A 72089-nucleotide genomic window follows, 5' to 3' on the forward strand; every position below is an offset into this window, starting at 1 on the left:
GCATTGTGGGCACAAAACAATGCTGAGGGAAAAGAAACGGCACTGTATTATCTCAGTCGCAGGATGCAAGGGGCCGAAAAGAATTATCCCCCTAGAGAGAAGATGTGCTTAGTCCTGATCTTCGCAGTACAAAAACTTCGTCACTACTTGCTTGGTCATGAAGTGAAACTTATATGAAAAGCAGATCCTATAAAATTTCTTATGACACGCCCACGCTTGTCAGGACATCTTGCTAAATGAGCATTATTGCTGATGGAATTCGACATCACGTATGTCCCACAAAAGGCCATCAAGGGCCAAGCCCTGGCCGGTTTTCTCGCAGCATACCCCGTACCTGCAGAATCTCCTTTATCAAGTGATCTCCCTAACGAAGAAGTATTTTGTGCAGAGCTTGCTCATGCGTGGGAGTTGTACTTCAACGGACCCTTCCAATCAAACTGTGGAGGTGCCGGAGTGGTATTCCTAACCCCGAAAGGAGTAGTATTGTCACTTTCTTTCTCCCTCGGTGAGGCCGGTTCTCATAACATGGCAGAATATCAGGCCCTTATAATTGGGTTGGAGATAGCCTTTGGCCTAGACTTAGAGCAACTCAAGATCTATGGCGACTCTGAGTTGGTTATACTACAGCTCAAAGGGATCTATGATGTGAGAAAAGACACTCTCAAGCCTTATCACGATACTGCAAAATCATATATGGCCCAGTTTGAGGACATATCCTTGAGTCACATCCCCAAGAGGCTAAACTCGCAGGCTGACGCACTTACAAAACTCAGGGCTACAATTCAATTATTCTCATCAGGACCCACACTTATCTTGGTGGCAGAATGGAGACACATTGAACTAAGAACTGAGGTAGACACGAATGATGAGAGAAATATCTTCCCCGAGTGCCCCCTTTATCCATTCGGGGCACTTCTATCAGCTTAAGAAGTTATCTAGACTGAACAAGAAATGGCACGGAGTCAATGGGCTAAGGGTAAAAACCAGGAACCGGAGTTCTTCGACCCAATATGCGTGGAGATTGAGCATGTAGAAGATTGGAGAGAGCTCCTCACTAATTTTCTAAGACATGGTAGACTTCCAGAGGACCTTGCCGAGCGCAACAGTGTGTGTCGAATGTCTACCAAGTATACCCTCCTTGAAGGAGAGGCTCTCTTCATTTGGTCATTTTAGATGTGTGGATGCACAAGAAGCAAATAAGGTCCTGGAAGAAGTACACTCAAGAATCTCTGGATTGCATTAGTCTGGTCCCACACTCTATGAACGAATATGCAAGTTGGGGTACTATTGGCCTTCGATGATTGCTGATTCCTTAAACTATACTAAGAAGTGCCAGGTGTGCCAAATCCATTCAAGCCATGTTCACCAGCCTCTAGAGCCCTTACATCCTACAGTGGTGTCATGGCCCTTCTCACAATGGGGTATGGACATTGTAGGGCTTGTTGACCCTCCTTCGGTAATGGGTCATGTCTTTATTCTAGTTGTAACAGATTATTTCTCTAACTGAGCTGAAGCAGTCCCCCTTAAGCAAGTTCCCAAAACAATAGTGGCTAGCTTCATGCAACATCTTATCATATATTGGTTCGGAGTGCCTGACTGAATTATATCTGATAACGGCCCTCAGTTCAAGAGTCATCACATTGATCGCTTGGTTAACCAGTTCGACTTCGAATGGAGGTACTCGACTATGTATCACCCTCGAGCCAACGGATTAGTTGAGGCTTTCAATAAAACCTTGTGCAACGTTTTACAAAAATCCGTATCAAAGACGAAGAGGAACCAGCACGAGAAGCTTCCTGAAGCCTTGTGAGCCTTTCGCACTACCACAAGAAATGCTACTGATTCCACTCCTTATTCTCTTGTCTATGGGGGTGAAGTAGTTCTACCTCTTGAAATTCAAATCCCTTCACAGAGAGTCTCAATACATCAAGGGCTAACCAAAGATGAGAGAGTCAAACTCCGGTATCAAGAATTGGATGCACTCAATGAAAAGAGGTTAGAGGCTCAGCAAAACCTCGAACTCAACCAAGGGAGAATGAAGAGGGCTTTTGACAAGTCGGTCAAGGTCTGTTCATTCGCCCGTAGGGATCTAGTTCTGGTCATCAAGAGGTCAATTGTTATGCATGGCCGATATAAAGGGAAGTTCGAACCCAAGTGCGAAGGTCCCTTTATAGTAAAAAAGGTCTCGCCGAATGGAGCCTGCATTCTGGCACATCCTGATGAAGAGGAGGCAATGCCCCCTATCAATGGGCAATATTTAAAGAAGTACTATACATGATGCATATTCAAGAAAAGAGACTCAATGCAAAGCAAACAAGACAGTCCAAACGAAAGTCTAACTCTTTTTATTGCAATAAAAAGCAGTTACAAGTTACAAGCTAAAAAGCCCATTATTAGGGAGGTTACATGTCTCTTCTATCTAAGGAAAAGAGAACAATTGACACCAAAAGTGTTGCTCTTGTATCTGAGGATAAGAGAACGGTTACAAACTAAAACCTACAGTGTTGCTCTTATATATGAGGATAAGAGGATGGTTACAAGCCAAAAGAAATGCTCTCCTCACGAAGAAGAAGAAAAACCACTTGGAGATTCATCTTCAATTCATCTGACAAGCGTCACCAAAATGATGGTTACAGGCCAAAAGAAGAAGCCAACCATTTTCGAGTCAGCTTCAATTCATCTGACGAGTATATCAAACATACAAAGCAGACTTCTCTGACAAGGAACTAGCCACTGATTGAGAGCATACCCTATTCACAGTGGACACCCTTCCAGAGAAAAACATGGATTTCGTTGTCGTGCTAGAGGACTTGGCTTCACGGGCATCATAAGCTAGGCTTTACCAGTGGTCACCACCCTTTGCCCACCCAAGTGATCGATGTGTGTGAACATCACCGCACATGGCTCATCACCGTTTGCAACAATTCCCACATGTGACTCACTGTTACATGCAAGCAACACCATGCGCGTCATGATGCCCACCATGCACTGATAAGCACCGTTTGAGGTCAGCGTCAACTGTGTTGCTAACTCCTAAAGCTGACTGACTCTTTTGAGGCCAGCGTCGACTGTGTCTTCCAAATGCTAGAACTAGGTGTGCTTCTAACTCCCAGCGCTGGCTACCTATTGTTGAGGATCAGCGTTGGCTGTGTCAGCACCGACTGTTCTTTTAAAAAAATCCAGCGTCAGCTGTTCTTTTAAAAAAATCCAGCGCCGACTGTTCCTTTAAAAAAATCCAGCGCCGGCTGTGTATCCCAAGTCAATGCTGGCCGTGTTCGTCACTGAGGCTGTTCACCTCCCAGTAACTCTTTGTTTTTCGCGTCTCCTTGGTTCCCGAGGCCCCTCGATTTTCAGCCTAAGACGTTTCGCCTCCCCAATGATCCCGCGATTTCTAACAACGACCGTCCACCTTCAGCGACGGTTCATTTCCTCCCACCCTTCAGATTCCGTTCAGAAATTCCCTTTTGTAGTCAGAAAACCTCTGCGACCTTTCCCTAAGTCACTGGGAACCACTGCTCGCCCGACGAAACACTGCAGAAACCCACTCGCATCCTCTTCCCTTCGACAGGACCCTCAAAACAACGGTCGGAGTTCCTTGTTTCCCTAGCGAACTCCCTACAAACTCCTGCAACTCCGACAAAACCTTGGCCTTTCCTCCTGGAACTTGTTCTTGCTTGCCATCAAACTTCTGCTAACTTGGTCGGGATCCCCTGAGTGTTTATTGAAGCTCTTGCTTGAAACCTCACCCTCACCATTAAACTTTTTTGCCTTTAAGTTTTCTTTCGGTGAAAACAGTGAAAATGGGGTTCACCCCCCTTTTATAGTCGATGCTTTACTCAAATGCCCCTCGCAAATTGGGAATCCCAGTCACATCCAAGAAGGTTAAACATCAATGGACTAGACCGGGTCGGGGTTTTGACCGGAGGCCCGAGCGAGTTTCACCATCGCCCATGAAATCCCATGCGACAGAGGCCAGAACAGGGTCGGGCTCAGGTCAGGGCCTGAACACTAACCCACACCCAGCGCTGGCTATGTTGTCAAAACTACTTAACGTCAGCTATGTTTTCGATAACCCCAACACCGGCTGTGTTCTCAACAACTCAACACCGGCTGTGTTCGAAAGATAGTACGGGCTGCCCTCAGAGCCGGCTACGTTTTCAAACCTCAGCGTCGACAGAGTATTCGAGAAGTAATGTTTGTTGTGCCTAGCACCAGTTGTGTTCTAAATAGTCTATTGTCACATGCCCCATGCTAAAAGTTGTATGTGTCTTATTATTGTTATCCCAAGTGAAGTTGCTTCTTGACCATGACTTATTACCCCCAGCAAAGTGGTACCCAGGTCATTCTACCCAGGCCATGACTTCTCATCCCTAGTAGGAGTCATACTCGTATTGCAGCTCATTATCCCCAATGGAGTTAGGATCATTTTTACCACTGCAACCCCCAGTGGGTTTGCCTCACACCTAAGAGTCGAGTACCATTTTTCACCTATAAGGGACCCACACATGTTCCCATTATCCCCAATGAAGTCGGTCTTCCCATCTAAACCCCTTGTTGGCCTTAACCATTTTATCCCTAAGGAGTCACATTCCCATCTACAGACTTATTCCCCATGCAGTTTCACCCACAGGACGACCCACGCCTTGGTCCTGGCTACATAACCTTAAAGTGCATAGCTTTGGTCTAGGTCTATGACCCTAAACTACATGTTCCAAACTATACAACCTTAACCTATAGCGGAGGTCTAGCTGCACGACCCTAAACTGCACGGTCCAAACTATATGACCTTAAACCATAGCACATGTCCTAGCTGCATGACGATAAAAGGCTTAGCACCACGGTCCATACTATACGACCTTAAACTATAGCAGAGGTCTAGTTGCACGACCTTAAACTGCACGATCCTAGTTCTATAACTCTAAACTACATAACCACAGTTCAACTGTATGACCTTAAACCATAGTGCATGTCCTGGCCACATGATGTTAAATTGCTTTACATAGGTCCCAAAGGCATGACCTTAAACTCGCCCCCACATATGCGCACACACCTTTTGCATGCATTTTCACACATGTCTTCCCTAACCAACCCATTTGTGTGTGTGCACCACCTTCATTACCTCCCCAATGAATCCATTAATTTCATCATCCTTCATCATTCCCCAGTGAGTCTCACCCATACTCACAAACAGCGAACTATTCTGCCACCCATACTCGTCATAAGCTAGTGGGTCACCATTTTTCACCCACCTTTCATACATCATCCTTCTTTCACAAGTAGCCTCGTGCCATCTAACCAAAAAAAGCTAAAACCATCACCATACTCACTTCATGGCCTCAACAGACTGTCATCCATTACCATTACGGTCTAGCTATATGACCCTAAACTATAGTGCGCGTTCTGGCCGCATGACCTTAAAAGGCTTCGTGTAAGTCCCGAAGGCATGATCCTTAACACGCCTTCACAAAACAAAACAAAGAAAAAGAATGGGCGTGGTGTATACTTGGTCAAAGGAATGCCATAAGTAAAAATGACAGACGGGAGTTTCAAAAGAATAAAAACCCGGGCACAGTGAAAACCTGAATGGGCATCATGAGAAAAATGGAAGAATAAGGGTGGACATGGCCTAAAGGTTGTGAATAAAAGAGCCTCAAATAAAAGGGAAGTTGGTGAAAACCGTCGCTACGACACCGCTTCCGAAGTTCAAGTGAAAATCTGCGAAGGATGCTTGGACCAATAAATAGGTTAATGCAGCGCTCTCCTCAACAAGCGGCTTCAGCCCACATTCAAAGAAAAAATCCCTGGTGTCACAATACCGGGATCCAAAAATATGAGCTTCAAGGAAAAGATTCTGACAGCCTGAGTCCATTTGCAAAAAGGACTTGAAAGACAGAAGACTAACCAAGAAGGCAAGACAAGTCTCATGAAGAAGAACATCATTCTTAAGAGGTTACTAAATGCACTCCAAAGATGTCGGAGACGCCCCAAGAACCCAAGACAAGTCTCATAAAGAAGAACATCATTCTCAAGAGGTTACTAAATGCACTCCAAAGATGTCAGAGACGCCCCAAGAAGGCTAAGTCAGCCATGACTTTGGACCTATTACGCGAGACTGCTAACAGTGGGTAGGGGTTATACCCAAAGCCGGTCACCTCGATAAACTGAGGTACCCTACCCGTCAAAGAATAACTGGTGCATGACACCGACGAGCGCCGACAAAAGGCTCTTCAGCAGACCATCCAGAATAAGAACAACAAAAGCAAGAAAGACAAGCCAAAGATGCTTCTCTAGAGCAGGGTGACGCCAACCATGGTCGCCTCGATAAACTGAGGAACTCTGCTCGACAAGGTAAGAAACTGACAAAGCTAAGCCAAAACCTGCCCACAGCAACAGGTTGACGTCAACCATGACCGCCTCGATATAGCAGCAAACAATATCAACCAAAGGCTCTTTGGTTGTCAATCCAAAAATAAATAAACCCAGACCAAATGGGAACAATAGCCTTCACCATGGTATTGATTAAGACTAACAAGGTCCATATAAAATCCTCAGCTTCAGAATCACAAATAGTCCCTTTAGGGTGAGGACTTTTACAAGATCCCTCAAAAAATTCTCTTCTCCTCCTAAAGTCTCCACGGATGGACCTGTACATTGCATCCAAACGTTCGAGCATCCTAGTTGTAGCATTGCGTGAATCTCCTCCACACTCATGTGATCCTATGACTAGGAAGAAAAAAGTAATAAAGCTGAAGGGAATTTTTCAAATGTTGTCCTTCTCGCTTCTCTCGAAGCACAACATTTGGTAGGGCAAGATGTTTGAACATATTTTTCAGCACCTTAGTCCCTAATGCGGAATAAAGAGGAAGCAGGTTAATAAAGCCTCAACATACAGTAGAAATTTTGATAGTCTCATAATAGCCCCAGAACTGGTCAATATCTTCATAAGCACTTTAAAAGGCCACCTACCAAGTTTCATCGCAATCAGACATATCTAAAGCGGCAAAATCGGTCTCTTACACCCTAAAATAGACTCCATAACTAGAACTATATTTTTGATGAGTCAAACAGTGGTGGGACCACAGCCATTGGATTCAACATGGTCGAAAACCCTTATGGGTCAAGTTTCAGCTTTATCGGGCACTCTACGACAAAGTTATGGGTAAAATATCGAAAAGGGGTAAGTCGCATACCATTTCCGTGTAGCCACCCTGCACCAAAACACCATTAAAGGTGGTTGTTTTCACTGTCACGCATAGTAAATTTTGGGGCCCATATCTCACTCGTTCCAAGTCAGACCACGCTCAAATTTTGTGAGTGTGTTCATCTCACTAAGACGAGCATTTCGATAAGTGGTATGCCCTGTGATCGACTCGAAACCAATCAGCAGCAGCACACCTCATTCAAGTGGCTAAATCACGACGCTCGCATACCAGATCGACTCGAAACCAATCGTATTATGTGCGTAAGGTCCGAGGCCATCTCTAGTCTGAACCCTGCGTAGGATGAACGGTTGGATTTCACACATGGAGGCATCGAAGATGCTGTAAATTTTGGCACCGAATTTCAAGATTCCAGTCAAAAACTCAAGAGGACGAAATCTTCGTCCGGATACGAAATCGAGTTGCGTTTGTTACAACGTGATCGTGACGGCATGCTCAATATGATTCAGCAAAGAAACCAAAGACAAACATCAAGAAACGAGCACACTATCGATCCAAAGTTTTCAATATTCAAGCAAATTTCAAGTCTCATGATCATAGCTTAAAAACATGATTCATGGCTCGAAGTTGATATCAAATCGATCGCCATGACGAGCCCTACAAGAAAAAAATTATCGTTCGGTCAAACGGGCATCAGAGCAACCTCGGATTAGTCATGGAAGATCACACAAGTTCTCAGGCAGTAGCAGGGGCTGTTCTGAAATTCCACACATTGTTATGCAGGGGTAAAATAGTCCTTTTTCATCCAATTTAAAATTTCTTTTAATTCAATTAAATTGTAATTATCTTCAATTTTAGAAATTTTTGAGCATCCACCCATGTTTGAGCCTAATTCTATATAAACATGCAAAGCCTAATTGTAAAAAAACCTTGGAGTCATTCTTTAATCATTCAATAAAGATTTCAATTCTTGCTTAAACTAGTGGGTGCCTCTTGGAGAGAGAGAGGAGAGAGAAGAAAAGGGCTGGTACCCTTCGATAAGATAATTTTCTCTCTCCTCCCTTCTTTCTCTCTCCTCTTTTCTTGTCTTTATCTCTCTTTTCCTCTCGTCTTTATCTCTCTTTCCCTCTCATCTTTATCTCTCTTCCTCTCTCCTCGTTTCTCATCTCTATCTCTCTCTTTCTTTCTCTTATTTTCTCTCTCATCTCTCCCTTCCTCTTTTCTGCTTTCATATTTATCTCTTTGTCTCTCTTCCTCCTCTGGTCTATCATGTCTCTCTTTCCCTGCTCTTGTTTCTTTCTCTATTCACACATTACAGATTCTTACCAGGTGTAATGTCTTCATGTTTCTGAGAGATAAACAGCGAGTCGGGCCTTAACCTGGATGGCGGGCCAAGCCTCTATCAAAACTCTCTCATCTCTCTTGTGTCTCAAACGGCGAAGCCCATTGCTGTCTGTGCTCTCTTTCATCTCTCTTGTGTCTCTGACTGCGTAGTCCATTGCCGTCTGTGCTCCACTTCTTGTCTGTTCTAACATAGTCTGTGAAGGCTCAGCACCATCTACATTTTCTTTTTCCTCTTCTTCTACCACAGCCAGCGAAGGCTTAGCGTCGCCTATCTTCTCTCCCCTTTCTTCTAACACAACCGGAGTAAGCCTATTGCCCCTTGTGTTCTTTCTCTTTCTCTTTTCTATCACAAACGGTGGAAGCACATTACCTCCTGTGTTCTTTTCTCTCTTCTCTCTTCTCTCTTCTCTCTTTAAGTCATAGCTGGCAGAGGACCATCACCGCCTGAGTCTCATCCCCCTCTTTCTTCTGTCATAGCCGACATAACACGTTGCTGCATGTGTTTCTTCCTCACTCACGTCATAGCCGGTAGAGGTCATCGCCATCTGCGTCTTATCTCTCCCCATCTCATTGTTGTCTGTGCCTTTCTTCCTCTTCCTTCTCTTTCTTACTTCTTCTCCTTGCTTTTCCCCCCTCTTCTTCCTCTTCCTCTCTCTTATCCCTCTATCCTCTTTCATGCTCTTCTTTTTCTTTCTATTCTCTTTTCTTTCTTTTACTCTTTCGTTTGATTAATAAGGTTTAAGACTAGCACTTCATGGTAATTCTGTCGTCTACAGGTAACGTCGTTGTGCCAGTCAGAGTTATTGTGCCTACTTTACTGTCACGATAGACTAGCTATCGTGTCAAGCTGGTTAGTATTGATATTGTTGTCTAGTAGTAATTATGTTTAGCCGGTCTGAGTTATCGAGCCCGTTTTACTACCACACTGGGTCAATTACCTACTAGTTTAGTCACTCTCACCGCCTGGTCAAATTCTTCTCATCCCAATCTTAATTCTCTCATTCTTCTCTTCTTCTTTTTGAATGTGCATGTCCGTATACGTTCCCAAAAGGCAAGGTGGGGTCCCTTGACCTACTTATCTTGTAATATTTTCCATGTGTGTGTGATTGCATAAACAGGAGAATACAGGCCAAGGGAGGCAATTCCAAACCAGTTTTACGACTAGAGGGCTATCTTTGTAATCTAAGAGGGCACCCACGCAACCCAGCCCGAGTAAGTTCCGAACTCTCCTTAAATTCCTCTCTCATCGGTTGGTCTACTTGCCCTTGTTTTTAGCAAGGTTCCCGAGAGAGCGATCTCAAAGTCCCGGGTTCCCTAGAAACCCGAGACGCATGTCGCCCGATCATTCGGATCCAAAGGGCAAGATCGAGGCACCTAACCACTCATTAGTGGGTCATTAAAGTCTGGCTAATGAGCCAAGGGGCCGTAATCCTAGTTTGTGGATTTCTGGTTATCCCCTAGAGACGTATCAAGGTCACCTAGACCTAATACGATCACAGCTGCTATGGCGCATAGGGGTATGTCTCACATATGTATGAGCTTCACCTTAAAATATGGTTCACTTTCTCAAAATGGCTATCATTATACATGTTGTGTGATGGCTCACGGATGAGGATTTGGCTCCCATCTCTGAAGGTCACCATCACATACAAGGGTCACACAGTCTCTTGATTCACTCATCTGAGCATACTCCGACCACATCAAGGGATGACCTATTAGAACCCTTATCGGATATATATTTATGCCCAGGTAACATAGGTTTTTCCCAACCAACTGGCCTAGCTCGTCAAGCTCAATTTGGTATCAGCAAACATTGCTTGCTTAGTATGATCCACGAAGGACCACTCTCCCACTAAGTTTATGTTTCACTATATCATTTCATTTTACAAACACTCATAAAGCATTTAATGGCTACACTCACCCAACAAATATATCGTCCTACCATAGTCTCAGGAAACCCAATTTTGGGATGCAATCTCAAAAATAAGCTAGGTTGGATAGAGGATTTCATTTAGAATTTATATGAAATTCAGAGAGGAGAAATTGTAGAGAGAGAAAATATAAAGAGAAGCATGTGTGAGTTATAGACTTTTGAGGTAAGTGTGGAAGCTCCATAGCATCAAGTTTATGTAATTCTTTTACTAATAATCTCTTTCCTTATAAACTTATTTAGTTGTTCTGTACAGTAAAGGGATATTTTTTCCACTTTTCTCTCTTCTTTGCCCCTTTTCTAATGTAGGAAGTTGATTTGTTTGAGATATTTCTCCCTCTAAAACGATGTGCTCCTTTCTCTTTTATATTTCCTTTCTTTATATTGTATTTGAGGAGATGATCCTCCTGCAAAAGCGGCAAGCCAAAGCTTCTCCCTTCTTTCCCAGTTTGATGCTTACCCAATATTGAGAAAACTCCTCAAAGTGGCGTAATTTTTTTCCCTTAGATATGGAGAGAGAGAAAGACCAGCCTTCCTTCCATCCATCTTATTTTGTTCTTGAGTTTTTTTCAATAGTAGGGATGTACCTTAATGTTTGGAGACCTACCCAGTCAGTCCAATGTGACTGCCTTCTGTGATGCTCTTCAACATGGTCTGAAGTTGGCATCCTCGGACTGTAAAGACTGACTTTGCTAAGAGACAGTTTGAATTGCCCATTCTTGGACTGTCTTCTGTAGCGCTCTTCATGGCGGTCCGAGGTTGGCTTCCTTGGACCGTATTAGCTCATTTGTTTGCTAAGAAATTAGGCAGTTCTAGGATGCCAACCTTAGACTACCTTCTTGGCTAGGCACTACCTGTCGGACTAAGGCACTGCCTTAGTAACGAAAAAACTAAAACAATTAAAAAATTAAAAAGCGATCCAATGATGGCATTCTCAGACCAAAAGATAATTTTGAATTTAAAAAAAAAAAACGCACGCTGACGGATGCATAAGTTTTACCCAAAATTAGCCTATTTTGTACTTTTGTCCGTACATAAATTACTCGATCGGTAAACCTGGTTCGTTATCATACAGATAACTCGGTGCTTATTGACATTCTTTCACATGGCCTTATTTCAATTCAAACAATTATAAATTCATAACCGAACCTCTCTTCTATTATCAAAATCATACGTAACATCTAAACTCCAGTGAGCTGGGCTCATGGAGTTATCGCCCATTTTAAAACAACAATACAGAGGGCATGGCACAGGGCTTAGGTTGACTTTGATGGGTTTGGCCTGGACCTTCATTCATGTGCTTGACACTTTGATTGTTCTTAATAAATATTGATGCACTTTCGGCAATTGATTTCCTTATTCTCGTTCTTGGGACACTAAATCACAGCTTTGGTAATTACCAGAAATATTTGTAAATCATATCAATAAAGTTCAAGGGATAGTGATTTTCTTTTTCTAAGGAACGACAAGGGAAATATTATAAACATCACTTCAATTTAATTGAATTTCAAACGTAACAACAGTTTCCACAAAAGTAGTAAATCCATAGGTCCCTCTAATTTTATCTCTTAAGAGAGAGTAAATTATTTGTTGATCTCAATACCTAACTTCTATGAATATCGGCAGTAGCTTATGCCATGATCGTTATCCACCTAGGTTCTTCCTCATCCTCTGGACATCCTGTCCAGTGATCTGAAACGCTTTCTTTAGCACCTCATCCGGCATCGCTGGCTTCGTTGTGAATGTAGCCAGAGAAGATAGCTGTGCCCCCGGATTCTGACTACTGAGTCCTGAGATCGCCAGGGCTGGCGTCGAGCCAATGTTATAGAGGAAATGGACCAAGGCCCTAGGGAACATAAATGTATCTCCAGGCAACAGCTGCTGTGTGTACAGGCGGTTGGACGTGTCCACAAACCCAACGAGCAACACCCCACGCACAATGAATGTGACCTCTGAGGCACGAGGATGTGCATGAGGAGGGACCGTCCCCCCTACATCTATGTCGATGCGGGCTAGTGCTAGGCTCTGTGTATGACATCCTGGAAGGTTCTTTGTGCTCGTTAGCGTAACATTGAAGCCAAACGGATTGGCTCGAGTGTTGCCAGGTGATGCTAGTGCCGATGTCTTGAAATGGGAAGGCTCTGCACGTGCTGGGTTGATACAGGGCTGTCCGTTGAGGAAGAGGCCATAAGGATTCGCAGTGTCCGCAATGCAGAAGTCCTGGAGAGGATCTGGGTCGCTACACTTGGCTCTCCTTGTGGCCATTGCCAAAAAGATGAGCAACAAGAGTCTACAACCCATGCCTTGGTTGGTTAGCTTTGTTGAAACTCAGCAATGTGAGACGTGGTTGTTTTGTTGAAGTATATGAAGAGTCTGGAACCTCGATTTTCCTCATGTGAATTGGTAGGTAATCCCTACGGTTGTTTGAGGGAGGAGTAGCGTAGGAGAGTGGAGGGAGAAAGAGTGCTCTTAAAGGTGGAGAGCGTGCGTGAAAAGGTAGCCATTGCGCGATGGTTTTTCCTTGATGTTGACATAATTTTTATTCACAGGGGATGTCTTTTTAATTAATTTTATTTATTTTATGTTTTTTTCTTTTTGTCTTCACGTGTGCATAAAGGTTTTTCTCTTTCAATATTTTTGGATAGCTTTATTATCAATAGATGAACAATATTAAAAAATATAAAAAAAATGGTTTTGAGTTTGTAAAGGCTTGGATCTTGAAATCTGTCGAGATTTAATGTTAAAGGGGACTCATTTTAACCATATTTATGATGTAAATTGAATTTTATTTTTTAAAAAAATTTACTATTGGTATAAAGAGAGGGTATATACAATTTTTTGGGTGATACAAATGCTACAAAGATGGCTTTCTAGAAGTGTGGTTGCATTATATTATTATACAATTGTTGCATGAAATCATTCCCTTTTATAAATATACATGTAAAATATAAGGAGGTGGGATTTAAATCCAAAATGCCTCATGCTAAGTGTGTATGGTTCACCAATGTGCCAGCCGCATCCGAGAGTAAACATATGAAATATTCAATATATACACATTACAACTTTGTAAGTTTGCTTTAAAGGAATAATTGCATGAACTACTCTTGTCGTAGCAGTGTTAGGTGTATTTTCAGTCACATACGAGGACCAGATGTATTTGATACTGATATGATAGCTAAGTTTCATACAAGGCTTCAAGAAGTACCCCATGTGATGTAAATATATAACATGATCAAAATCCATCATATGAAAGACTTGATATGCCTAAAGGAATCTTGACTCGTCGATTAGTCCTTAAAAATCCTAACCCACAACTGATAATGCCAAAAGCCTGTCAACTAAACATATTCAAGGTTGACATAAATGGTGAAGCCATATCTTTTGAGACAGATTCTACGATACATATACTTCTAAGGTTCTATGTATACCTATCTATGTGATATGTAGAAGAACAAATACGGCTTAACATGGACATCAATCGTAGGTTATGCACATATGCTATAATTTATGACGAAGCTTCGAAATGCATATATTCCCTAGCACATAAATACCTCTCCACTGGATACTGGAGGAGTTCTAAATGAGATGTGATGTGAATCTTTAAAAAAGGTCCATCGTATATTGAAATAATGGGGTTTTGACTGATGGAGCTTAAAGAAAATCTCGTCATGATATATTAAGGTGAATTCCTAAATATATTAAGGCCTCATGTGCCTTAAGGTCCAAGAGTGATATGACTTAGGTGACATTTGGACCGGGCTTAACTCATATTCATATCCACCATCGGTTCGGATATGCCCTAATCGACACCCCGAAGCTTGATGTCTTTGGGACCAAATTGAGACTGTCCAGAAACCATGTCGGAGTGCTTTTTCTTGAAGTTTCCTATTAGTCGGAGGTCGAACAGCTCGACATTTGGAGCTTTAATACCCCATATCTCGTGCGTTCCAATCATAATAACTTTCGACTATTGATATTGTAATTTCTACTTTAATGTGAGGAATTTCCCAAAAAAGTTAGACTGTTGGATCCTTGATCCGATCACCTTTAAAAGGTTTGGGAAAGTTCCATACAAGAAGAAGAAAATATATTCAATGAGATGAACAAAAAGGCAAACCAACGAGTAATAAAAAGGGTAGATATGTGCTGGTCTTTCTCATCAGATCGCTCGACTGATCCGCAAGATTGCATATTTAAAATTCAAAAGAGAGATGGTTAGCTACATCAGATGGATGTGAATTTGAATTCGCGTATGGTTAAGGGTTGACCACATAGGATAAGCACAAATTCAAAGTTTGCACGTGATTGAGATCGGGGTTAAGAGATTTACCCACAATTTTAAACTTGCGTGAAGCTTTGAAGTTCAAATTCAAATCCATAAAATCCGTTCATTTGAACTAAAAGATCAGCTCACAAATTCGAATTCACATGGAAAATAAGAACAAAATGAAGATCCAGCATGAAGGTGAGGAAGAAGATAAGCATCAAGAAATCAAAGATGGAGATGATATCTGGTGATTATCAAAGAAAGATCGAACATTATCATCTGAAGAAAGTTATAAAAGCCAAGTGAATAAATGAGAATGTCGCATATTTTTCTTGGAGATAGGTACTCTTTGGGCGAACATAACTAATAGGTTGAAGAAGTACTGAAATAGAGTAAGAGAAGAGAGAGAAATCGATTACATGCTCTGAGATACTTGCTTGAGGCCAATGAGAGAAGAGAGAGAAATCGATTACGCGCTCTGAGATACCTGCTTGAGGCCTGTCTTCTGAAAGGAACAAAGACAGAGGATTAGCATCCCTGCTATAGATAAAGTATATGGGCTAATATCCCTTCCGATGTTATCTCCTTTTATATGTTTGAACATCTTATTTATTCAGAAACAAATGTATAGGTCTTAAGGCTATTATCAAGAATAGTTAGCCTTATTTGATTTTTATCACATTATTTGGTCAATGTAAATTGTAACAGGAAATTAAACTCTTGGAACTATTCCTTTCCAAGTATATAATATAAAAACCTGTGGTTTCTATGATATGAAATATATGGCCGCATTTGGTCACAGATTTGTTATCCTCTGGTTAAGCATTTGATTAGAATCTTATCATGTTTTAAATTATGTTGAATTTTTAAAACATCAAATACACCCTTTTTCATATGGCAATTCACATTTTCCAAGCGTCCAAACAGCTTTTTAAACTGAAGCATTAGACACTTTGACGTGTATATGATTGGAACGACAATATTCATGTCTAGGTGATAAAGATGTTGAATCAACCTCCCCATGAAAATTATAGAAACATGTACTTATTTTTTGATACAATATTTTTCATATAAATTTTTTTTTTTTATATGTACCTATATTAAGAAGGTGATTTATTTAAATATTTTATTTTTTTTTAACAGTACACAACTTTATAACCCAATAAATTAAAATTTTTGTTCACAACTTTCATAAGCTCTTCTTCGATACATCTTCGATGGGTCAAGGCCTTGAATCACTATTTGAATACTGCTCAACTCCGCCTATAATACGGCCTTACAAAACCATCGTGCAAAAACTACTTACCATCCACCATCTTCCAGCGAAACCATCTCCGATCTCAGAAAGCCACTTGTCTCTCTCTAGATCGGGAAAAGAGGAACATTCATGTTCATCTTCTCTCTCTCTAGCAGCTTGTAAAAGCCCGAGAGGTCATTTTCTCTCTGTGCTCTTTGATTCTCAGATAGCCAGGCAATAGAGGACCCTTTGATTCCACCTGCGAGCACGAGCACGAGCACAGGCGGGCAGAAGACTCTTATGAGAAGATCCGATGCCATTGCTTATGGTACACCATATCAGAAGGCTGCAGCTCTTGTTGATCTGACTGAGGATGGAATCGGCTTACCAGTAGAGGTTCTTGAGGGTACAAGATTTGAGAAGGTAGCAAAGTTTTACTCTATCTTCCTGCAATTCGATTTGCTTTGGAGCCTTAATATTGTTGCTTTCGTATTGATAAATTTTCTTGAGAAGCCTTAATGGAGCGCCCATTAAAACCCCATCTGAAATAAGTTTAAAAAAAAAAAAAAAGATTTTATTTTGTCATCGGCTTCCGAAGATCTGCCATCCAGATTTGAGGTCTGATCTCAAGCATTCTTAGTTGACCCTCACATATAAATCAGTTCGTCGCTCGGGTTTTTTTTTTTTTTTCCTGTTTTTCCGGATCCGTTGTGTCTTTGCAAGTTCTGGTGTGCTTCTTCGGCCAGGCTTTTCGACCTTTTTTTATTTCACGGCCATCTCTCTTCTGGCCATCCTTCTGTGTTTGTCTCTCTGGCTTTCTGCTTCTGTCTCTCAGATTCCCTTTTCGCCTCTCCCACTTTCCTTTTTATCTCTCGAGCTTTTCTCAGATGCCCTTTGCACGGTCTAAGAACCATTCCTTTTTCTTTACACCGTCCATATATAACCTCAAAAGCAAAACGGGCGCAAAGTGGGGTGTCTAGTGGGTGGAGTTTTATTGCAAAACTTTGAGGACCATCTTGTTCACCTTATAAACGAGGGACTATACTATTAGTTGAATACTCTTTGACTAGTTTTTTAAACCATTTTGTTGCACGCACTTTTCATGAACCTCTCTACAAAAGTGACATGCACCTATGTGTATCCTTGATGGACCAATTTTTCTCCAACCAAAAAAAAAAGAAATGTCTCGGATTCCTTACACTTCAAGCCTGACTACTACTAACCTGAGTCAGTCATCGCCTGAGGCCGATCAGCAGCTCTGATCATTTATTTGTTTTCTATGACTTAATGATCGTTGCACTGTTTTTGAAGCCCACCATATTTGTTTCATGGTCTTCCTGCGGCGCTTATTCTACCCGATAGACCTGCTTGGCACCCTTCTTCCCTTGATTTGGTAAAACCCGTGGCCTTCTCTCTCATTTTGTTTTTCTTGAGTTTACCACAACTTCATGCCATATAGAATTAATTGTTTAAATTGTGCCCTATTCAAATCCATTGCAAAGAGCTAGTCTCCCATTCACAACTACTGTTTCTCTCCCTAAATACAATTTCCACTTGACAACCTCTTTGATTTCTAGTCGTATTTTGACTCTATGATTTGTCTCTCTGCAGAGTCGTGTTTCGACTCTCTGATCTGGTTTAGATCTTACTGTTCTCAACTCTGAAGCTAAAGTCCAACTGTGCTTGTTGATCTACCGTTGATTTCTGTTGGCTCTTCCACGTGCCTCCTGTTTGATGATGGAATTTCTCGATCCTAGTTGATGATCGAGTTTTCCATTACTCGATTATGTTTAATTATTCATTTTTCTGTTGCTCAATCCTATTGGATGGTGGAGTTTTCTATTACTCCATCCTGTGTGATCGAGTTTTTTTCGTTACTTGATTCTGTCTATTCCAGAGGCCTGTTGATTTGCTGTTATGCGAGACGTCTCTGTTCGAGGGGTCGGTTTCTGAGGATGGCTAATTTGTAGTTGCTCAAGCCTATTATGTTCCTACTCTGCCTTCAGTTATCCAAACTCAAGTTGCTCTCTCTTAACTCATCTTGAGTTTGAGAGGGTGTGTGGAAATTATAGAAAGCTACACCTATTTTTTGGTACAATATTCTATTTCCTTTTATATATACCCATATTAGGAAGGTAATTTATTGAATATGTTACTTTTTTTAGTAGTATACAGCTTTGTAACCCTATAAATTAAAGCTTTTGTTCACAACTTCGATAAGCTCTGAAATACATCTTTCATGGGGGCTTAAGACCCAAATATGCATAAATACATTTTCTCACACAGCCTGCTAAAGAAAAAGCCCAATACTGTGGCAATACTGTGGTAAAAACTTGATGAAGGAAAAGCCAAGCGTCCACAATCCATTTCTACAGTTCTTTTATGAAGATTGGCTGTCTAAGGACGAATGATCAACAGGAAAATATACAGTAGTTTCCACGAGTATTGTTGGGAGTAATCACACCAACAATTCATATTCATTCCACCACCTGATATTATCAACAAATCATGGCGATGAGTCGTTGTCTGTGTATTTAGTCCACAAGAACAATGCTTTTCACAACTAATTTTCAAGTACAACGCCTAAGTGTAGTTGATAATGCATATTGAAATGTAGTATCCTGTATCATTGTCATTGGGAGTGTTGAATGTGTTCTCATGGTTATCATGATGTTCATCGCTGAATAATTGAAGTAAACCTTTACCATATGTTATTTGAAATGGAATAATATACTTTGTAGAAATACAATATTATAGAGCTCTTACATGACATCTATTATCCTTTGCTTCCACGAGTGGTGGGATTAAGTAATATTGTACTCTTGTGAATTCTCCCCAAAAGAGCCATTTCAAGCACCTTTTGGCATTTTGCACCTATGGAAACCCCATTATTGCACTCTATTATTGGTTTGAAGCATTTTTTGACAAGCTATTTACCCAAACAATTACGCCCTAGGTTGTATTGGATTGGCCCATGTAGGTTCGAGTGTTTTTTTTGGTCCCGTGTCCTCTAATAAGTAGAGGGGTGTTTTTTTGGTCCCGGGTCCTCTAATAAGTAGAGAGGCATTTTTTTTAGGAAAAAGTCTATATAGAGCTGAGGCTTTAAACAATCAAATTAAAGCCCACATCAAAAATTTCATTAGAAGAGGTTGTTTTGATGTTCAAATATCCTCAAATTGATCATCTCGACATCAAGATGTATGTACATAAGAAAAAAATGGATTTCAAGTTTTGTAATAGTGCATCTTGTAACGTATTTTTGGACTATTAATTTTCCAGATTTTCAAGTTTTCATAGATCTGCTCTATCCACACTATTCTTGAAGCTTCAAATTTTTATAATTAAAGGTGAAAATATATTTTAAGGCTATCACAAAGATTTTCAGTATTTAAACCACATTTCTCGATATTATTTGAAAGTACATTTTACTTTGATTGTTTAGAGCCTCGACCTTTTTTTTATATCTTTTCCTTAGAAGTTGTTAGGGAACCTTGAGAGTTATCTTATCTTCGCTTTGTTGGTACGAAATCTTTTCCAATATTACTGTCTACCTCTCAGCTGTCTCCTATTTATTTCGGACGGGTTTCAATGAGTTCCTATCATGGGAAATGGTTAAAAGAATATTCAAGCTCCAACTTCCTTATAATTTTGTCACAAGATATCTCTTGAGATTGGTGCCCCACCCTTTGCCAGTGATCAAATCAACGTCAATGTTGAATTATCTCCTTTCTGAGTCATTGGCCAGTCTTCTCTATTAAAACGATTTTTGGGTAGTCGGAAGAAGGCCCTACCCGATTTTTTATTAATAGAAAAATGATAATACGTAGTTCCGGCATAACCATGATTCTGAAAGCATCCTTGAGTGAAAGAGTTACTATATCCTCCACTGGTATCAAGAACGTATTTTATCCGGTGTCCACACATCGATCACCACGGGTAATTCTGCAGGCAAATTATAAAAAGTGTATAGAAAAATGAAGCAATCTACAAATTGCATTAGGAAGAAATGACTGTATTCAATGTTTAAAAACAAAAAAAAATTGTGCCTTTTATTTTAATTTTTTGAGCATGTATACTATGTTCCCTTGGGAGCATAGTTTTCTTCTATTCCCTTTGTATTCCCTCAGTCAAAAGACCTACTTGGGAGAGTTTTTTATTTATTTTTATATGGAATTTTGAGAACTACTTAAGAATCATTAGATGATTATTCTCAAAATCAAAAAATTTGAATTTTGAGTTTTTTAACCCATAGATCTCACCATCTAAAAATTGGATAGTCTCTATTCAATGTAGAGAAATTATTATTTTTCAAGTGCATGGCAAGTGCGATTAGGAATTTCTTTTATTCAGTTGATTTCCGGGTTGAGAAGGTTGGATTCCTAAAATTAGCTGAGGGAGTAACTAGATAGTATACTTGCGAGAGTGCATAATATCTTTTAGCTTTTTTTTTTTAATTATTTTTTAGAAAACTAACGAAGGCCTCAAGTCAAAAAGTCATAATTTGGATGATGAAAATATCCATTGCCCGTGCATGAAGCAGTCACATTCTCGTAGACGCTCACTCACAAAAGACGGTCCAGTAGAAATTACTTGCGGAACGAAACCCATACCAAAAGTTATCGGACCGCCTTTTCAAAAATACCAAGTGCTGGATCGCAACACCCTTGTGGCGAACGGAGGGCCACTACTACTAGACTACTTGGTCTATATGCCAGATAGCATTTACAGTATGCTAGACTGCTCGGTCTATATACCGGACCGCATGTTCAAAAAGTGCCTTCTTGCCACAGTGAGTTGTCGGACTGCCACAATTCAATGCTAGACCGCCACCATAAAGTGACATATTGTCTTTGGTAAGAATGAGACGGCTTCATTTATAAACAATGGTATTTTCATTCTTCAAATTATGACTTTTTTGTTAAGGGGCCTTTGTTATAAAAGTCAGTTTTTGAGTAAAAATTGTAATAAAAAAAAATTAGTGACCAAGTTATGTAAACAAAATTGAGTCATGGGGGACTTTTATAATTTTTCCTTATTCTTTTGAGAACATTCTATTTACCGCGTCGTCGGCCGACAAGGATCCAATCGGCCAAACACTTCCGAACGCGGTTAGAACTGTCACAATAAAAAACACGCATTCTGTCTTGGAAGAGGGATCTCCGCGAAAAGGAGTGATTAATATGATAGGAAAATTTGGAAGTCCCTTAGGACTAAATTTTGCATTTGCTTTACCCAAGGTTTTGAGGAAGTTGTCGACTTGGATCAGATTTGGCAGGTATAAGCTGATTCTTTGCCATCCATATGAATTGGCCCAAATTTTTCTAATAAGTGGTTTATGAAACATGTTTGTGTGGAAAGCTTTGGGTGCGGTTTTTATAAGGTTGCAAACTTAAATAATGCAATTAAGACGCACCTCCAAATTTTACAATAATATGTAATTTTGTTGTAAAAACTGTTTAGGAAAGCTTACGTAAATATCCATTTTAGTTTTCATTATTACCAAAATACCGAATACTTTTTGTTATTACTAATATTGTTATTATTGATATGTCCATTTTTTAACTTCATAAATTTTTTTTTGAAAACAGATGAAACTACCCATTTTCTGTTTTTTCAAAAACCGAAATCAGGCCAATTTCGGTTTTTGAAAAACAGAAAATTTAAAATTTTCGATTGTTTAAGAACCAAAAATTTAAAATTTTTGGTTATTTCAAAAACCAACTCCCAAAACGACACGTTTCAGGCAAAAAACCAGATGCCCACCTTCGTTAGTCTGCTCTTCAAAACCCCACAACCATGGCCTCTCCGGTTAACAAAGATGGTTTCAAAGGGAGAGGTTTCAAGGAAAGAGGGGGTCTCTAATTGAGAGAGGGGGGTTTGAGAGAGATACCGTTTCAGAGAGATAGAAAAGAGCTTAGCAAAGATGGTTTTAGACAAAGAGGTTTCAAGTAGAGAGGGGTTCTTTGATTGAGAGAGAGGGGCTTGAGAGAGATATAGAAGGGCTCTCCCATTTTAGCAAAGATGGTTTCAGAGAGAGAGGTCTCAAGGAGAGAAGGGGTCTCTGATTAAGAGAGGGGGGGAGAGAGAGGTTTCAAGGACAAAGGGGGTCTCTGATTAAGAGAGGGGGGTTTGAGAGAGAGAGAGAGAGGGTTTTAGAGATATAGAGAAGGGGTTTCAGAGAGAGATAGAGAGAGGTAGAGAGAGAATACGTAGAGGATTCTCAAACCCCCCTTTGAGATCCCCTCTCTCTGCGTATTCTCTCTCTACCTCTCTCTCTCTCTTTGAAATCCCTTCTCTATCTCTCTGAAATCCTGTCTCTCAAACCCCCCTCTGAGACCCCTCTCTCCCTGAAACCATCTTTACTAATAGGAGAGGCCATGGTTGTGGGGTTTTAAAGAGCAGACAGACGAAAGTGGGCCTCTAGTTTTTTACCTAAAACTTGTCGGTTTTAAGAGAGAAAAAATTTTGGTTTTTGAAGAATCGAAAATTTTTAATTTTTGTTTCGATTTTTAAAAAATCGAAAATGGGTAGTTTAGTCTTTTTAAAATTTTTTTGTTAAAACTGACATATCAGACAGAAAGTATACGGTATTTTGGTACTAATGGAAACTAAAACGGATATTTAAGTAATTTTTCCAAAATTTTAAGATTATCTAAAAATTTGTTCTCTCTAATTATACAATTTTAAAATTAAAAAATGGTTAAAATTGATCTATAAATATATGAAATTCTTGAAATTGGATGGTTTAAATAATATGTGGTAATATGCACTATTTCATGGACTCAAATTTTTTTTTTCCATATTCATACATCTCGATGTCGAGGTGATCAATTATAGGGTTTTTCAACATTAAACAACTTTTTCCGATGGATTTTTTAGATGCATCTTTAATTCTATATTTTAAGGTTGCAACCTGGTTATAAGATGATCTTCTAGGTGATTTGGAGCTTGATAGTCATCTGAAACATTTGAGAATCAGAGATACTCTAGATGGGTGGGGACCATTGAAGAATATCATATCTCAAAGATTTTGTGGCAGAAGATGACCTAGACGAATACAGTGGTTATGACTTGCTTTTTCATTTTCACGAAAGATGCTTTTTACAACTATTTTCAATTTGCAATGGTTATGACTTTTGCTTTTTCTTGCGATAGACTATTTTTGTAAGGAAGTAAAAACTGGCGAGGGTTACAGAGAGGTTAAGCATGGAAGTGAAGGATGAGGGTGATGATGAAGATAATGGGTGCAGGAAGATGATGGATCACCCTCATGTCATCTTGGCGAAAGATGAAGTTCTCGACTCTGTAAGAAGAGCTTCAAAGATGGTGGTGGGATCTTTCTCACCACTATCTAATGACTATTTTGGCTTTGATGACTGGGCAAGAGGGCCTAGAGTTCGTAGTATGAGCCTGCGGTTAGGAAGATGGAGGACAACTGTTGTGTCTTTATCTTAGCATCTGCTAACGATGTGCGGAAAGCTATGCAGGTTCTAATACAACAAGTTCGAGGTAAGCTCTTAACAATTAGAGTATGGAGCTCTTTGGTTCATTCTTCCTTAATTTGGAAAGATTTTTATTTGATTAGACTATTTGGTATCCTGTTGCATGAATTTTTATATTTTTCAGAAGCTTGGGAATTTATGTGGGGAGTTTGTCAATGGGGATATGTCTTATGTTCAGATGAGAATTAAGAGGAATTTGTTTTCTCTTAATATCACAGCCATTAGATTATTTGTTCAAGGAGATGAATTTTAATTCGAGTTCAGATTGAAGGTCTTAGAAATGGTATCAAAGAGGCTAACAAAGTAAAACCGAGAGTGACTGATAATGACTCTATGGAACCAAAGTGGCAAAACTGTACATAGGAGAGGTCGGAAAGCGGGAGAAGGTAAGGCCTTTGGGAAACAGGGTTCTAAATAAGTGTCGTAGAGAACAATGGTAACCAAGCCTCAAAGGTGGAATAACCTTACACGTGGTTGATGAAATAACGGTAATTTGAAAAGGAAAGTGGCATATGATGCGATGCCCAAGTGTAAACAAATTTGGGCTCCGAAAAACAAGCAAGTCAAAGTAGGTGACAATTATGTAAATTAAAAAAAGGATGGCCAAGTAGCCATACAAAGACATGAGGGGGGATCCCAAAAAAGAGGATATGGGGATATGGCGATAAAGACATTCAAAAGACAATTACAGGGGATATGGGGAAAATAAATCATATTCTTAAGGGTGGCGGGGAGATCACCTTTGGGGACATAGTTCCCCCTATCAACCAAGTATCATGTGAGGCTAACATTTATCCATTGCTTGACTTGGGGGGCTTGACTAGCATTGGCGGTTTAACCTTTAGTATAGGGGAGGTCTTTCGAGGTATTAAAGGAAAGGAACCTGCTACTGGAAAACATGCCTTAGGAAGTAGGAAGAGAGAGAGTACCTTCTCTCTAGAGGAAGTAGCGGTTGTTTCTCAAACTCTACAAGATTATTGCCACAGTGCTTGAGGCTTCCTGGTGGAGGAGCATGGAAAGGTTCTTGTCTTTTGGAAGGGCTGCTTGAAGGAGGTTGATACAAGGTCTGAGGGTTACAGCCGAAGACCAAGGCCTGCTGATCGTGGTCATCGAAGAAGGGGTGGGGGATGACATTGTACCAATCCAAATGCTTCTGGTCATTGAGTCCTTTACCTTCTCTTTAGGGGTGGAGGACAGTGACTTAGAAGACAAAGTTAAGCTTCCACTGCCTCCAATGTCTTTGGGCTGGGTAATTGCGAGATTTTGCCTCCATTGCTGGGTGGGGCAGTTGTAGAGAAAGATCAAGAAAATGAAGGTATGCTTTCTATTGTGGATGGCGATGGGGCACGTGGTGAAGTTATTAGTGATGGAGCTATTGGTGATGATTCCGCAGAGGTGCAGCTACTGTTAATTGACGGGGTAGATGAAGATAGGGAAGAGGGGGAGATCACATAGGGTGGAAACTTAGAGGGCGTTGTTGATGTTGAAGTAGGGATTAATGGGCATGGTGTTTCAATTATGGTACTTGATGATAATTTAGAAGAAATATCTACAATGTGGGATGATATTGTACTGGGGTCCAATGTCCCTAATGCTCAAGTTTTAGAAGTAATTAAAGAGAGGGTTAAGAGGGTTAAAGAGAAATGTAAACAGAAGGTTTTTTAGGGATTAAAGCAATGTAGGTAGAATTCACTCCCTTAAAAAGATACCCCCTCCGAAAGAAACCCCTAGTCATTTCCAAAAGTTGACCGCAAACCAAATTCCAAAGTTTTTGAAAAAAGATTAGAGGGAGTCCTTCAGGACCATGGGCCTTATCACCCGGTAATACAAATACCGCAATTTTAAGTTCTTCCATACTAATGTCCTTATCAACAGAGTAGACAGATAGGAAGCAAGCCCTTTGAAACCTACCCTACTCAGATTAGGCAAAACATTAACTTCTGAGGAGAATGCCTTTTGGAAATGACTAATAATAGCTTGGGACATACCTACACTGTCGTCAGTCTCCACACCCTGAATAGTAAGACCAAAAACATCATTTTGGTGTCGTCGGGCATTTGCAGTAGCATGAAAGAATTTGGTGTGTAAATCACCTTCTTTTAGCAATCTGACACTAGAACTTTGTTTCCAATACACATCTTCCACCCTTCTGAGGAAGGAATTTATAGAATTGACATTTGATAAATGGGTAAATTAGACAAACAAGCCTTAATCAACATTATTCTACCCCCAAAGGAAAGATACTTAAACTTTCAAAGGTCTAACTTTACTTGAATGCGCTTCAGAATTTTATCTCAAACAACAATAGGTAGACGGCCATCCGAAATAGGCGTACCCAGATAAATGATTGGGAACTTATCAACCTTACAACGTAAAATCTGAGCCACTAATTTTAAAATCTCATCACTTCAATTCAAACCAACCACTGCAGTTTTCCAAAAGTGAACCTTAATACCTACGGCTACTTCACAACAATTTAACAGGGCTGCAATGTTGCTCACCTGATCGATCTGCGCTTCGATGAATAATAAGGTATCATCAACATATTGCAGATAAGAAATACAAGGGCCTCTATTAGGCATCTGAAATCCAAAGAAATGGTCATTCCTAGCAACATTAGACAGCATTAAGCTGAAACAATCAGCATAAAGAGTAAACAGAGCGGGTCACCTTGACGAAGACCCCAGGTCGCCTTGAAGAAACCAATTGGACTTCCCTTTTACAGAATAAAGAAGTGTACTGAAGATAAATATCCAAAGATCCATTGTCTCTATTTATTACTAAAGCCCATATTCTTCATCACCTCTAATAAAATGCTCTGCTCAACCCTATCATAAGCATTTTCCATATCAAGTTTGATCACTACCCCAGGTAACCAGCTTTTAATTTGAGAGTGGGTGCATTCTTGTGCAACGAGGACACTGTCATAACTCCGCCTATCCTTCATGAAGGTCGATTGAGGACCAGAGATAATGAACGATAGGACCACCTTCAGCCGTTTAGCCAATACCTTCGCCACAAGTTTGTACACGCTAGTAACAAACTAATGAGTCTAATATCCCCCAAAAAGGCTATGGAAGACTTTTTAGGGATTAAAGCAATGTAGGTAGAATTCACTACCTTAAAAAGATACCCTCTCCGAAAGAAACCCCTAGTCATTTCCCAAAGTTGACCGCTAACCGAATTCCAAATTTTTTGGAAAAAGATTGGAGGGAATCCATCAAGACTAGGAGACTTATCACCCGATAATACAAATACCGTAAATTTAAGTTCTCCATACTAATGTCCCTAACCAACAGAGTAGACAGATTGGAAGGAAGCACTTTGAAACCTACCCTACTCAGATTAGGCAAAACATTAACTTCTGAAGAGAATGTCTTTTGGAAGTGACTAATAATAGCTTGGGACATACTTACACTGTCGTCAAACTCCACGCCCTGAATAGTAAGACCAAACACATCATTCTGACGCCACCTGGCATTAGCAGTAGCATGAAAGAATTTGGTGTTCAAATCACCTTCTTTCAGCCATTTGACTCTAGATCTTTGTTTCTAGTACACCTCTTCGACCCTGCTTAGGAAGGAATTTATAGGATTGACATTTGATAAATGGGTAAATTAGACAAATAAGCCTTTATCAACGTAATTCTACCTCCAAAGGAAAGATACTTAAACTTCCAAAGTTCTAACTTAACTTGAATGTGCTGTCGAATTTTATCCCAAACAACAATAGGAAGACGGCCATCCGAAATAGGCATACCTAGATAAATGATTGGGAACTTGTCAACCTTACAACGTAAAATTCGAGCCATTGAATTTAAATCTCATCACTACAATTCTAACCAACCACTGCAGTTTTCCAAAAGTTAACTTTAATACCTACGACTACTTCACAGCAATTAACAGGGCTGCAATGTTGTGCACCAAATCAATCTGCGTTTAGCAGAATAATAAGGTATCATCAGCATATTGCAGATAAGAAATACAAGGGCCCCCATTAGGCATCTAAAAACAACAGAAATGGCTACTCTTATGAACATTAGACAGCATTAAGTTGAAACATTCTGCATAAAGAGTAAACAGGAAAAAAGAGAGAGGGTCACCTTGATGAAGACCCCGAGTCGCCTTGAAGAAACCAATCAGACTTTCCTTATACAAAACAGATATGTGTTCTGAAGATAAACATCCAAAGATCCACTGTCTCCATTTATTACTAAAGCCCATATTGTTCAGATAAACATCCAAAGATCCACTGTCGCCATTTCTTACTAAAGCCCATATTGTTCATCACCTCTAATCAAATGCTCTACTCAACCCTATCATAAGCGTTTTCCATATCAAGTTGGATCACTACCCTAGGCAACCCGCTTTTAATTTGAGAGTGGGTGCATTCTTATGCAACAAGGACACTGTCAGAAACAGCCTATCCTTGATGAAGGCCGATTGAGGACCAGAGATAATGAATGGAAGAACCACCGTCAGCCGTTCAGCCAAAATCTTTGCCACAATTTTGTACAGGCTAGTCAACAAACTAAGGGGTCTAATATCACCCAAAAAGGCTATAGAAGACTTTTTAGGGATTAATGCAATGTAGGCAGAATTCACTCCCTTAAAAAGATACCTCTCTGAAAGAAACCCGTAGTCATTTCCAGAAGTTGACCGATAACAAAATTCAAATTTTTTTGGAAAACAATTAGAGGGAATCCATCAGGACCAGGGGCCTTATCACCCGATAATGCAAATACCGCACTTTTAAGTTATTCCATACTAAGTTCCCTATCTAATAGAGTAGACAGATTGGAAGGAAGCACTTTGAAACCTACCCTACTCATATTAGGCAAAACATTAACTTTTGTGGCGTATGCCTTTCGAAAGTGACTAATAAAAGCGTGGGACATACCTACACTGTCATCAAGCTCCACACCCTGAATAGTAAGACCAGAAACATCATTCTGGTGTCGCCTGGCATTAGCAGTACCATGAATGAATTTGGTGTTCAAATCACCTTCTTTCAGCCATTTGACCCTCGATCTTTGTTTCCAGTACAGCTCTTCTACCCTTCTGAGGTAGGAATTTGTAGGATTGACATTTAGTAAATGGGTAAATTAAACAATCAAGCCTATATGAACGTAATTCTACCTCCAAAGGAAAGATACTTAACCTTCCAAACGTCTAACTTAACCTTAATGCGCTGCAAGATTTTATCCCAAACAACAATTGGAAGACGGCCATCCGAAATAAGCATACCCAGATAAATGATTGGGAACTTGACAACCTTACAACGTAAAATCTGAGCCACTGAATTTAAAATCGCATCATTACAATTCAAACCAACCACTGCAGTTTTCCAAAAGTTAACCTTAATACCAACAGCTACTTCACAGCAATTTAACAAAGTTGCAATGTTCTGCATCTGATCGATCTGCACTTCTCAGAATAATAAGGTATATCAGCATATTGCAGATGAGAAATACAAGGCCCCCCATTAAACATCTGAAAACCAGAGAAATGGCCACTCCTAGCAACATTAGACAGCATTAAGCTGAAACATTCAGCATAAAGAGTAAACAGGAAAGGAGAGAGCGGATCACCTTGACGAAGACCCCGGGTCACCTTGAAGAAACCAATCGGACTTAACTAATACAGAATAGAGGAGTGTACTGAAGATAAACATCCAAAGATCCATGGTCTCCATTTATGGCTAAAGCCCATATTCTTCATCTCCTCTAATAAAATGCTCCACTCAACCCTATCATAAGCCTTTTTCATATCAAGTTTGATCACTACCCCAAGTAACCCGCTTTTAATTTGAGAGTGGGTGCATTCTTGTGCAACGAGGACACTGTCAAAAATCAGCCTATCCTTCATGAAGGCCGATTGAGGACCAGAGATAATGAACGGAAAAACCACCTTTAGCCGTTCAGCCAAAACCTTCGCCACATTTTTGTACAGGCTAGTCAACAAACTAATGGGTCTAATATCACCCAAAAAGGCTATGGAAGACGTTTTAAGGATTAAAGGAATGTAGGTAGAATTCACCCCCTTAAAAAGATACGCTCTCCGAAAGAAACCCCTAGTCATTTCCAAAAGTTGACCGCTAACCAAATTCCAAATTTTTTGGGAAAAGATTAAAGGGAATCCATCAGGACCAAAGGCCTTATCACCCTGTAATGCAAATATTGCAATTTTAAGTTCTTCCAAACTAATGTCCCTATCCAATAGAGTAGACAGATTGGAAAGAAACACTTCGAAACCTACCCTACTCAGATTAGGCAAAACATTTTCTGAGGAGAATGCCTTTTGAAAGTGACTAATAATAGCTTGGGACGTACCTCCACTATCGTTAGGCTCCACATCCTGAATAGTAAGACCAGAAACATTATTCTGACGTCGTCTGGCATTAGCAGTAATATGAAAGAATTTGGTGTTCAAGTCACCTTCTTTCAGCCATTTCCATTACATCTTTTCCACCCATTTGAGGAAGGAATTTGCAGGATTGACATTTGATAAATGGGTAAATTAGACAAACAAGCCTTTATCAACGTAATTCTACTTCCAAAGGAAAGATACTTAAACTTCCAAAGGTCTAGCTTAACTTGAATGCGCTGCAGATATTTATCCCAAACAACAATAGGAAGACAAGCATTCGAAATAGGCATACCCAAATAAATGATTAGGAACTTGACAACCTTACAATATAAAATCTGAGCGTTGAATTTAAAATCTCAGCACTACAATTCAAAGCAACCATTGCAGTTTTCCAAAAGTTAACCTTAAGACCTACAACTACTTCACAGCAATTAACAAGGTTGCAATGGTTCTCTCCTGATCGATCTGCGCTTTGCAGAATAATAAGGTATCATCAACATATTGCAGATAAGAAATACAAGGGCCCCCATTAGGCATTTGAAAACCAGAGAAATGGCCACTCCTAGTAACATTAGACAGTATTAAGCTGAAACATTTTGCACAAAGAGTGAACAGGAAGAGAGAGAGCAGATCACCTTGACGAAGACCCCGAGTCACCTTGAAGAAACCAATCGAACTTTCCTTATACATAATAGAGAAGTGTGCTGAAGATAAACATCCAAAGATCCACTGTCTCTATTTTTTACTAGAGCCCATATTCTTCATCGCCTCTAATAAAATGCTCCATTCAACCCATCATAAGCATTTTCCATATCAAGTTTGATCACTACCCCAAGTAACCCGCTTTTAATTTGAGAGTGGATGCATTCTTGCGCAATAAGGACACTGTCAGAAATCAGCCTATCCTTCATGAAGCCCAATTGAGGACCAAAGATAATGAACGGAAGAACCACCTTTAGCTATTCAGCCAAAACCTTCGCCACAGTTCTGTACAGGCTAGTCAACAAAATAATGGATCTAATATCATCCAAAAAGGCTATGGAAGACTTTTTAGGGATTAAAGCAATTTAGGTAGAATTCACTCCCTTAAAAAGATACCCTCTCCGAAAGAAACCGCTAGTCATTTTCAAAAGTTGACCACTAATCAAATTCCAAAATTTTTGGAAAAAGATTAGAGGGAATCCATCATGACTAGGGACCTTATCACCCAGTAATGCAAATACCACAATTTTAAGTTTTTCCATACTATTGTCCCTATCCAACATAGTAGACCGATTGGAAGGAAACACTTTGAAACCTACCCCACTTAGATTAGGCAAAACATTAACTTCTTAGGAGAATGCTTTTTGGAAGTGACTAATAATAGCTTGGGACATACCTACATGTCGTCATGCTCCACACCCTGAATAGTAAGACCAGAAACATCATTCTTGCGTTGCCTGGCATTAGCAGTAGCATGAAAGAATTTGGTGTTCAAATCACCTTCTTTTATCCATTTGACCCTAGATTTTTTTTTCCAATACACCTCTTCCACTTTTCTGAGATTCTGAAGCTCATTAACTTTTACACTTATAGCCAAAGCCATTTCCTCATACCACATTTCAGTCTGTTGCATGGTGTCATCAATCTCCTCTATGCACCTCAGCACTTCATCAATCTTTCTTTTAACAGAGAATCCCTTATCTTTTTTCCTAACCAGGAGCTTATGCTTAATATTCCATAGCTTTTTATGTAATTGAAAATTTAAAGAGCCAAGGGAAATCAAATTAACCCATGTACTTCTAATAATCTCAATAACTTCATTTTCCTGCAGCCAGCCAATCTTTAGCCTAAAAGGTTTAAGACCCCCCAACCAAACTTTAGAAGACAACAGCAAAGGGGTATCGTCAGAAGAGAGTCTAGGGAGAGCTTTGACAGAAGCCAAGGGAAACAAATCAGTCCACTTCCCAGAAACCAAGAGTATGTCTTAAACATAGACAAATTTAAGACACTACCATTAGTCCAAGTAAAAGTCGTATCAGAAATTGGAAGATCAAGCAAAGCATGGCTCTCAATAAATTGATTAAATAGTCGCATAGATGCATTGATCACCCCACCATTAGAACTCACTTCAGACCATCTAATAAAGTTAAAATCATAACATCATTCATATCAGAAATGAAAGAAACTTTTTGATCGAAAGAATGGGGACCATAAACATTTAGCAGACCCCACTGAAAGTTAGCCTCAGAGGCCCCAACAGAATCCAGCCCCACGAAATCTAAAGCTCCAGGACCCCACACTTCTTGAGCCCCAGATAAATTAGGACTGGGAAGTTTGGTCTCCTGAAGGATAAGCACAGTGGGTCTATATTTGCAAACCAAAAAAAAAACATCTCTCTTACGTTTGAGGTCACCTAGACCTCTGAATTTTCAAGATAGAACTAGCATTAAAAAGGTTTAGAGAGGGAGGAACTAGACCCATCACCGCTGAAGTCAAACGACCTCACTGTCTCCATCTCCACTTCCATAGCCTCATCGTCTAAAGTCTCCATGTCCACAACCTCATCGAAAGCAGAGTCCAATAATGACAGAGAGGAAGAGTTAAGTTCAATGACATGTGCTTCACGAATAACAATACCTGGTGGTCAAATTCCCTGAGCCATCAGTCGAGCCGACGATCTGGTGCCTTTCATCAGGCTCTTTCCTTTCTTCTTTTTCTTGGTCGCATCCTTCGAGGGAGATATCTAACCACCAAGAGCGACATTCTTGCCTGCCTTGTCGACGGACCCCTGCCCAGCACCAGAAGCATTGCTCTCAGCATACTCAGCTCTAAGTTTATCCATTATATCCTTGAAAACAACTCCAATTGGAAAATTAAAGTCCATCCCATTGTCATGAACAATAGCAGCCACCTTAACTCTAGAAGGATGCCCCTGATCAGTAGAAGGAGAAACGGACACTGCAAGAACAAGGTCCGAGATCTCAGCTGGCACTGCTAACAAGTAGTGAAGTAAAGGTCGCTCATTAAATGGGATCACGTTCAGAGGCGCAATAGTATCCGCAACAACCACAGCATTCCCAGGTTCCACCATTCCTGCATCAGCATCCTCCACAGCGATTTTTGGTTCCACCAAGCCTCCATTGACTTCTAGAATAAGCATTGGGGGGAAACTCCACAACATCCTCATCCATCATAGCAATAAGGATAGCCTCTTCATCCACCACAACCAGAGCCGAAGGATTGATTATGAGCGGATCAAAAGATGGCCTGACGGAGGGGCTCTTCTTCCTGGCAGCCCGACAATGCCAAAGAGGATACATAATGCTAAGCACCGCAAGAACAAACTGCAGAGCCACCGACGAACGTAGACGATGACCAGCTAGGGAAAGAGCAGCAGCCACCAACTTCGCCCTAAAGAAATGGCTATACCCTGCTGAAAGAAGACTCTTCAGAAGAATGGGAAAGAAGGCTCCCTCCTTCACGCATGCTTGCACAGGGAAAGAGCAGGCGTCCACATGGCTACCTGCAGTCATCTCAAACGTTTCAAATTGAGATATAAATCCCTGGTGCAGGGATTCACCACCCACCTTTTCAACTACCTTAATATCAAAATTATGGTCTAACTTAGGTGGACGCGCGGTCAATGAAATCAGCTTTGAACCATCAACGTTATCCAAAACATTCGCCGACGAAGTCACCTGAGAATTTGCAAAATGTCCCACAGAAATCCACTGTTTACGAATTTTTAAATTTTGAAATTCCCTCATCCATGTCCTAGGAATCCGACAGTTATTCAATGGCCGGGAAACACCGCCTGGAATAGGCTTCGCAGGTACATGAGGACATCGACGAAAACAACTTTCTGCCATCCCATCTCCGCCTCTGGCTACTTTGGGTCATTTCTTTGAATAATAGAAGATCCACTACCCTTTTCTTTCAATTCACACGTGACTGAAATAAAAAAAGACTCCTGGCCCACTTGAAGCCTGACAAACTTGGGAATGGGAATACCACACAATTTCCAAATACAGATACGGACAAAGCACAAGTCAACACCATCAAAAACAGCTTTATCAATATCGCAAAACTCACCACATTTATTTGCCAACTTTTTAAACGTCAGCAAGGACCAAGCGTGAAAGGGAATACCAGATAACCGGATCTAGAGACTTTCCTTCCGCAAATAAGAAAGATGGGATGCAAGTTTCCAAAGCTCAAGAGACAGAAGTCTTCCTCTAATACAAACAAAACAATTGTGCAAAGCCGCAACAAAATATTCTTTCGAGCACAAGAAAAAGACGATCTTCTTATCTACCATGATCTTAACCTTAGGAGCATAGGACAACCCCCAGCTTCTTCTAGGCCGATCAGAAAGGCCAAAGATGTCAGTAGAGGGTGGAGAGAAAGAACCTACCACGGGAAAGTTCACCCCCGACAATAGACCACCACTAGGGTTGAATCTAAAAGAAACCACAGGACCACGACCTTCATCAGAAACCTCACCGCCATCTTCATTCTCTACCGCTCCCTTCATCAGAAACCTACCCTACTGTAATGTTTCTTTCATAAAAGAGGAAAATATCAACCGTGAAAGTTTGGGTACTTTGACATCCTATCAGCTTCCTAGTTTAGGAAAATGCTGTGAAAAATTATACTAATGAGTATGTACAACTATATTTTGACCTAAGGTGTACTCTAAAAATGAGCTGTGAATGATGTAGTTCTTTGATTTTTTCTCTTGAATTGTTTGATATTTATAAAACTTTGAAATTTTAGAAATATTACAATATAACATAAATTTTTGATGGCATGCTTGCTTTTTGATGAGCATTGTTCTCATTGAAATAAGTTTAAAGAGCTCTCTGAAGAAGGAGACTTGATAATGTCATGTTTTGGAATAAGTAGTCACTAGACCTGTATCCCTTTTTCTTTTTTCTTTTTTTGCTAAAAAAAGTTTCATTTATAAGAACTGATATGAAAGTGTCTGGTCTCTCTTACCTTCCTTTGAATGAAACTTGTGTGTGGGCTTTTTTGTTTTCTTTATGACGTGTGGGCTTCTTTTTTTCTTTATGGATTTGAGGCTATATGCAACCAGACTATCAGCAAATTTCAAAATATATTCACCACTAAATCGGATTTTGACACTCCTTATCTAGCTAATCTATCATCTTTCTCATCAGTCTCTCCCCATACCTAGCTGAATTTCATCCCAAGCTTTCCAAAACGATACCATATTTCTTCAAAAACATTATGTACGTGTCATGGCTATCTATACCATTGCTCGAATCTCCCTCGATGTTCATCTTATCCAGTCCAGTTTCCACACATCTGAACTCACAAAACAAGGACATAGCTTCCGCCTCATGTGAGCCACAAAACCGAAGAGGCCCTGAGTAGGGCATCAAGACCCCTAATGATCCCTCACTAAGCCACCTATCCCAGCTCTTGGATTCCCTCTCAAACTATCCTTGAATTTCAACTTGACCGTTCTATTCTTCTTTTTTTTGTTCGTCCTTCATGGTACATTTGGTTTGTGGGAAATCTCTATCCAAGAGAGAGATTCCCCACTAGATGCGAAATTGGCTTTTTAACTTGTAGACACTGACATCTGCCTAGGGCACACATCCCTTAGTGCTATAAGCTTCATTGTCTCCTCGAGTAGTAACAGTGTTTAGAAACTCGGAGAGTCCGCTTGGACTCGCCCAGTTAGTCCAGCATGGCAGAGTGCTAACGAGTGAAACCCCGAAAAACTCAAGGAATATAGACGAGAGTTCTATTCCTTTTGTAATTCTTGCCTTTTGTGATATATGGACCTATCATAAACAATCTAAACGGGCAAAACAGAGCCTGGCAGCAAGGGGCCAGTATTTTGCCATGCTGACATTGTGAAGGTGGCCTCTCTCCATTTGTTGGGGGGTAGATGTCACACGAATTATCATCTCGTCATTTTTGTCCATCGATTCACCTGGCAGATAGCCTTCCATGTTTCATATTCTAGTCCTCTCTCTGTGTGATTAGACCCATTCATGGTAATGTAACAAAACTGAAGGGAACAGTAAAATCATCATTAAAAACAAACCAAACACAAACACAATTCGAAAAAACCTAATCTTTATTCTCCACACCGAAGCATTAAAATCTCAATATGGCAAATTGGCGAAGTCATAATCTAAGGTTCCAATGGCATTAACTACATCATCTGGTACATTTAGATACATCTGAAACATTTTCCCAAATAAAGCCCCAAAGATTTTCATACACCTTTCCGTCCATATGTTACTGATGCCCGGGGCAGAAAATCTGAGGTTCAAAAATCACAAAACCTAAAACCAAAAATATTTCAGATACAGCAAGAACCCTAACAGGAATGCTTAGTCAAAAACTCGCATTGCAACCAATAACTCCAAAAAAATCAATTCACAATAATAAAAATTTCCCCAAGATGGCAACACTAGAATAGCTAAGAAAGAATAAAAGACTCGTCTAACTTCAAAATATATAATAAGCTATAGGAAAAGAAACACATATTGGCTAGATAACGACAGGAACAAAAGATTTTTTTTTTCTTTTTTGGGTAGATCAGTGCCATTTCAAGCCCCTGAGCAAAAAGAGTTTATGAAAAGCGAAAAAAACAGCCATGAGCAAGTGAGAGAGAGAGAGAGAGAGAGAGAGAGCGAGAGAGAGAAATGAGAGAAGAAACCTTTTTAATAGGCAAAAAGAAAAGACTGGCGTACAAGTGTCTCAAACATCCAAGGAAGAGTTCGGCAGCATTAGCTCTCAAGCCCGGCATGACGAAAGCTCTTAGGCAACTACTGCAAATGTTTTTCTGAGAAACAAGCCTTTTCTTTTATCATCCTCGACACGCAAAACCAATGAACCATCATAAACAAATATCACTCTTCACAGGAAGATCTGATCAAGCCCATGAAAAAGGAAATAACTAGAAAATCATCAAATTGATATACAAAACTAGAACAAAGAGCTGAAGAAATCATACGAATAAAACCTGACAAAAAAAACACACTTGAAATGTGTATCTCAATAGATAATACAACATATCTTGAAACAGAGAAATTTAAATCAGATGCAATGAAAAATCTTTAGAGAACAGAGAGTGAAGAGAGAACCTCTTGCTTAACGAGGAAACAAAATCCCAGAACAATCTCTGAAGACAAACCCTAAGAATCAGGACTAAAAGGAACATTGAAAGCACAGCAACGAACAACATAAGAATAATTAACTGTGATGCCTGGCTATTGGCATAGAGGCCCTTATATAGAGTAGTTTCATTGCTAAACCCTACCAGGTTCTAGATTCTGGGTCTCTTCACCAGAGCCTTGCACCATCCATTTCTACAAGTCTAGTAATGAATGGCTCAAATTTAGTTAACAAATGGTATAGGCTATTTGCAGAATACAATTTCAGTCCATGCTGATAGTGACCACGGCCTGGTCCAAAACAAAAATGGGCCAATAAGGCCTGGCCCAGGCTCGGCCTGCAGGTTAAGCGAACCCTGCACAAAAGCCTGCAGGCCAGTCAAGCAGTTCGGTAGCTCTTACTGTACTGACAAGTAGCACATCCAACAATAATTAAGGAATCAGACAGCGGTGACAGACCATTATAGTTTATATGACAAACCAGACCAAGACAAGATCATTCATTCATGCATCTTGCTTGTTAGTTGTCAGAACAAAAGATGTATCAGAGCTGTGTATATGCATCTTAACAGCCCATCTTAAGATTGATTAACCCCCCACAAAGACCAAACACAAGGATATGTAAAATCAGCAAGATAACAACATGATAAACAACAATTATCATGTGCAAACAATATTGCACACCCAACGACTGGAGAAGAGAGCTCCATATTTCACCAAATTCTACCACCGAAACAAACCAGTTGAGAGAAGTCAAGGTTCCAACTTTGAAGCCATACTCATGTAAGTTGGGCTGTGCAAAAGAACGACTGGCATCAGTGAATGGCTCATAAATTAGGCAACAAGGAAAACAACTTAATCTTCATGAAGTTCTACAAGTGTAGCCCAAAATGCCAAACTTCAAAGAGGAATAAAGATTACAAATGAAAACAGCCCCAAATCCAAGACACTTAATTTTACAAAAAAATTATGAATGAAGATCACAAAACAATAGATTAAATGACCATCCAAGATTTAAAATTTGTCACACGTGAAAATGGCCTCAATCATCGAAAAGACTCAATTTTACAAAAATCTATAAAATAACAAAAACAATAGACAAAAGATCATCCAAGATTTAGACTTTTCTTACATATCATGTATTTTTCATAAAGGGCTAAACCAGGGGAGCACATAGTAACTGTCACCATAAAAACGAGGGGAGCACGTAGTGACTGTCAACCTAAAACCCCTAATCAATACTTGAGATGGAAAAGCACTCAGGCATTAAGACAATTATTAAGGTTATTTCAATAAAAACAGAACATTTTGTAATGGAGCAGAACAAACACCTTCACACTACGAGCACAAAAGTAACCCCATACACAAAAATGAAAAGCAAGATTTATTCGTCGCCACAGACCATCCTAGTAAAATCCAGTTCAACGTGAAAAAGAGAATTGAACTTGTATGCAGCCATTGAATTTAACATTGGCCTGCATGGTAAATGTAATTTACAAAAACAGGTTCTACAAGGATCTGAAGCCTTGGCCAATGCATTTGACATTCACCTGCATGATATATAACAAGGTTTTGCAACAACACACATAATCCAGATATGATATGGCTTTGATTAGAAATGCAACTTAAAGACATCATAATTAGGACAGTATAATCTTAGTCTTCCGTATGCATACGATCAGCAGCAAATAGCAGAATAGCCCATACATCTTCAACAAAAAGAAATACAATTCAATTAGCAGAGACTACCATATGCATAATGCAATTACTATAAAAATTTAAAGAGAATAACATAACCAAATCCATAAACGAATATAGCTCCATATCCCAAAAGAACATGATCACAGAGTTTATGAATCACACAAGTAGACGATGAGGGTGCCAAAAACATTTGAACGCATACAAAGTCAAAGCAAACAATTGTCATGAAGACCAAAAAAGTGAAAGAAACACATTGCAAGAGCAAACAGACAGACCAATTAATGACAAAAAGGGCTACAAAGAATAGGCACTCAGGCCTTTGCACTAAGTTGAGGTTATTCATTGGACAGTCCAATGAATATCTTTTAACCTGGTGTAGTAAACACAACCATACCAGAATCACATTAATGGAATTATAAAAAAAAAATGAAAAGCAAGAGCTCAAAATGACTGCAAGGCCTCAGACAGTCCTAGTAAAATGCACTTCAACATGGCAAAGAAAAGTATTCTTATTCAGCCACTAAGCTTGACATCATTGGCCTGCAGAGCACAACATACTAAACACGACAAAATCAAAGGCCGCCACAATTGCAATAGTGCACCTTCCCATCAAACAAATTCCTGAAAGACCCCATAACAGTCACCAACTTCAAACCAAGTGTACACAACTTCAAAAACAGAAAACAAAAAAAAGGATAAAGCAGCAAGCATATCCATACCTGAAATAGCCTCAAAAGTGGAAATCAACCTCAAAGGCAGAATAATTAGAATTTGTTGCAAAACCAAGAGATGAGTGACAGGATAAACAGGACTAACTACTTAATTTTAAGGGCATCCAGTGCCTATAGTGCTGGTATAACCTCCACTGTAGTAAATTAAAATGAAAACAACACAAAACAACTAATAAAGTCCCCAAAGAGAATTTTCTCCAAAAATAGAAACTAATTGTAGAGGACACCTATAGTAGCAGAAAAACCCATGGGAAATACAAAAGGTAAGAGTCAGCATTTGTGATAATGTGAGCATCAAAATCCAATAAGACAATGCATACAGACAAGAACCCAAGTATCAAAGACAAGAAAGCAAAAGTTTGGAAAAATAAGTTTGACAGCAGGTAGCTCAAAAGACACAAACTCTTACAAGTTTCAATTATCAGCTTCACATTTATGAGATTCAATTTCCAATGTTGGCATTTCATTAACTTTAAGATCACAAATGAGCAAATGTCAATCAGCGTAATTAAACAAAAAAAACAAACTCCCTAAAAGAATCTAAATAAAGAACCTATGGATGAAAAAGAAAATATTTTTTGACAATAAAAAAACAAATAAATACTTGTTAGATCACGAAGACCTGTAGATTGTGCTGAAAAGAGAAAACAAAAGGCATCAAATCAGAACAATACCATATGTAGCACAGAAACAAAGCCCAAAACAATCTACCAACATTAACATTCCATGAAGAATGACAGGTAGTTGGATTGCAATAACAGAAATTAGTAATGACGTTCACAATAGGAGGTGGCATAGTTTCAAAAAGCAGACTGCCCAGCGCCTGGGCAGCCGCCTAGGAGGATACCCCTGGGCGCCCACCTGAATCTGCCTAGGCAGCCGCCAGGGCATGCACCCCACCCAGGGGCGAAAATGCAGCTCCTTGAGAATATTTTTGGGTCATTTTTTAAATACTAAAGGGCCAAAATTATGGGTTCTAGGTTAATTTGAAACCTAAAACCCATTAGAGCTTATTTTAGCGAGAAAACCCAAAAAAAAAAAAAAAAAAAATTATACTAGGCTGCCCAGGTTCTGGGCACCGGCCTAGGCGCTGGGTAGCCTGAACCCCCCCGACCGCCTAGGTGCCTAGCGCTTTTTGAAACACTGGGAGGTTGAGATAAATTTAAATGGAAATGGCACAATTCAACATTTTTTAAGCAAAAATTTTCATAAAAGCTAAGGTTAATACCTAATAAAATCTGCCAAGGCAAATAAAAATCATAAAAATGAAAGAACCATATGTAACTTCCAATGCATAAAAAGGAAAAACATAAGTATGCCAGCTTTTGAAGCAATAATATCCAATGCAAACATGAGATTTACAACACCATGTGTCAGATTTGAAAAGATCAGCATTTAAGCATCAGACAGGGATAACTGTTCTCTTCATGTTCTCATCATCCATATAGCTTAGGGGGGAAGACCTCCATATTCGAAAATGAATTAAGAGAAAAAAATGATTGAACCATAAAAGAAAAAATTATCGAGACTAAAATTTAAGGAGAAACATAGTCCTTTAAAGAAATAATTTACAAGAAATATGTTGTAAAGAAATAATTTACAAAAGGAAGTTCACCAAGATGGATGGACATAGAGGTACACAAAATATGCCAAACATTCAAAGATGAAAGTAAAAACTCAGGCCCCGTCGAGTCAATCCCCCAGAAATCACTGGCCTCAACAAGGGCCCTCGACTAAGAAGTTAAAGTAGTTTGATTAGCTGAAGGTGATCAACTTTTCAGAAAAAATCACCAAATTGATTTGACTTGAGATAAATAGCACCATGTGTCAGATTTGAAAAGATCAGCATTCAAAAATCAGACAGGGATAACTGCTCTCTTCATCTTCTCATCATCCACAACACCTATGGGAGGTGAATTACACCTTTGAAAATGATCTGTGCACACGAGCCAGATGAAACATATTGAATAGAATGAAATCCAGTATAAAAAACAGCACCAAGAAAAGAACACACAAGAAAGTTCACCAAATCAATATAAACCAATACACAGACGATCCATACTTGAAATTAATTATTGAAGAATGAAATGTTCCCACATAAAACAGCGTATCAAATGTAAGGTCCTATGTTGTGGACACAAGTACTTGTGTAAGCATCAGACATGGGCACGAGGTATCAGATTCCTCATGTCAAGAAGCACAAGATTCAGGGACACAGCCATATTTATATTTTAAAGAGACGACAAAATCTAACACTTATTGCTATTCCATTTCATAATATGTAGCCAAATAAATCACCTATGACTTATTAGCTGGCTGAATTTTTTAGGATTTTTGAACTACACATTTCTATCCAATAAGAAGAAGATCAAAGTCTATATCAACGATGCAATCAAATGTAGTGATTGGGATAAAAGAATCCAGAAGAAACTGTATTGCCGTGTGTTGATACATGCCTGACACAGGTATGGCACCCAAACCAAAGAATCCATGCAACATACATCAAACCCGACCAACTCCTCCAACATCAACTCAGCTCAACAAGCAAGTCCAGTAAGTCAAAAAGGATTTGACTTGCTGAATTTCTATCCAAAATTTTCAAACACTGTAAACCCAAAATCTGACCCTCTTAAATAAATCAGTTGTTACATCCACGCATGTGCCAGAGGAACCATTCAAAACAAAAAAATCAATTGGTGATCAGTTCAAATCAAATTCGGCCAACTCAGGTGAGATGATATGTTATGAACAGAATCAAATCAAACAAGGTCTACCTGAAATGAGACAGATCACAAATTTCAAATCTAAATAAAATAAATGGATTACCACATTTTAGATTACTGCAATGTGCTTCAGTTTCAAAATGGGCCCTCGCTCAAAGAATCAGATAGGGATAATTCTAATATTTATGTTCTCTACACCTGCAATGCTCACATGTAAAAAGAGCCATATCTGCAAAGCAGGTCTGAACAATCAAAACTGCAAGAGAAGTAAGATTATTGCAAGGGAAAGGTAATTCATACTGCATGTGACGGTCAGTTTAGGTATTAAATGTAGGTCTCCACCATCCATTCTCAAAGACCAACAGCGGAGCTGATACATTCCTCCACCATTGTTCTCTTGAGCAAATGGAGGTTCATCACAACCAGCCGTTATTGAAAACAGGGAGTGGAGACAACATGTAGTATGCAAACAGTATACAGCATGTAGTGTGGCATAGGAGTCCCATAATCACCTGAGAAGACATGGATTTCAATGTTAACAAAAGAAGAATCAAAGACATAAAATCATTAGGGAACTTTGAGTAAAGAAAAGGGGATACCAAATTAGCAACAGTGAAGTCCACAAAATGTGACATCAATTTAAACCAGTTAAAACAAATAGAACAAAGTAGATACCAAAACAAGGAATCGAGACAGGAAAGTGGAGTAAAATAAAGTAACAATATATGCAAAGCATCAGATCTTCCTAGTCAATCAATTGAACAACATGACATCCAGAGATGTGCTCTATTCAATGAAGTTCATCATTTACCTTTTTTTTAAACTAAAGAATCATTGAAGTTTATCTATTCAATGAAGTTCTAGAGAAGGACACATTAATGTCCCATAGCATATTTCAAGGAAGATTTGGAAACGATCAGCAAAGAATGATAGACTAGAAAAGCACAAATGAAATTACTACAAAAACCGTTATGAATTCTCAAGCAAATTGCCACATTTAAAATCAAGAATAGTGCGGTGGGAGGAGCACAAACCTACAGTTTGATGAACAAAAAAGATAATGCACATAGGAACTAGAATGAGTCGTACATGAGAAGACAAAAAACACAACAGAGATGAACAAAATACAACATGGAGATAAATTTTGCCATCATGAAGAACCAATGTGGAGTAAGTTGCGCATTAGATTTTCCTATTGAGTTGACCCTCATAGTGTCAATAGTCTACTCAGACATATGCTTATCAATTATATTCATCATTTGCCCCATTAAACTCAAACCAATGCACATAAGACCATGAAAAAAATCCAAAAGAGACCATGCACCAGTAGGGCTGCCAATGGGCCGAGTCGGGGCCAGGTCCGGTCCAAGGCCCGGAAAGCCTGAGAATATTTCAGACCGGCCAGAAATAGGCCCGATAAGCCCCGCCCCGTTAAAAGGCTGGAATTTCATGCATAAACCAGGCCCGCCTGCTAATGCCCGGTAAGGCCTTGAAATGCAAACAAAGCGCCAGCATAGACCGGAAAAGACCCTATTGAGCCTCGCCCGGCCCAATTATTACTATAATTTTTTTTTCTCAACTTTCTCTTCAGACTTTTCAATTGAAAATTCGAAGGGAAAAAAAATTGCTAATTAACTTTTAGAAATTTAAAACCCCTTTAACTAAAAAAAATACGAGAACTACACATTCAAAATACCCACAAAGTGAGAGAGAGAAACAAAGAGACACAAACAATTGTCCAGATAGATCAAACAACACCATCAAACGCACTGAAGCAAATCATACAGATTTATTCTGAATGTTTACATAAAACCTCCTTATACATCAAAGAGGGTAAAAAACAACAAAATAAGAGAGAGAGAGAAAGAGAGAGAACTCTAACTATGCAAAATCTCTTTGCCCAAGCTCTTTCACACACCATAGTTGATGTCAATATCTAAACGTCCTCCAATGCATTGATGATTATTTACCCTGAATTTAATGTATTGAAGAAATTTAGGCAGATCTATATGCTTAAAAAATAAATAGAATACACAGGAGCTTTGTTTACTAAATCTGTGTGATACTGGTGCAATAAAAATAAATTGCAAATGCATATAACCATAAAACATTTTCCTTCTACAAATCTTTCCTTAATCTCTTTCTTCTCAGTCACTTAAAGTTTTCTTGGCTTACTATTGCTTCAAAATTACATCCAAGCAGTACCACCTAATCATTCAACAGTTTCATCAAACCAGCCCCAACCATCAGAGGGGCAGCCCATTCCAAGCAATAGGCTCAGACAATGAATAAAACCTGTACAACAGGTACATCAAGTAACGTATTGACAAGAGCTTAAAGGACATAATGATCCCCATGCATTAGCTGAAATAAGATAATTGAAGCAATCATATGGAAAGGAAAATGTTTCCATCATGTGCAAGATAGGATACCCAGTGTAGTAATTCTTTGGAAGGTAAACATCCTTCACAGGGCCAAAGCGCTCAAAGGGGATCCTAAGATCTTCAGGCCTGCAAAATGAAAGAAATGAGCACAAAGAACCATAAATATATTGACAAGAATAATTTGAAAAATAGTGATCCAACTAATGCTACTATTTTCTTTGTTCTATTTATTGATCATTGGAGGCCTAAGGCATTTATAAATCATTGTAGGCCTAAGGCCATTTTTGCTAACCACTGCCAACAATCTCTGTTTTAGCTGTGGGGACAAACAGCATATTGAAAAAACCCACTCAAGGCTTCAATATGCAGCATACATCTATGTATTTGATTCAGGGTATGTTTGGATATGTGAATATATGCATAAAAAAGCATCCATTACATATATTGATAAAAAACATGTTTTGGTACTGATTTCGAGAGCAGAATTTTTGTACCTAATACAATACAATCAACTTCCTAAAAAAGAAAAAAAGATAAAAGCACGTGTTTGGATGTGTGAACATGCTACTGTGTATGCACATGCATGTGTTCAGTGTTTCAAAACCAGGAACAGTGGGGTGGATTGTTCACCCCGATCTATGTTGGCTCAATGCAACAGTTTGGTACTCATGGATGGTGATACTGTTTGGGACTCATGGCCAATAATGCATTCACATACAAAAAGTGGCATTGAAGAGACTTAATAAATCATAAAACACGCAAAAATGATGGCCCAAGAGAATAATGCTTCCCTCAAGTTCAAGTCCCAAACCAAGATAAAACAAACCATGAAACTGAACCCACTCAAAACAACAAAAAGCCATGGATAATAAAGATGTCATTCTCTTCACAAAACCAAAGACTCCACTCTCTCTGTAATTACATTGCAGACATTTCCACGGATGAAATCACTTGCATATTGCTCCTTGTTCATCTCTGTAGAGGTATCAGGACACTGAATCATCAGCTTTCCAAGAGTGAAAAGTGGTCTCTCTTAAAATGGCTTCAACGATATATTAAAAATGGCTATGGGTCTCATAGAAACTGCACCTAAAAAGTCTATAATGTTGGGAAAGAGAACTCAGATCATAACTCAAGCATGACTCAAGTATAAAACCTCCGCAACACTTAACTCATGCTTTTTGCAGATCTAAAGTGAAGTTCAAAAGCTCTAATGCGGCATTAAGGATACTCATGGGGAAGATAATCCTGGCCTTGCGTATTTCCAAGTTGTTATGCTTGTTATTACTATTACTGTTGCCATAGAAATTGATAGAATTCGTGGTAAAAGTGTGGTGGGTTCCTCTTAGAATAACCAGATGCATGGAGAAGTAGGGAATTAGAGGACCCCCATACAAATTTCCCCATGGAAACAACAGGGAAGTGGAACAGATGCTGAGGGAAGCAATTGCAAAATCAATGGATCTCTCACATGACACCAAAAGCCTTCATACAATTCTATACACAAGACAGAGCTACGCTCTCTAAATTTTCAGGAAGAGATGCTTCTAAGGCATGAATTCAAGGAAGAAAGCTTTAGAAAAACAGAGAGCTGAAATCTCCACTAAAAATTCTCATGAATCAGAGGCTTTTCAGTAACCCCCAAATGAAAGAAATCGAGAACAGGCCTAGGCAAGAAATCAGCTGCTAAAAAACACCTCCTTTCTGCAAACCCATAGGATTTCCACGCCTAAACGCAAGGTCAAGCCTAAGACATTGGAGGATTTTGTGCTTATACGAGAAGGTTTGACAAGAGGCATTTATGTAATTGTTTACAAACTGGGTGAATTACAAGGAAAAGTTACGAAAGATAACTAGAAGCTTTGTTACATTAGTGAATTACAAGCAAAAAGTTGCCACAATAGACAGTTAACACAGTAAAGCTCTGTGTATTACAAACTGTGCATTCACGATCGACAGTTAACACAATTGACAGTTAACACAGTAAAGCAATTAACAATGTGTTAACTTCATCAAAGTAAAAGTTACTTCATCAAACCAATTAACACTGTGTTAACACACACAATTGACAGTTACCACAGTGAAGCACACACAATTAACAGTGCGTTAACACATTGTTAACACAATTGACAGTTAACACAGTTAAGCACACACAATTAACAGTAAGGGAATAAAACAGTGCATTACAAACTGTGAAATTAGGGAATAAAATCCAATTCCACAGTCTTACAAACTGTTAAGCACACAGTTACAAACTGTGCATTACAAACTGTTAAGCACACAATAATACACAGTTAAGCACACAGTTCATAAAACAATACACAGACGCAGTAAACACACAGTTAAGCTTCTGAGCCTGAATTCTTCAAAGTTCAAACCCAATTCATCAAAACTAACAAATATAGTTAACAAAACCAAACAAACCTGGACAACTATACAAATAAAGAAAAAGCAAGAATTATACCAAAAATAGACATTGGCACGATCTCAAAAGAATGGGAAGACTAAAGAATGACATGAATAGAGAAAAGTAAGAATCATACCAGAATACTCACACCAAAAGCAATCATCCCTCTATCTCCTGGTCAATTCAAGATGAACTCTTGATGGCTGCACAAATATTAACCGATAATTACCACAACTAAAATGCATCAAAAATATATAAATAAGACCAGTACTTAAAGATGGCACATGTGCTAAAGGCTGACTCTGAAGGGACAGTGTACAACGTAATTGCCAGAATATCTCGAGCCAATTTAGAGAAAATAGGATACTTCGATGCATTAAGTTTCCACCAACATAAGATGTCAAAGGCCCCATCTTCACCTCGAAGAACCAAATCATCCTCTAAATAATGATCCAAATCTGCTTTTTGGGGATGAGCAACTGAAGTTCAGTTGAGGAATTGGTTTTCTTTTTTTAAAAACTGTCTAAAAGGGTATTTTCATAATAGGTTCGGTTAAGGAATTGGTTGAAGTTTAAATGGAGCCTCTTTGTACCTCTATCAACCAAAGAGCTTGTAATTCCCAATACTACTTGCTTCTTTTTCTATATTACAAGTAGTTGACTGTGTGAAAGCCAGATAAAAGTTGAATAAATTTAAATGGAGATGACACAATTCAATATTTTTAAAGCAAAAATTTTCATAAAAGTTGAGGTTTATACCTTATAAAATTTGCAAAGGCAAATAAAAATCATAAAATGAAAAAATATCATGTAACTTCAAATGCATAAAAAGGAAAAACATGTGCATGCCAGCTTTTGAAGCAATAATATCCAATGCAGACATGAGAGTTACAATACCAGATCAGCATTTAAGCATCAGACAGGGATAACTGTTCTCTTCATGTTATCATCATCCACATAGCTTAAGGGCAGAAGACCTCCATATTCGAAAATGAATTAAGAGAAAAAAAAATGCTTGAACCATACAATAAATAATTATCGAGACTAAACTTTAAGGAGAAACATAGTCCTTTAAAGAAATAATTTACAAGAAATATGATGTAAAGAAATAATTTACAAGAAATAATTTACAAAAGGAAGTTCACCAAGATGGACATAAAGGTACACAAAACATGCCAAACATTCAAAGATGAAAGTAATACCTAAGAACAAATAGGTTGCTACTAGATACAAACAGACAATAGAGACAACATGTGGTATGCAACCAGCTGTTATTGAAAACAGACAGTGGATACAACATGTAGTATACAAACGGTATACAGTATGTAGTGTGGCATAGGAGTCCCATAATCACCTTAGAAGACATGGATTTCCATGCTAACAAAAGAAGAATCAAAGACATAAAATCATTAGGGAACTTTGAGTAAAGAAAAGGGGACACAAATTAGCAACAGTGAAGTCCACCACAAAATGTGACATCAATTTAAACCAGTTAAAACAAATAGAACCAAATACATACCAAAACAAGCAATTGACACATGAAAGTGGAGTAAAATAAAGTAACAATATATGCAAGGCATCAGATATTCCTATTCAATCAATTGAACAACATGACATCCAGAGACTTCCAGATGTGTTCTATTCAATGACGTTCATCATTTACCTTTTTTGTAAACTAAAGGCTCATTGAAGTTCATCTATTCAATGAAGTTCTAGAGAAGGGCACATTAATGTCCCATAGCATATTTCAAGGAAGATTTGAAAATGACCAGCAAATAATGATAGACTAGAAAAAGCACAAATGAAATTACTACGAAAACCGTTATGAATTTTCAAGCAAATTGCCACATTTAAAATCAAGAATAGCGAGGTGGGAGGAGCACAAACCTACAGTTTGATGAACGATGAACAAAAAGACAATGCACATAGGAACTAGAATGAGTCATACATGAGAAGACAAAAAACACAACACAGATGAACAAAATACAACATGGAAATGAATTTTGCCATCATGAAGAAACCAATGTAAAGTAAGTGGGCCATCAGATCTTCATATTGAGTTGAACCTCATAGTGTCAATAGTCTACTCAGACATATGCCTGTCAATTATATTCATCATTTGCCCCATTAAACTCAAACCGATGAACATAAGACCATGAAAAAAAATCCAAAAAAGACCATGCACCAGTAGGGCCACCAATGGTCCGGGTCCAGGCCGGCCAGGCCCGAGGCCGGTAAGCCCGAGAATATTTCGCGCTGGCCGGAAATAGGCCTGATAAGGCCCAGCCTGTCAAAAGCTCAGAATTTCATACTTAAATCAGGCCCACCTGCTAAGGCCCGAAAATGCATACAAAGGGCCAGTCTGGACCGGAAAAGGCCCTGTCAAGCCTATTGGGCCTGGCTCGGCCCAAGTATTACTATAATTTTTTATCAACTTTCTCTTCAGACTTTTCAAATTTGAACTAAGGAAAAAAAATTGTTCATTAATTTTTAGAAAATTTAAAATTCCTTCAAATAAAACATACTAGAATTACACATTCAAAAGGGCAAGCTTTCTATGCTTCCCCTACAGCATAGAAGTTCTATCCTCCCCCTTATTCAACCGTCTATTCTGAATGGAGGGCTAAGATTGCCGCAATCACAATGTCACGTCTCTACACTATTTTATTTTTAATTTTTTTCTCTAAACTATTTTGACACCAAATTTTGCACATCCATTCCTCTATTAAACTCGCACTAGCGGAAATTATACAAAAATATTTTCAATAAAATAAAATGACTAAAATACCCCTGAAATTTTCAAGGGGTATTTTGGTCATTATATTTTATCGAAAATTTATTTTTAATATTTTTTATAGGTGTGCCCCAATGAGAAGATGGCACGTACCAAATTTCATATTCATACAATTTATATAAAAAAACTAGAAATAAAATACTTTGAGACGTCGAATCTAAGATCAAACGGTGAGTGGCTCTCTTGATCAAAATTGGACGGCTGGATGGTAAAGGGAGGATAGAACTTCTATGCTATAGGGGAAGCATAGAAACATTTCCCCATTCAAAATACCCACAAAGAGAGAGAGACTCATGAATAATTGTCCAGATAGATCAAACAGCACCATCAAACACACCAAAGCATATCAAAGAGAGATGTATCTTGAATGATTACATAAAACCTCCTTATACATCAAAAAGGATAAAAAAACAACAAAATAAGAGAAAGAGAGGGAGAGAGCTCTAAGTATGCAAAATCTCTCTGCCCAAGATCTTTCGCACGGCATAGTTGGTGTCAATATCTACACGTCCTCCAATGCCATAGTTAATTATTTACCATGAATTTCATGTATTGAAGAAATTTAGGCAGGTTTGAAATGTGCGCACAACATCTCATGTGAAAGTGATTCCCTCCAAATAAAAGCTTTTCAAAATAAAAAAAAAATTATTTTTTCATAACAACATCATTAGTAGTGCAATTATCCATAGTAATAGCAAACAATTTATCCTTCAAATTCCAATAAAAAATATATCCTTCAATTGCATCAAAGATAACTAAACCTGAGTACGGATATGGTACCAACTTGAAATTTACGATCTTTTTTCTTAAAATCCAATTACTATCTATATAGTGCGCCGTGAGACACATATATCCAAGAGATTGATTGGATGTCCAAACGTTAGTGGTAAGACTCACTCGACCATTCGATCTCTCTAAAACATAAAAATCACTTTTTCTTTTCTTCTTGATGTATAGCCATGCATTCATTTTTTATTGTTGCAAAGCTCCAAACGATTTGATGTTCCGCATAGGCTACACATCAAAGCACTCGCTACTATGGCTAGAAGCGATTGCTTTGATGTGTAGCATCAAAGCACTCGCTCCGCTAGGTAGCCAAGTCTTGTCAAAGCCAATAAACTACAGCTCGAAAGCAAGAAGCAAGGGCTAGTGCGGCATAGTTCGTCCTACCATATTAAACTTGGGTTGAAGGGCCTTAACAAATTCGCTAAAAGCAAGGTGCTCAACCAGACGAAATGGGTATTCTTGAATAATTATTATCTTTGCAAGCGCTTTACAACTAAATTCTTGGTCAAACTTAAATATTTCAGCGTCCTCTGCTAATGATGGTTGCAAATCCTGATATGGACGGTTAAGACAACCCCTAATATGATGAATAAAGTGGTTTGTCCCATCAATACTATTTGCCACCAAGACATGAGTACAATGCTTAGACCTGGCTTTACTAGAACCATAAAATCATTCCAAACTTTACATCTTAACTTCCTTCATATTGGACCTGTTGGAGCCACTTGGCTTTCTAGGGTGTTCTCATTCTCACTAAATTCAGACATCTTTGTTAACAATTAACCTGCAAAACGACATAGTGATGCTAACTCTTAAAAATCTTTATTAGGGGTTGGACAGCCTTCAGTCATGCATACAAGAAGAGAAAAAAGGAAAATACCATACAACAATCAACAGTACCTCACCCTAAATAAATGAACTGCAAACAATCAACAATCAACAATCAACTATCAACAATACTCAGAAATGAACCGCCAATAGAGCCTTATCTTTTAACCTTTAAGTAAAGAATGGCATTGTGAGAAAGGAAGTGCAGCTGAAAAGAACTTCAAATTCAGCCAAGTAATATGTCCATTTTCTTGTAGACAAAGACCCATGTTTCTACTGCTTAACAAAGTGTTCATTATATCAAAAGCTGCACTCTAGTAAAACAATCAACAATACTCAGAGAGATAGATATCGTTATAGACAGAAATGTGCGGAGAGAGAGAAAGAGCCCAAACTAAAAGAACCAGGACCCAACTCAAATTTCAATCCAATCCCACATATCAAAATCAGATTCCCACCAAACCAGATAACCAACCAACTGATTTTAATCCATCTATGTATATATCAATTTTCGAAAAATGTTGGACTGATAATTCCAGAAAGCTTGCTACATACATCGAAAAATCCCTAAATTGGAATGAAAGATATATTTATAACTTATAAGGAGATTTGGCCAGATAAAGCCTTTACAAATCCATCAAATGGCATAGAATACGCAATATCAAGCAGATATGAAGTTTCTTGGAGGGTTAGCTGAACAATCCATTCATTGCAAGTGTTTTGAAGAAGATTCTTAGCCAAGGCGTCCAATAGATTTGCAAAAGACGTTTCAGAATAGGCATAGCCTACATATAAGGCTTAAATTAAGCCATGCACTTTGAAATAAAGCAAATAAAACATTTTGCAGCAAGTAAATATCATTACCAAGTGATAAATCAATACAGAGAAGAAAAAAGCCCCAGTATTCTAAATAAAGTGAAGTAAACTCATTTTAAAGCTGGTGTCTCAATTACCCTAGCCAAAACTAGCCCCAGATTGTTACAGATACCTCATTTCCAGATAAACAACCTTGAGTTCCATTAATAAGCAGCAAAACAAGAAATAACGCTCTGGTTTTTCCCATTAGGCCAAATGAATGTGAGATTATCAAAGAAATTCAATAGAATACAAAGATTACAACGTTAACAAGCTCCAAGAAACCAGAAACAGTAACAGTTAAAAATACTGTAAACACAGTTCCATCGTCGCAGAGAAACAACTAAACGCACCAGATTGAACAAACACAAAGTTATCAGGCCTGAAGATCTGGCCGTAAGGACCAGTGCGCACACTGTCTGTCTATCCATGGCTCTGGGCTCAAGATCCATGAGAACAGCTCTGGAAACGAACCTTCCACGACTGACCTCATTGTAATAGACATTAACGCGTTCAACTTGAAGGTCCGAGGTTCCAGTGCATCGATCAGTGGGATCGAAAAGAGAGAGAGAGAGAGAGAGAGAGGCAGAGAGTTTCAGAGACGGCAGGTAGGGCGAGATGGATTATAAGATTTAATTTTTAAAGATACGTAATATCTAACACGAAGATCATGAATATGAAATAAATAAATAGAATTTAAAAATTAGAAATAATAATTCTAGTAAAAATCATTTGGCCCGATACTTTCCATTATTTTTTGATGGAACACCTACTTGCATTAATCTTTAAGATAGAGGCTCTACACTTTTTGGATTGTATATGTAGAAATGCGGTCTAGCCCACATGAAACAATTTTCAGATGTTTCATTTTAAAACAATAGAAACTAACAATCCAAATGTTTTCTTACTAAGAATTATTATTTTTAGTTTTTAAAATTTATTTATTTTTTATATTCATGATCTCCATGTTAGAGATTACATGTCCTTAAAAAGTAAGTCTTAAAACATCTCAAAAATAGATTTATTAAGAGGTCTGCATTTCTACAGGCTTGGTTGCATAGAAACCGGGTCCATTATATAAATGATAACTTATAAGTATTATATATTGATAACGAGTCCTGGTTTGGTAAAGGGTCGATCCACCCGTACTCGAAGATTTTCGGATTTACAATGTAGGACTTAGACCCTACCCTTGGGTTCAAATTTGGACCCATATTTAGACCCAATTCGATTATACCTGTCGTGTCCTGGGTCGGGTCCAAGTACATTGCCAGCCCTAATAATGCCCAACTCTTCCTTGGATGTCTGAGACACTTGTAAGCTAGTCTTTTCTTTTTCCTATTAAAAAGGTTTTTTCTCCTCTCTCTCTCGGCCTCTCACTCACTCACGGCCATTATGTTTTTCTTTCCACAAATTCTTTTTGCTCAGGGGCTTGAAATCCCCACTGATCTACTCAAAAAAGAAAAAAAGAAATTGTTTTTCTCCTCTGTCTTTATCTATCCCATATGTGTTTCTTTCCCTACATCTTATTATCTATTTTGAAGTTAGACGAGTCTTTTATTCTTTCTTAGCTATTCTAATGTAACCATCTTGGGGGAATTTTTTTTTTTGTGAATTGATATTTTTGGTCGAGTTCTTGGAAGCAATGCGAGTTTTTTACTAAGCATTCATATTGGGAGTTCTTGCCACATCTGATATATTTTTGGTTTTAGGTTTTATGATTTTTGCACCTAAACGAGCATCAATAAGATATGAAAGGAAAGGTGTATGAAAAACTTCAGGGCTTTATTTGAGAAAATGTTTCAAATGATGTAACCAATGAAAGTTTGATTATGTGACCAAGCATGGTGTATATATTTAAAAAAGTATTCATTCCTACACCGGTAAATATCATTTACAATGTCCAACTACAAACAAACCACTCTTGAAATAAATAAAAACCGGTTCTCAATTGCTACCTCTTTAAATACAACTAATTATTCAACAATCAAACCAAAACTTATTGTTTTATAGGAAGAGAAGAGCAAATAACAAATAAAGATTTAAAGAAATAAAATTGCCGAGGATTACCTCAACCGGGCTTAATACACCCCAAGTCGAGTCTCCTCTTTCCGATGGTGCTCGGCATCTATGATTGAGAGATTGATTCTCCTACTTATAATAAAATTTTCTCAATGGCATATGAATCTCAATCTAGAACCAAGGGCCTTAAGGCCTTAGTTTTTACTCAAACCCCTTGGCTTGATTTTTCCAAGGGCTTTAAGGCCTTAATCTTTACTCAAACTCTTAGCTTGATCTTTAGAGAGATTAGAGATAAAAATCAAAAAGAGAAATATAGATCTACTAACAAAGGGATCCTCCCCTTTGCTACCCAATATCAACACCACCACCACCCTAACATTGGGAGTGCCAACAAGAAGCAAGAGAGAGATGCTGGCTGGGGTGTGCCCTTTCTTGTAAACTCGAGAGAGAGAGAGAGGGAGAGAGAGGTGGTTAGGGCGTGCCGCTCTTAAAACTTGGAGAGAGCGAGAGGGAGAGAGAGAGAGAGAGAGTGAGTGAGAGAGAGAGAGATTGAAGTCTTGGGTGGTGTGTGCCACCTTACGGATAAATCTTAGAGAGAGAGATATTCGCTTAGAGAGAGAAGAGAGCATAGTTGTAGAGATTTTATGAGGTGGGAGAGTCTCATTTTATAGATTTTACATGCCTTGGGGTCAGTCTCAATTTATTGGGTCAAATCTTAACGGTCAATCTAGAGAGACTTGTGGAGTGAGAGATGTGAGTCATTTATCTTTTTGATCCACCATCAAGATTCAAAGGGATGTGTTAGAGCCTTATCATCCATTTCTTAAATCTATTCATATCAAATCTTTAAATAAGCAAAATATGTCTTTTATTTTTATTTTAGTATATCCATTCTTAAATCTATTCATATCAAATCTTTAAATAAGCAAAATATGTCTTTTATTTTTATTTTAGTATATCCATTCAATATTATTGGATCAAGCAATCTTGATTCAAAGATTTTACTAAATATTTCAAAAATTCAAAAGATTTACTAAATATTTCAAATATTTAAATCTATCATGCAAATTGGCTTTATCCTAAAAAGAAAAACCAACCTATAAAGGATAATTATCACCTAAACTTGGTGATCAAGTTTTATCCCTATCGGTGGGGGATGCCACCCTTTGGTGGCCACACGTGGGCCCACCCAATTCCCACATGTGACAAATTGGGCTCCCACATTTATAGAGGGTCCCACATAATTTTAGAAAATATTTTATTTTGATTTTAGAATTTTTAAATCTCATATTTTTGAAAAATTAATTTCTCTTAATTTATCAATCCAATGACAAAAATAAAATATCAGAAGATTCACAAAAAATCAAATAAACATTCTAAAAATTATATAACATAAAATTAATTAAAACCAATTAATTTTGATGGGAATCAGATCTAGGTATTTATAAACATACGGGAGAACTCCACCTTCAACTATAGACAACGATCTACCTAGCTTTCTCAAACTGACCTAGCAATTCCCATGACCCATAAACTATTACAGGGGCTCATGATTATACCACCAAAATCAGTCAATAGACTAGGGGATACAATATCAATTTATGGATTTCATGTTCGCCCCTAGAGACAAAAAAATCATGGTCCTCTTGACCATAATGCAACCATGACTCTATGGTGTATATGGGTAATCCCTAGTACATGCACACACTTCACCTTCATTAGTAAATCTCAATACGGCTATCTATGCATGTGTTGTGTGATAATATAATGAGGTTTATAGCCCTATCTCTAAAGGCTATTCATCACATGCCACACAGTCCATCGGCTCTCATCTAGGCATATTCTGAACTTATCAAGGGTTAACCCACTAAACCCTTCTCGGTAAATCCCTATGCTTAGATATTTTAGGTTTTTTAAAAAAACTCTGTTGGCCTAATATGTAGAGCCTCGTATGAGTATCGACAAAAAACATTTGTCTCGTATGGTCCCCACAAGGACCATACTCCCATTGAGTTTATGTTTCACTATATAAAATGCTCATACAAGCTCTCATAATGCCTTTAAAGGCCACATAAACCCAACATCTCCACTTGGCTTTTGAAAGCATTACAATCTCTCTTCCTCATATTCTCATTCCCCCAATTACATTCTCTCTCTCAAGCATTTTTACTTATTCTCTCTTATTACATTAATCATGGCTTTCACCATCAATCATTTCATAAAGGATTTATGGAGGCAGTGACTCTCTCTCTTTGCTGCTCGGATCTCATCCCGAACGTAGTCGTAGACCACCTTTCATGTCGCATCGTGAATCATGGACCTGTTATTGCAAAAGATCATTACGTACCATCATTATATGTTGTCGTATCTTCAAGGGCTTAAAACGATTTTTCAATTAAGTTGCTCCCTTATATACAACTAGAACCACACATTCAGGTTCCATGGTGAACAATAGTATGTTGTTCCAACTGACTCGTCATACACAAGCAGGTGCTCCCACTACAATATTAAGTTCATCTGAATCTTTCATATTATGATACATGTATATCTGAATATCTAAGCAACAAAAGATAATCGTGGGATTGTTAACAACTCTCACTTCAAACATAAGATATAAGAAATATTACATCAGCATTCTCATGCATGTGTCACGAGGTAGTATAACAAATCTCATACCAAATAGTAACCCAATGCACATTTGGTTTCACAATATGCAAAAACCTTTCTGAACTACAAATGTTCAACCACACCAGCTTTTATTGGTAGTATACCCATATAAACCAAGTTATCTAATCCACACAGCACATGTCAATGAGGCCTACTAAGATGGCATTTCTATGACATTTCCTATAGTTCATGATCATAGGTAATCAAGGATTCTAAATAATTGAAAAAATGAGTCAAGGTATATGGGTATTTAAAAATCAGTGCATTAATAAATAACAATTTTCTCTCAAGTTTATAAATACCTTTAGGACTCAATCTTTTTCCCTTTTATTAAAAAGCTATTTGTAGGGTTCTCGTGAACCCCTAACTTGCGAAACTGGGAATCCCAAATACCAGGATCCCACCCAAGAGCATGTACATGATTAACTAAATGCGAAGTAAATGAATACAACTATAAATCAAGTGCAAGAAATAAATTAAACTTAAAAATCACACCATAACAACACACAATTTATGTCGTTCACCCCATAGGGCTACATCCATAGCCTCGGCAATTAAAAATCTACTATCACAATGAAGATTACTGTTTTAGGTTATAAGAGATATACTTCTCTCTAAACATCGGGAAAAGACTATCACTTATCTTCCCTTCTAAACTTGTTGTCCTGACCGAACAACACTGTCGATCCATTAATCTTTTAGTAATTACCTTGGCAGCCTTCATCGAATAGAATACTTGATTTCTTCTTACTTTCCTCCATTGTGGAATTTTCACAAATACTTTGTATCCATATTTCTCCACCTCAAACCAGGTATCCATCAAACTCCATCATTCATCATTTTCTTAATGCAAACCTTAGCCTCGTACACACTTTATGCTCTGATACCAATTGTAGGGTTCACAAGGATCCCAATAGTAGGATCCCACCCAAAATTGTGTACACATGGGCTAAAAGTGAAGTAGATGAATACAACTATTAATCTAGAGGAAGAAATAAAACAAACATGAAAAGCACATAACAACACATTATTTATGTGGTTCACCCCATATAGGCTACATCCACAGTCTCAGCCTACAGAAACCCACTATCACAATGAATATTACAATTTTGGATTACAAGAGATAAACCACTCTCTAAATATTGGTAAAAACCCCTTATCGATCTTTTTTCTAAACCACCATCCCGATCGGTCAATATCTTCTTTCTCACTTCAATATCACTACTGAAAAAAATAACTTTGAGAGTAACTGAGAGACTTTCTCTATCTAGAAGTGAAACTTTAACCAACCCAAAATGTGTGGAAATACCGCCTCTCTCTTAGAGGCCATATCTCTCTCTTGATGACCCATTTCCATATTGGAGATCCATTCACATAACCCCCAAAGGGGTGACCCTCAAAAGGATGGGTCTTATGTTATCCTTGATCCCTTCTTATAGAATATCCATTTTTTATTTTCTAATGATACCCTCAATTTTGTAAATAAAATATAGGTGTGGTGATTTTGACTATCACCAAACCTAACAATCTCCACCTTGATAGCAAAATCACCATAATTGCATTGACAACCTTCATTGAATAGATTTCTTGATTTCTTCTTATTTGGGATTAAGGGATTATCAAGAAATTAAGAAATCTATTCAATGAGATGAAATCAAGAAAAATATATACAATGAAGATTGCGAACGCAATTTGTGGTGATTTCGCTATCAAGGTGGAGATTGTTGGTCTTTGGTGAGCCAAATCATTATACCCATATTTTCTTCTAAAGATTAAGGGAATTATGGTAAAAAGAAAATAGACTTTCTTGAGAAGCAAAAAAGTGATATTTATATAATAAAATCAAGAAAACATAACACTTATCCTTTTGATGGTCACCCCTTTGGGGATTATGGGAATGGATCTTCAAGATGGAGATGTGTCTCCAAGAGAGAGAGACATGACCTCCGAGAGAGAGGCAATATTCCCATAAGTTTTGGGTTGGTAAGGCTTCCACTTCTAGAGAAAAAAAATCTCACGGTTGCTCTCGAAGATATATTTCCAGGAGCGGTTTATATCTCTTGTAATCCAAAATTGTAAATAGTGGATTTCTACATGCCGAGACTGTAGATGTAGCCCTATGGGGTGAACCACATAAATTATGTGTTGTTGTGGTGTCCTTTTCATGTTTGGTTCATTTCTTCTATTGGATTTATAGTTGTATTCGTCTACTTCTCATTTAACCAATGTGTACATGATCTTGGGTGGGATCCCGGTATTTGGGATTCTTAATTCCACATGCTAGGGATTCCCAGATAACCTTACAATTGATATCAGAGCCTAAGGTAAGTACAAGGCTAAAACTTGTATTATGAAAAAGATGAATGGTGGAGTTTGATGGATATATGGTTTGAGGTGGAGAAATATGGAGGCAAAATGTTTATGAAATTCTATAATAGAAGCAAGTAAGAAGAAATCAAAAAATCTATTCAATGAAGGTTGCCAAGGCAATTATGATGATTTTGCTATCAAGGTGGAGGTTGTTAGGTTTAGTGCCAGTCAAAATCACCATGCCTATATTTCATTTACAAAATTGAGGGTATTATTTGAAAAGAAAAAATGGATCTCCTATAAGATGGATCAAGGATAACATAATACCATCCTTTTGAGGGTCACCCCTTTGGGGGTTATGGGAATGGATCTCCAATATGGAGATAAGTCTCTAAGAGTGAGAGACATGACCTCTGAGAGAGAGACGGTATTCTCATGTGTTTTGGATTGGTTAAAGTTTCACTTTTAGAGAGAGAAAGTATCTCAATTGCTCTCAAAGTTATCTTTTCCGATAGCAGTATCGCGGTGGGAAAGAAGATATTGATCGATGGTGTTACTCGATCGGGAGAGCAGTTTAGAAGGAAAGATCGGTAAGGGTTTTTTACTGATGTTGAGAGAGAGGTATATCTCTTGTAACTTAAAACCGTAATATTCATTGTGATAGTGAATTTTTACATGCCAAGACCGTGAAAGTAGCCCAATAGGGTGAATCACGTAAATCATGTGATGTTGTGGTGTGCTTTTTATGTTTGTTTTATTTCTTCCACTAGATTTATAGTTGTATTCATTTACTTCATATTTAGCCAATGTGTACACGATCTTGGGTGGGATCCTGGTATTTGGGATTCCCGGTTCCATAGGTTAGGGGTTCCCTGATAACCCTACAATTAGTATCAGAGCACAAGGTGTGTACGAGGCTAAGGCTTGCATTAAGAAAATGATGAATGGTGGAGGTTGATGGATACATGGTTTGAGGTGGAGAAATATAAAAGCAAAGTGTTTTTGAAAATTCCCCAATTGAGGCAAGTGAGATGAAATCAATAAATCTATTCAATAAACATCGTCAAGGCAATTGTGGTGATTTTGCTATCAAGGAGGAGATTGTTGGGAGGTGGAGATTGTTGAGCTTGGTGATAGCCAGATCACTATAGCCATATTTTCTTCTAAAGATCAAGGGTATTATGGTAAAAAGAAAATAGACTTTCTTGGAAAACAAGAAAGTGATATCTATATAAGAGAATCAAGAAAAATATAATACTCATCCTTTTAAGGATCACCCCTTTAGGGGTTATGGGAATGGATCTCTAAGATGGAGATGAGTCTCCAAGAGAGAGAGACATGGCCTCCGAGAGAGAGGCGGTATTCTCATGAGTTTTAGGTTGGTAAGGCTTCCACTTCTAAAAAAAAAAATCTCTCGGTTTCTCTCAAGGTTATCTTTCCGGTAACAGCATTGTGATGGGAAAGAAGGTATTGATCGACGGTATTGCTTGGTCGAGAGAACGAGTTTAGAAGGGAAGATCGTTGATGGTCTTTTACCGATGTTTAGAGAGAGGTATATCTCTTGTAACCCAAAACTATAATCTTCATTGGGATAGTGAATTTGTAAATATCGAGGTCGTGGATGTAGCCCTATGAGGTGAACCACGTAAATTGTGTGTTGTTGTGGTGTGATTTTTATGTTTGCTTTATTTCTAGCACTCGATTTATAATTGAAAATTGAAGATGATATCTCTCTTATCCAAAATTTTTATTCCTTATTTCCCATGAATATATCTCTCCCAAATTATTTTTATTAGAAATTACACTCAAAATGACAATCTCAAAACTTGGTGTGGGCCTTAAAATCTTATGTTAAAAATACAAATAAAATCATGACTTCCAAGTTAGTGAAATATTTTTCGTTGCAGAAAACAACTCTTGTGTGCCCTTCACTAAGATGACCATATCTTTCAAACCACAAGGGGTTTCTTCATGGAACTATTTTTTTTTGAAAGTAGACTCAATTGGATGACTTCAGTCAAATTTCAGCTGAAGCTAAAATCATATAGTTGGTGGAATAACTCACGGAACTCAATTAACGGTTCATGGAATTTGTAGGGTCAAAACTGACACCCTTCATTGATAAGTTCACAATACTCAATTCCCTTAGGATCTTCCATTAAAATTTTGCAGGTAGATCCTACTATAAAAAAATATAATATCACTGAAGTAAACATCAAAGAAGTACGTTATTATCTTCTTCATATCACTGCTCCAAAAAATCATAGAATGCCCCATTCTGCAGAGTGTCTTTTCGGTATTTGAACATGTCAATAATTCTTCCGGAGGTGTCACTTGACCACAAAAGTCATTGGCTTGCTTATATTTCATTTCCAACTCACAAAAAAAAAAAAAAGTGAAATAAAGAAAATAGGGCGGTAGGGTTGGCCCTAGATCTACCTCTCTCGAGCTCCCTCGAGGACTCAGGCTTGATGAACCCCCTCTCGGACAACCGCCTGACCTCACGAGCGTGTGTGCACCTCGCATGCTACGTGCGGATAGGTATTTCCAACAATGAGATGATTTTAAAACGACGAAGAGGTGGACTTGAACACCTACCTCACCGCAGTTGAGTTCGTGGGATACGACTAGGCTATTACCCTCTTAAATTAATGAAAGAAAGTCGTCTGGCTATCAAGCAGCGCCATATGAATTAGACCCCCTTTCTAAACTCGACACCTCACCTGGACTCTCAAGGGAAAACTGCTGATGAAATCCACTTAGAGTAAACTCTCTTTGATGTGCTTTATGGGTTAATGACTGTAGTTTTGGAGGTAAAGTGATAGACACAAGTAGGTAAGAAAGAAGGAATAAGAACAGATTGATGAGAGCTTCATTTAGAGATGAGAAGAAGAAGAAAAAGATGAAGTAAAAGAAGTGAAGGGGTGAACCAAAAATTGGACAGCCTCTTGGCATAACTTTTCCCAAGAGATATTATTGGAGACAAGAAAAAGTAACAGGCTTGAAGCCTTGGTACCCAGAGGATTTGGAAAGTGGAGTTACTAGATTAGGCCTAAAACTATGTCACAAACCCAAAGAACCCCCTAAAAGTGATCAAGGGAGAGAAGAAAGTGAGAGAGAGAAAAAGAGATGAAAACCCCTCACAACCCAAACACTGTGTGACTCGGTGGCTAGAGTAGTGCAAGGGTTAGAACTCTAAGAAATGCCGACTCAGGATAACCCCAACCCAAGTGATCGAGTGTAAGAGAATCAATGTATCTTATAACTCAATTACACTGTACGAGGTGATGATTAAAGTAACAGTCCAAGAGTTAGAACCCGTGAGCACTATCTTATCCGAAATGAGCGCTCGAATGGTGAAATAAGTAGTGAGTAAGAAAGAGAATGAAGAAATGATGAAAATAAAATAAAATGAGATGAATGTATGGGAGATGAAGATATGAATTAGAGAGGGAAGTATTAGAGAAAGGAAAAGAAGAGTTAAAAGGGATTAAAAGAAGATGGACCCGCCTATGGTGCAGGTCCAGACTTCAAGTGAGACGTGAGATTGAGAGAGAGATAAGAAAGAAGAGAGAAAGGGCTAGACCCACCTTAAGTGCAGATCCGAGCTTTAAACGAGGCGGGGAAGTGAGAGAGGGATGAGAGAAGGGGAGAAATGACTAGACCCGCCTTAGGTGCGGGTGGGGGCTTTGGATGAGGTGGGAGAATGAGAGAAGACGACAGAAAGGGGAGAGAAGGCTGAACCTGCCTTAGGTGAGGGTCCGAGCTTTGGGATGAGAGAAAGGGTGAGAGAGGAAGGAAAGAAGAGAGGGAAGAGGGCTGGACTAGCCTTAGGTGCGGTCGGGGCTCTAGGGACAAGAGAGAGAGTGAGAGAGGAAGGAAAGAAGCGAGGGAATAGGGCTTGACCTTCCTTAGGAAGAGAGGGAGGAGCTGGGCCCGCCTTAGGTGTAGGTCCGAGAGTTTTAGATGCGAGAAAGAGAGAGTGGAAGAGAGAGATAGAGAGAAAGGGAGTGCTCGAAAGTGCCTCGGGTCCGAGTAGAGAGAGAGAGGAGAGAGAGAAAGAAAGATAAAAGAGAGGGAAAATGAGAGAAAGAGAGAAGAGAGAGAAAATAAAGAGAGAAGAGAGAGAAAATAAAAAGAGAAGAGAGAGATAAGAGAGAGAAGAGAGCGAAGAGAGAAAGAGAGATAAAAGAGAGATAAGAGAGAAAGAGAGGAGAGAAAGAGAGAAGAGAGAGAGGAGGGAGAGGAGAGAGAGTAGATATAGAATGGGCTTGAGCTTAGGTGCACCTTCATTAGTTCCTTTGTATGCGCTTGAGCGAGAGAGGTCTTGGCTTTGAGTCAAGGTTAGGGTCTAAGCTCTAGGTGTATAGCTTAGTTGGGTTCGATTGAGGTATGATGTATAGGAATTATGGTGTATGAGATGGAGTAAGGTATATGATGCTATGGTGTATGGGGTATGTAACAATCCTAAACTTTCAAAAAAAAAAAAAAAAAAAAAAAGGGACAATAAACTTTTAAGAAGTGATGGTCCATATGAGCATGATGGTCCTTAAGGACCATCACTAATTTCAAAAGCTTTTGACTTAAGCTTTTCTTATCTTATAACGTGGCTTGTAGTTTCTCTTACGTGTTGGCCCTTGACAATCCACTATGATGTGTAAGTAAATTAAATGTGCCACCTTCCTATGGTATAACCATGAGATGCATCTTTTTAACTGAAACTTTTATCACTGAGCTCTTGTGCATACTGATTCCATGAGATCTACTGTAAACGGGCGGCCTTTTAGTGCCCCAACCAACATACACAAAAAGCATCAATTTCATGAGTGATTATAAGTAAGTGACATCGTCTTCCTGAAAAATAGTCTGTTTTTAATAAATAGTGATATTTCCGTCCAGGATCTTTATTTTATAAGTTTTGTGTGTAAGTGACACCGTCTCCCTGAAAAATAGTATGTTTTTAATAAATAGTGATATTTCCGTCCAAGATCTTTATTTTATAAGTTTTGTGTGTAAGTGACATCGTCCTTCCTGAAAAATAGTCTGTTTTTAATAAATAGTGATATTTTTCGTCCAGGATCTTTATTTTATAAGTTTTTGTATGTAAGTGACATCGTCTTCCTGAAAAATAGTATGTTTTTAATAAATAGTGATATTTCCTTCTAGGATCTTTATTTTATAAGTTTTTGTGTGTAAGTGACCTCATTGTCTCGAAAAAATAATCCGTTCTTTTTAAAAATAAAATGAAATAATTATTTCTGCTTATTATCATGAAATTTTAGGCACGATAAATTTTTATGCGCACGTGACCTCATTTATCTTGAAAAAATAATCTTTTTAATAAAAAATTGTGATATTTTATCTATGTTAGAAATTTTGAATGCTGTAAATTAGAAAAATAAATTTATTTATTTTTCTTGTCTATTGTTAGAAATAAATGTGATATTTCTGCTTTTAGTAAAATGTGATATTTCTTTCTATTGTTTTGAATATTTAGACATTGTAAAAATTCATGTGCAAATGACTGCCTTATTATTTAAAATTTGACATTTTTGCAATTGATTATAGTATTGTTGTGAAATGTTTATTTGTGAATTGATATCCCATAAATTGTGATAATTCCGTATTCTTGAATTTCTATAAGAGTTTTTTTCTATACATATTAAAATTGGCAATTATGCTAGAATGCCTTTACAGACTGCTACCTTCTAAATTTGAGCCCAAAAATATTTGATTGGTTATTTTTTGAAATGTTATAGAGAGTGACTGTTATTAATGGTTTAAGTGAAATTCATATTAATGATTTCAGTGATATGTTGAGTACATGATATTACTGCTTTCGAATGTTTAAAGAGATTTAGAAATAATTTAAGTATGCAAGTGGACTCATCCGGTTTCGCCGGTGAAGTATAAGTGGACCTATCTGGGACGCCGGTAGGGATTAAGTGGACTCATCCGGTACGCCGGTGAGGTATAAGTGGACCTGCAGGGATTAAGTGGACCTATCTGGGGACGCCGATAGGGATTAAGTGGGGACCCATCAGGACGCTGATGGGGCATATAGGTGACCTACTTGGGACGCCAGTAGGGTATTTTTGTGAAATCCTTTGAATTATGCACTGCCATTAAAAGTGTTATAAGCATTTCAATTACTCGGATTATACTTAATTATGCATTTATTGAAAGTGAAAACTGTTGATGCATTTCTGTTAATAGATCTCATTTTGGAAAAATATTGATATCTTTCAATCATGATTATTTTTAGGATTATGATGATCACTTACTGAGTAGCCAAACTCATCAAACTAGGGTAAACAATTTTTCAGGATAATTACGGATTCATTTTGAGTGCTAGTCAAGATCAACCTTGGAAGATATTGTTGTTGTGCTAGCTTTCTTTTGTTACTTTGTAAGACCTCGCCATTGTAAATTTGTCCTATCAATAGATGTATATATGTTTTGTCATGTCACATCTCAGGAATAACAGTATTGTAAATTCTTGGGGTGTGACAGGGTACTATGGTGTATGCTGTAGGGTAGAGTGTAGGCTAACTAAGGTAGGGTGTAGAGTATATGGAGTAGGATTGGGAGGTAGGGGTTCTAGGGTGTATGGAAGCTAGGAGTTCTAGGTGTATAGAAGCTAGGAGTTCTAGGGTGTATGGGATTGGGAGTTGGAAATCTTAGGGGAGTTGGAATCTTGGGGTTTTAGGGAGTAGAGGGTTCGTAGGGGTATTTTCTTTCTCTAGGAAATGTTTCTCTCTCCTCCAATCTTGAGTCTTGAATTTGAAAGCAAAGCAAAGGAAAAGAACAAGCCTAAGCCTTAATTCTCAAGAATTGACAAGCCTCCAAGAGAGATTTCAAGAGCTATATTACAAATGACTTAATTTTGTTATATAGAGCAACCCCAAAACAAGGGTGGATTGCTAAAAAACAACCAAAATTATCAAAAAGTACATATTTAATGAATTAAAATATTAATCCCGTTTTTGGACCAAATGACTAAGATACCCTTCAACACTTTTAAATAAATGATAAAACCATCACTCCATGAGGGGCCTCTTGCCATTGCTAGGCATTGGTAGCTTTTTTGGACATTTTACAATGGCAATTCGAATGATCAAACATTGTAGAATCAACGCTTGAACTATTACGTACATTTTGATACCCTTTGATCGTCTTGAAACATATATTTATTGAAGAACCCAAAATCCGGCCATGTTTCATAAACTTGTGATTCTTCAACCACCGATCTGACACGATATATGATGTTCCGAGACTTCATTTTGATCACAAATTGAAGAGGATACTATTATGATAATTTTGTGATAAATTTATCCATTTTGGTTTCCGTTTGAGCATGTTCCAATTTTGGAAAGTCGTCGAAAAAGGGGATTTCGACGACCGGAAAAGTATGTCTTATTCGACCTCAAAATTTGGTGTCATCCGGCCTTCTATCATTGACCAATATTATATCAAATTGTTGCTCTGCGAAGCACAGTCACAACGGACTGTTAGGATGCGTGCCATATGAATTCTCTCATTTCGTGCCATGTTAGGATGCATGCCATATGACAAAACGAGCGTCTCGTCGAGGCTTTTGACTGAATTTGAGTTTAATTAGACCCTAAATGAGAAAGTTATGACTATTTGAAGTTCATTCCGAAATGAAAAAACATATTTTCCTTTAATGGAAATTAGTTCATCGAGGTTGTACCGCAATAGTGTAAAACTCACCATTTTATGGTAAGTTTGGCTTTGATGTCTACGAGCAGCCATAGCAACATTGATTCCGATAATGATGACGAGATAGAACTTGCCCCCCGACAATTGGAAGATGGAGGGCAAGCCACTATTGGCGAGCTGATCAAGATCGATCTGGGTGAAGACGGTGATCACATGCCGACCTTCCTCAGTTCATCTTTAGACCCAGAGAGAAGGAGCAGTACATAAACTTCCTTTGCCTCAACCATGAACTACCACGAGATGCCGGGTTTGGACCCCGCAGTAACTACTCACAAGGTTTCTATTGACCCTAGCATCAAGCCCGTGTAACAACCTCAAAGAAAGTTCAATCCCGATATTGCTCCTCAAATTGAAGCCGAGGTGAATATGTTGGTAAAGGCTGGGTTCATTAGGGAGATGATATATCCCAAATGACTGGATAATGTGGTACCAGTCAAGAAAAATAATGGACAAATAAGGGTTAGCATAGAGTTCTGCGACCTTAATGTCTCCTGCCCAAAAGATGATTTTCCTCTGCCCCTCACAGAAATCATGGTTGATTCTTTAGCCTGCGAGGCACGTTCATTCATGCATGACTATTCTAGTTATAACTAAATCAGAATGGCTCTAAAAGATGAAGAATTGATAGCATTTAGAAGCACGAAGAAATTTTATTATTACAAAGTCATGTTGTTCAGTTTGAAGAACGTGGGCGCCACCTACCAACACGCTATGACTATCATGTTTGAAGATATTAGAGTGCTATGTTGATGACTTGGTAGTCAAGTCAAAAGACCGGTTTACTCATCTTATTGATTTGGAAACCGTGTTCAAGAGGTTAAGGAAACATCAATTGAAGATGAACCCCTTAACATGTGAGTTTGGTGTGAGGTCTTGGAAATTTCTAGGCTTCATCATTCAGCACCAAGGAGATAGATCCCACAAAGATAAGAGCTATACAAGAGATGCCATCTCCAAGGAACTTGCGAGAGTTAAAATCTCTCCAAGGTCACCTAGCGTATATATGAAGGTTTATTTCTAATCTCTCAGGGTGATGTAAACCTTTTTCTCTACTCATGAAAAAGGATGTCTCATTTGAGTGGAATGAGTCGTGTGAAAGGTCCAAGATATCAAAGACTATCTTTTGAACCCACCAGTCTTGACTGCTCCTATACTAGATAAGCCGCTTATTTTATTTGTGATGGCTCTTGAAGGACCTTTGGGTGCTCTTCTTGCCCAGCATAATGATGACTGGTAGGAAGTGGCATTATACTATCTCAGCCATACCATGATGCCGATCGTATGACACAAGAAGCTTTTCCCTCAGCCCATGACATGTGGGTCCACTGTGTATGACTTAAAATATCACCAAATAGTCTCCCTTTTATGACTCTAAACTATAGGATCCTCTCGAGGTTTTATAACCTTGAGCATTAGGCCACCCATACCCCATGAAGTAGGAGGTTAGGAAGGCCTAAACAAAAATAGTTTACCCTGCATGACTCTAAACTACAGGATCCCCTTGAGATTTTAAAACCTTGAGCATTGGGCCACCCATTCCCCTTTAAGTAGGAGGTTATGAAGGCCTTAACAAAAGTAGTCTACCCTGCATGACTCTAAACCATAGGATCCCCTCGATATTTTATAACCTTGAGCATTGGACCACCCATACCCCTTTAAGTAGGAGGTTAGGAAGGCCTTACCAAAGATAGTCTACCCTGGATGACTCGAAACTACATGACCCCCTCAAGGTTTTATAACCTTGAGCATTGGGCCACCTATACCCCTTTAAGTAGGAGGTTAGAAAGGCCTTAACATATAATCCATTCTATATGACTTTAAACTAAATATCTTTTCGTTGCAAATTGGAAATAGAATTGCAATTACGTTTGTATGATGCTAAAAGAGAGAGGAAGCATTGTTCATCTAAAAAGTGTGATAAATAACCATCAAACCATCCGAGGAAGTCTATTACAAATAAAAATGTGCCTCTTGGGCCTGGAGTTTGAAGAGTTATAAAGGAAAAAACTACTCGCAAAACAAAAGTAAATAGAAAGGAAAGAGAAGTTAAAAGGGCTATAAAACACCTCAGAAGTTATGCAATCTTCTGCTCTTCCTCCGCCAATTTTTGAGCGGCTTCCATTTGAGCTCTTGCCCTGAATAGTTCTTGTTGAGATTCATTGATAGTATCAATCATCGACCCTATGTGATGGGACACTTTGTTAACATCATAAGACTCTAGGGAAATCTTCTCATCCAGAAAGTAAGTATAGGTGAAGAAGCGACAATACTACCTTTTCTTTGCTGCAAGGCAGGCCTCCAATTCCGACATTTCATCTAACACTGTGCGCTTCCGTGCATCTAACCACGAATGATGAGGCCTAATCTTGGTAACTTTGTCTTTGACTACTTCATAGCCCTGAGAAGTCGCTAATACTGCTTCTTCATCCTCAGCAACAACCCGCTCATTCTAAAAATTTTGCTTGGGAATGTGCCAGTCACGACATCTTGAGCCAAGGAAACCCTCTTTGCACCTTGAATAATTCCTTTAATCAGTTGGCAGAGTTTCTCGGGGTCTACCCCATGGTTATTGCGAATTCTAGCATAAGAAGAACCTTCGCCTTGAAGTCGCAAAGACTTGCAATGGAGCTGTTACAGAGAAGATGTAGCACTTCCTTCACAGTGTTCATCCCCATCTGCCTTTGAAATCCACCAACCGTCGTGGGGTCTTTCATCATAGACCCCACAAGATCTCCTACCGTGTTGGCAAGAGTAGTCAAGACATCGTTGTTTAGATCTACTTTGGGGGATTTGGCATTGGCAGTTGTTGATGGGAGAACTTCTCCACCGATATCGGCGTCTAGAGGGACCAATGCAAGAAGCAAAAGGATTAGTAACCAAAAGAAAGTGATTGGATCCAAAAACTATTATTATCAAGTCAATACATAAAGGGGGAGATTTGTTCATATCAATGGGCTATGTAGGACCCTCGATGCTCGAAGGCGGAGGTGGACAAGAAAGGGATGCTCAAGGTAAACTCTGCAGTGCCGCAATAATACCCGTGCTCACTTCTGCCTGAATAAGGAATGGCCCGGACGAGGAACCCACTAGTGGGACATTCAATATCTCTGGAGTCATCTTGTCACCAAACATGCGAGCTTTTCCTTTGGCCTTATGAAGCTCGTCTTCCTTAGGATCTGCTTCCTCAACAGTTGTGAGAATGCTTACAGGGGGAGGGGTCGAAGAAGACAAACCCTCATCTCGCTTAGAAGAGGCATGGATATCCCTTAAAGCATCTATCATTCTCTCCTTGTGATCTAATGCAGATGTTGCCTCCACATGCTCTTCTGAAGCGAAGGACTCCTCACTTGACGCTTCAACCTCCAAGGCAGCGGGAGTAGGAGAAGGAGGGGAAGGAGTATCTACTTTAATAAATATTCCCATCTTCTTTCGAGATCTCATAGTCTTCAGAAGGAAGCCGAAAGTAGGGGCAGCTGCTTTGGAAGCCCGAACGGAAGGCAGCTCAGTTTTCGAAGGCTGAGCCCCCAACAGTTCAGAAGAATCATCTTGGGGACACCAATCTCCACACCTCTTGGAAGATCTTTCCACAACTAATATTGGGACGGGAGTTCCCTCCTTCGACTTCTTCTTCTTCTTCGTCAAGTCTTCGATGCCTTCCGAAGTTTGCACCTTCTCTATAGGTGGGGAAATAGGAATCCGAGTCCTCTCCTCACCTTGATCATTGGTCGCATGACCTATCACCATATCATTACCTGATGCAGTTGGCCTCTCAGATGGAGCTTCCTTCCTCCATTTCTTTTGGTCTGGATGATCTTCTGCCAACCCTGCTGCTATAAAAGGAGGAATCTTCTTCTTCGATTTTTTAGGAGAAGGGTCTTTTGACGTTTGATCTCCTGAAGGGGAGGGACTCTTCTTCTCTGCTAAGGGCTCACACACATGTTCATCTTATAGAGGAGATGAAGTCCTTTCTTGCCTTTTCTTTTTGCTAGAAAGATCGCACGCCAATCTCACCTTTGGATTTTTTAACTGGAGCAGAGGATGAGTTAGTTGCCTCAGCTTCAACCAACTCGAATAAAAGGGCCTCTAGGTTCCTTTGAGACCCGCGGATCATTCCCTAGTAATTTCTCTAGATAATGATGAAAGCATTCATTTGTTTCTGCTAAAACATCCTCCTAAACTAAAGGACCCACTAGATGCTCAAAACTGATAATGTTCCAATTATCAGGAAACCGAGTCCTTGTGGTCCACTCTACATCCACATTGGTAATCTTGGACTTGTAATGAGTACGTTATGTTCCATCTTCCCTCATCGACGATAGTTCAATTAAAAGGGTTTTATAGAAACCCTTCTATTGATTATCATACCAAGGGCAGTAGGTGTAAGTCTTATACAACTCCTTGCTATAATGGGGGATGATGACTAGACGTCCCACCCCCAAGATCTTAATACAAAGACCAAGCTAGTTGTGTCGCCTAGTGAACTCATAAACCACAGGGCAACCTTCATTTATTCTGCATTGCTTGGAAAATCGGTGGGGGTTATACAACTCGATATACCTGTGTACCCCGATCCTTAGAGGAAGGAGGGCTTCTCAAACACTCAACAGGTACATCATTCCCCTCTTTGTGGCAGGATCCAGGCCAGCCCGGTATGGTTGTTTGTCAGCATAAAGATGATCCTCGGGACCCCCTATTGGGAACAACTTCTTTAAAAAGAAGTCTTTGCTTCAGAACAGTTTCTGTGCGTCATTGTCAGAATGAAATACCGCTGGATGACCCATAAGGCAAAGAAAATACGGAAAAACATAGGCATTCCTCTGGCTTGGAGACTTGTAGGTGCTTAGGAAGTAGGCCCCTAGCCAACTGTACACATAATGGATGGGGAAAGGAGTGCGCATGTTCCCAAACATCTTATGAGGAATGGTCCCTACTCGTAACTCATGATAAATGCTGCTCAGAATGAGTTGAGCCAGGGCGTATCTATGGCCTTTAGCCATGTTACATGCCGCATAAAGGCACTCAGGCCCCGGAAGAACAAAGTGGTAAAGGAATAAAGCCAAATAGGCTGGCAAGTAGATGATATCGTCTAGCTTTGCGAGACGCAAAGGCACATCAACTGCTGAAGCAGAAGGTTTGTCACTTGCATTTTGGATCGGGTTGGCTGGTTCACCGACATCCTTTTGCATGTCGAA

At 38.8% G+C, this 72089-nt stretch overlaps 2 protein-coding genes, 2 long non-coding RNA genes and 3 other non-coding genes across 10 annotated transcripts; 1 reads left to right on the forward strand and 6 right to left on the reverse strand.

Moving 5' to 3' along the window:
* Window positions 1-11909: 11909 nt before the first annotated feature.
* GLP7 (germin-like protein 7) lies at window positions 11910-12796 on the reverse strand. The gene has a single exon (XM_006829415.4). It carries the CDS (start codon window positions 12733-12735, stop codon window positions 12079-12081), a length of 657 nt encoding a protein of 218 aa, XP_006829478.3. The 5' UTR covers window positions 12736-12796; the 3' UTR covers window positions 11910-12078.
* A 3079-nt stretch (window positions 12797-15875) lies between these two features.
* LOC110006415 (uncharacterized) lies at window positions 15876-18687 on the forward strand. The gene is made up of 2 exons (XR_002279363.2): window positions 15876-16361; window positions 17836-18687. It is a non-coding gene; the product is annotated as an uncharacterized LOC110006415 (long non-coding RNA).
* Window positions 18688-36527: 17840 nt separating this feature from the next.
* LOC148780091 (small nucleolar RNA SNORD14) lies at window positions 36528-36652 on the reverse strand. Its single transcript, XR_016043482.1, has one exon. It is a non-coding gene; the product is annotated as a small nucleolar RNA SNORD14 (small nucleolar RNA).
* A 518-nt stretch (window positions 36653-37170) lies between these two features.
* LOC110006431 (uncharacterized) lies at window positions 37171-52818 on the reverse strand. 4 transcript variants are annotated; one of them, XR_016043162.1, is made up of 5 exons: window positions 52509-52818; window positions 47030-47096; window positions 44535-44612; window positions 42206-42614; window positions 37171-37740 (listed from the first exon to the last, which is right to left on the reverse strand). It is a non-coding gene; the product is annotated as an uncharacterized LOC110006431 (long non-coding RNA). The 4 variants fall into 4 exon arrangements; XR_016043163.1 differs by lacking the exon at window positions 42206-42614; XR_016043164.1 differs by lacking the exons at window positions 37171-37740; window positions 42206-42614 and adding an exon at window positions 43873-44073.
* LOC148780092 (small nucleolar RNA R38) lies at window positions 40746-40827 on the reverse strand. Its single transcript, XR_016043489.1, has one exon. It is a non-coding gene; the product is annotated as a small nucleolar RNA R38 (small nucleolar RNA).
* Window positions 41200-41281, reverse strand: LOC148780093 (small nucleolar RNA R38). Its single transcript, XR_016043490.1, has one exon. It is a non-coding gene; the product is annotated as a small nucleolar RNA R38 (small nucleolar RNA).
* Window positions 47105-51144, reverse strand: LOC148780094 (zinc finger BED domain-containing protein RICESLEEPER 2-like; the record flags this gene model as incomplete). Its single annotated transcript, XM_088849661.1, has 4 exons — window positions 47105-47376; window positions 50338-50656; window positions 50705-50773; window positions 50834-51144. Coding segments are annotated over 4 exons (948 nt in total), but the record flags the coding sequence as incomplete, so codon positions are not given.
* Window positions 52819-72089: the final 19271 nt, after the last annotated feature.

The sequence above is a fragment of the Amborella trichopoda genome, chromosome 10 (assembly GCF_054954075.1).
Source record: "Amborella trichopoda isolate Santa Cruz 75 chromosome 10, AtrichopodaSantaCruz75HAP2 v2.0, whole genome shotgun sequence".
NCBI lineage: Eukaryota > Viridiplantae > Streptophyta > Magnoliopsida > Amborellales > Amborellaceae > Amborella > Amborella trichopoda.

Bases quoted from the DNA above. Each gene is read 5' to 3' on its own strand.
- GLP7 (XM_006829415.4), bottom strand. From the start codon at position 12,735: ATGGGTTGTAGACTCTTGTTGCTCATCTTTTTGGCAATGGCCACAAGG.